Source organism: Brachypodium distachyon, chromosome 1 (assembly GCF_000005505.3).
Source record: "Brachypodium distachyon strain Bd21 chromosome 1, Brachypodium_distachyon_v3.0, whole genome shotgun sequence".
NCBI classification, from domain to species: domain Eukaryota; kingdom Viridiplantae; phylum Streptophyta; class Magnoliopsida; order Poales; family Poaceae; genus Brachypodium; species Brachypodium distachyon.
Genome location: NC_016131.3, coordinates 59,907,393 through 59,978,012, shown reverse-complemented (window position 1 = coordinate 59,978,012; position 70,620 = coordinate 59,907,393). Strand labels below are relative to the sequence as shown.

The 70,620-nt window shown below is 46.7% G+C and overlaps 5 protein-coding genes and 1 long non-coding RNA gene across 9 annotated transcripts; 3 read left to right on the top strand and 3 right to left on the bottom strand.

Moving 5' to 3' along the window:
* The first annotated feature begins 2,191 nt into the window (after positions 1-2,191).
* LOC100827338 (E3 ubiquitin-protein ligase EL5-like) lies at positions 2,192-3,105 on the top strand. The gene has a single exon (XM_003561518.4). The coding sequence runs from the start codon at positions 2,276-2,278 to the stop codon at positions 2,720-2,722; it is 447 nt and encodes a 148-aa protein (XP_003561566.1). The 5' UTR covers positions 2,192-2,275; the 3' UTR covers positions 2,723-3,105.
* Positions 3,106-12,862: 9,757 nt separating this feature from the next.
* On the top strand, positions 12,863-14,840 carry LOC100841156 (E3 ubiquitin-protein ligase EL5). Its single transcript, XM_003557708.4, has one exon. The coding sequence runs from the start codon at positions 13,770-13,772 to the stop codon at positions 14,523-14,525; it is 756 nt and encodes a 251-aa protein (XP_003557756.1). The 5' UTR covers positions 12,863-13,769; the 3' UTR covers positions 14,526-14,840.
* Positions 14,841-19,357: 4,517 nt separating this feature from the next.
* LOC100826722 (putative pectinesterase/pectinesterase inhibitor 45) lies at positions 19,358-21,885 on the top strand. Its single transcript, XM_003561516.4, has 2 exons — positions 19,358-20,915; positions 20,999-21,885. Exons 1-2 carry the CDS (start codon positions 19,772-19,774, stop codon positions 21,691-21,693), a joined length of 1,839 nt encoding a protein of 612 aa, XP_003561564.1. The 5' UTR covers positions 19,358-19,771; the 3' UTR covers positions 21,694-21,885.
* A 4,009-nt stretch (positions 21,886-25,894) lies between these two features.
* LOC100840850 (F-box only protein 13) lies at positions 25,895-28,085 on the bottom strand. Its single transcript, XM_003557707.4, has 2 exons — positions 27,679-28,085; positions 25,895-27,344 (listed from the first exon to the last, which is right to left on the bottom strand). The coding sequence occupies exon 2, from the start codon at positions 27,304-27,306 to the stop codon at positions 26,077-26,079; it is 1,230 nt and encodes a 409-aa protein (XP_003557755.1). The 5' UTR covers positions 27,307-27,344; positions 27,679-28,085; the 3' UTR covers positions 25,895-26,076.
* A 12,663-nt stretch (positions 28,086-40,748) lies between these two features.
* Positions 40,749-53,693, bottom strand: LOC100840550 (1-phosphatidylinositol-3-phosphate 5-kinase FAB1B). Of its 4 annotated transcripts, none has more exons than XM_024456762.1 (13): positions 52,888-53,693; positions 52,700-52,815; positions 51,481-52,137; positions 50,034-50,771; positions 49,652-49,805; positions 49,225-49,569; positions 47,980-48,909; positions 47,534-47,865; positions 47,295-47,418; positions 46,984-47,139; positions 43,896-45,380; positions 42,417-42,677; positions 40,749-41,379 (listed from the first exon to the last, which is right to left on the bottom strand). In XM_024456762.1, exons 3-13 carry the CDS (start codon positions 52,083-52,085, stop codon positions 41,053-41,055), a joined length of 5,457 nt encoding a protein of 1,818 aa, XP_024312530.1. In that variant the 5' UTR covers positions 52,086-52,137; positions 52,700-52,815; positions 52,888-53,693; the 3' UTR covers positions 40,749-41,052. The 4 variants fall into 4 exon arrangements, with proteins under 4 accessions (XP_024312530.1, XP_024312529.1, XP_010228521.1 ...); XM_024456761.1 differs by having other exon boundaries at positions 51,481-52,140; positions 52,888-53,692; XM_010230219.3 differs by lacking the exon at positions 52,700-52,815 and having other exon boundaries at positions 51,481-52,140; positions 52,888-53,692.
* Positions 53,694-60,289: 6,596 nt separating this feature from the next.
* Positions 60,290-60,965, bottom strand: LOC100826408. Its single transcript, XR_001405105.2, has 2 exons — positions 60,858-60,965; positions 60,290-60,727 (listed from the first exon to the last, which is right to left on the bottom strand). It is a non-coding gene; the product is annotated as an uncharacterized LOC100826408 (long non-coding RNA).
* Positions 60,966-70,620: the final 9,655 nt, after the last annotated feature.

Sequence of the window (70,620 nt, the reverse complement as noted above, 5' to 3'; positions counted from 1 at the left end):
AAAATCAACATGGATTAAACAGAACACAACATCAACATGGATTAATCTCTCCTTTTGGAGGACCCGAGCCATCTACAGCGCCAGCAAAACAAGGGAACTCATGGAGGCGAGTGAGATCTCCTTGCGGTATTCCAGAACCACCATAGTCCAGATAAGCTTCATCATGTGAAGAAGAATCTGAGTAGTCACTGTTGTTGTGGTCCGAACTATCAGTAAGAAGATGAAACATATCGACCACTTCATGGACGTGGACGATGATCCCGAACGACACAGCACGTCTGGTTTCTGGTTCTTCCCCCGAAATCATCAAGGAGCTCATCAGCATATTCAGGAGCTGGTTGTGTGGCCGAAGTAGGCACTCTCATCAGCAACCGCTTCGGGATGGCATAAGGCTCACGCATCCATGCCCTGAGCTTCACGCAACGCGGATCAGTCCTACGCAGAATTGCCACGAACTCGCCTCCTAGCTGATTAATCAAATTCTTCACAAATTCCAGCTCTTGCGCATCCTCCATCAGTCCATCCAAGCTAAGAACACAGCTAAAAGGCAGTTTTGATTCCTCTCCACGAAAGATGGAGGTCCAGGGGCGAAACGAGATGTCACCGGCAGGGCACCTGATGCGCATCGATTGCATCACCGCTGCCGTGCAATCATCACTCAAATCAAAGCAAATCAGAAAGTTGCCTGGCGTAGGACATACCGTGATGCGCACTCCCCTTTTGAAGTTGCAGCGCTGCTTCAGAGCTGCCATGACCTCTTCAGCCGAAGTGGCCGACGGATTGAGCGCTGATACTATATGGATGGTAGCAATGATGTCTTTACCTCGCAGCCTCGCCGCCTTCTCTTCCATTCCGAAGGTGCGGGAAATCACTATCTCGGCCACATCGAGCCAGATATCAGGCTCCCCGTGGCAAAATATCTCCTCCTCGAATCGGCGGCAGCTACCGACGTTGTGGTACGAAGGTGGTTTAGTGCTCTCCATCGCCGCCTCCCGTTCGTTTCTACACACCTACTAGCCGTAGCGCCGCCGCCGTCCTCCACCGATTTAGGGTGCTGGTCGGGATTTGGGTGAGAGTAAAGGAGAGCAAGAGTAAAGGAGAGCAAGTAGGCTCCACATGTAAGGAAAGATGACACTGGCCCCGCCTGTCATCTGAAGCCTCGTCCCACCTGTCATCCTTTGGCTCGGCCCACCTATCATCCTCTGGCTCGGCCCCAGCGGTCCGCCTTTCCTCGGCCCACCTGTCATTAACGATGACTGCCCCACCTGTCAGGACGCACGGACGTGGCCCGCATGTAAGGTACCCAGACCCGTTAAGACCTGCCCGCTTGCACTGTTTCCTCGCAGCCCCACACGCCAGAAACGCGGCTCCGGCCCCACCTGTCAGCACTCCCTGCGGCCCACCCGTCGGAAGCAAATGGCCAAAGGGGCTTGACCGTTAGCAGGTGCTCCGTGAGGGCATTTGCGAGGAAGCAGAAAGCGAACAAGTCTAGAAGCGAGCACAGTTATGAGGACTGAGTATTCCTGAGTACAGCTAAGGGATGAGGGGCACAGAAATAAAAAACCCTTTATAAATCAACCGCAATTCAGTTATTAATACTCCCTGCAATCCGTATTACTTATCGCATATTTGTCTAAATACACATGTACCTATACAATGAAACGCAGCGTATTTAGATAAATATGTGACAATTAATATGGATCGGAATAAGTATTAATAGAACCAATAACAATTATTTTCTCTCTAGTATTTGTGTTAGAACAAGGGTTCTTGGCTGCCGTCTTGCCTCGCCCCCAATATGTGTGCACCGGGCCTACATTCGCGCGATACAAATCATCCATTCATTCAGCGCTGGCATATCCTGTTTAGCCTCCGGGGCATCTCCGATCTGCTGTGCTTATAAATAAGTTATTAACAAGCAAGATTTGCTAGTTAACCCATCTGAATTATCGAGCCGAGCGGTTGCAGGTACGCACAACAATTTTCTAAAGCAAAGTAAAATGTGCACATATAATTGGGAACCTCTCATCATGCAAAGCATGTATGTAACGAACGCCCTCAACCACTGGCTTAATGCGCATATATCCCTTTCTTTAAGCATCGGAAAAGGATCGGAGGTCGCTTTCGCGCATGTCGATCGGTTGTGTGATGGATGTGCTCCTCCTCACCCGCGCGTTGATGCATCCACGTCGTCGACCGCTTCGCCGCCTATATACCCTCACACGCGCACATCATCGACAAAGCACCCGTGACCGACATAAACACCGAAGGACTCATGATCGCCATTGCCGGAGCGGTGGTGGCCGGTGCGGCAGCCGCAGCAGCGGTTCTTGTCTTGAGATCGTCGCGCGACGACGACGACGACGTGAGGCCCGAAGGAGCCGTGGCGGCGGTGTGGCCATCGCAAGAGTGCGCGGTGTGCCTGTCGGAGCTGGTGGCCGGGACGACGGGAGGAAGCTGTGACTCTGAGGTGCGGATGCTGGCGGGGTGCGGGCACGGGTTCCACGAGGAGTGCATCGGCAGGTGGTTGCCGCTGCGCCCCGAGTGCCCGCTCTGCCGCTGCCCCGTGCCGGTGCCGGAGGCGGAAGGTGAGTCCACGGAAGCCGCCGTGGTGGCTGTCGCGCCGCAGGCAGCCGCCTGGTCGCGGCCGGCGAGGATTGCGTGCGGCTTCGGCGACGGGAGGGTGGTGTGGACGCGTAGCCCACCCACCGTCTTTGATTAAATTCCGTGTACGTAGTTGGGGATCGATTAGCGGGAGGCCATGGCCAGCCAGGAATCGAAGAGAGACGCCTGGTGTGCATCGGTTTATCATTGGTGTGTGCACATTGTTTGCGGATTATTATTCGAAATCGATTCGATGGATTTTGTACGCGAGTCGATCGCTGCACAGTGCTGAAGGTTGCCCGTCGGCGAAATGCACGTCATAGCTGTATGAATCATGTGTGTAGTCTGTATATCGGCTTCCGTTTCGGGGGAAACAAATGTGTGTATGCCAAGAGTAAAAATTATTTTAGTTCCGAATTAGGGATTTGCTGCTTCTAATTTTTATACTTGCACGCCCAATTACAGATACTGTAAATTTTACTCATCTCCTAATATTTCGTATATAACATGATCTTAAAACTGTCCTACGCAAATGTGTCGGTCCATGATAGTCTGATAGCGACATGAAAGCCCCGAAGACTGCCACTGAGCCTAATATGTGACATTGGATTAAGGATACTATCTTGCATCTCGTGTAACAATGTAGACCGAGAGGCATTCTTGTCTCTCTCTCATAGGTCAAGGCCATCCGTGACTGTCCTCAGCTATCAATGATGGGTCCAAGATCCGGCATCCCATTCCATCCGCGGTAGAACCAATCTTTACGGATATTAAGACTTCGGCCATCTTAGAAAAGAATCAACGCCATTAGATGGGCACGTGGTGGCATGCACGCATCATCTAGTTGCTTGATCCTAGAATTAATGACAAGTGGCATGATGTAGAGCGGCATGTCGCATGACCCTAGGGAGACATGTGTCATGAGAGTGACATTTGGTGTTACTCTAGGGACCACATGGTTCCACGACTAGTGGCACGGGGCCGCATGATGCCACCGGACGGAGCAGAAATAAGAGCGCTTTGGAAATTAGTTTGTGCATGCATACAAAATAGAACTAGCCTATCCATGAGCTCTCGATTTCATTCCCCACTCCTCTGTGTCATACTGCTCGCAAGTTCCGAATTTGGCGGTGGCAAAGGTGATGAGCGGCGGCGACAGTGGTGAGCTGGCTTCAACGTAAGGGAAGACCTTTGCTGTCCTCTCCATTTCAACTCCTGCCCGCTCATTGGTGTGAGCTCGAACGCTTCAAGAGATGTAGTTGCAGAGCTGGAAAATGGGTCAGGGTTGTGAATTAGGTCAGGTACGTATATGTTTTCGCAGTCGGAAAGCAATATGGAAAAGTCATGTTGGGCTAAGTTTAGTCTAATGCACCAGTCTGATGTGGTTTCCACCAGTTCGGGTGGTCTATGTACCGTTCAATCGAGTCGTTTTTCCGTCTTGTCCTGTTTTTCCACTGGGGAAAAAAAGGTATTTCAGCGATTAGGCCTTGTCGGTGTATGAGACATATCTATATTCTACCTGCCTGCAAGCGGCTTTGTTCTCTAACTGATAGAGAAAGAATTCTGATGAGTGGTCTGAAGGTCGGCCATTGGAGCAGAAGTACATGCGGCAATCAAGCACGACGAAGAAATAACCATGGTACATACCTTAAGATGTAGATAGAAGGGCAAGAAATCGAGAACGGGTAAGCACAACTGCAAGGAATTGGCACCGGGTGTCATAACCGGCAAATAACCTAGTCTCAGCGAGATAGCTGAAATCAGAACAACATGTAAGTTAGGAAATCTCGACTACAAGCGCGGAGAGAACGATGAGTAGCAATTGTCATCGATTCATCATGCCCGGCGGGATGGTGGCGAGCGTGTCGGCGCCTGCTATAGGTGTAGCAAAGCGATGCCGGGCTGCGACATGACGGTGGCGGCGCGGGCAGGGCGATGGGTGAACCCTAGGGGATGGGGCTCTGGGGAGGAAGAGGAGGCAGGTCTTTAAAGGGGGCACGACTGGTCATCAGCTCCCTTCATCAGTTCGGGAGAGCATCCGTTCCGGTGGCAGTATTGAACGACAATGCCTTGAAGAAGAAAAGGTTCATTGCTTAAGGTCCACAAAAACGGCCCATGTCACCAGGAGCAGACCGCCATGCGGGATCGAGAGTGTGCGGGATGTAATCCGGTAAACACACGGGATTGAGCGAGCGCGTCGGGAGACGGGAGAGATTGCGCGAGGAATCAGGAAAACTCACGGCTGGATGGACAACGCAAGGCTGGCTGTGTGCTTGGTGGGCCGTTCCAACGTCAATGGGCTGGACGTTGATGGGCCAATGGATGAGATGGAAATAAATTCGAAAAAACGGGAATCAGATGGAAATTGATAATTAGATGAATGTTGATGCTGATAAGCTGCATGTGCAGCTTACAAAATCAACTGCACTTAGTGGGTTTCAACTTTATAGACTTTATAGATTGGTTAAATGGGGTAAAAGATGACACGCATTTACAAATACGGGATGCAATTTTGGCACATTTTTTAAAATGGGGTAACAACCACGAATTAAAAATTAGTTCATCCGTTCCTAAATGTAAAAAGTCATATCTTTGCTCTAAGTCAAACCTTTTAAACATTGACCAATTTAATAGAAAACTCTATCACATCTGTGACTCTAAATTAGTTATCAAATCCATGTATACATTTTCTACTACATTTAGTTGATATTCTAGAAGTTAACATATTTTTATATAAACTTATTCAAACTTAAATAAGTTTAACATTTAGGAACAGAAACAGTAAACGACTGTCCGTCCGATTGCGTTACTCGTAACCACTGACTTTTTTTTTATTTGACAATGACTCGTAACCACTGAATTAGCTGTGTGTTTGGAATAGAATTATAATATCTCAACAGATTTGACTACTCCGTAACACCAAACAAACGCCGGTGTGCTAGTATTCGTCAGTCCAGTTTTAAACGAAAAGGTTTTGCGAGCCGCTCCTCATGCCCGTCTGTTTGTATCCCATCCGCAACCGATCCAACCGGACAAAGCTAAAGCTAAGCCAAAAAAAAAATTCAGAGACCGATAGTGGGTCTCATGGCAACGTCCTACTTTTGTGATACAATTTGGCAGAAATCATGTGTTCTGTGATATTTACTCTAAAAAATTTCATTGCTCTGTTTTATTTTATCTTTTTAGGAAACATACTATAGACGCAATTAATCACACAGTCACATACACTCACTCCCACTAAAAACACAACGTCGGTTTAAAACCTAAAATAAATTCAGAAAATACGAGCACCGTACCAAATTAGTTCTGATTCACCGCAAGGAACAATTGGTCGGTTGGACTCTCCTTTACTCTTGACCAAGACATGTTTGTGGTGTTAAAAAAAAAAAGACATGTTTGTGGTGTGGCCATTATGCTGCTTTGGTGAAGCTGGCGCGCGGTGCTGCACTGCTGCCAGCTGTCCTCCACACCGCGCGCCCCTCTTCCCTCCGGCCAGCCCCCGTCGCCACCGGTTGGACCTCCATCCCCCAGGTCGACCTCTCCTCTTGCAGCTCCAAGACCACCGCCCCACCGCCTCCACCAACCGCAGCTCCGTCGGCTCGTCGTCCATCACCCGCGACCTCGCCTCCATCGCTAAAGTATCCCCTTGCTTGATCGATCACTAGGCCTCTGCCAAGCGCCTGGACTATGACGACGGCTTCGCCTTCCCCGCTGCTGCAACGATGCAGCCGCCGGACCTCGCGCCGCTGCTCGACCTCCCCGATCCCGAAGACGCGACCTCCTCCTCCTCCTCCTCCACCGTCGTGTCCGCCTCCGTCGTTACCGAGGTGGGCCTCCCCTATCAGTTCGAAACTTCGAATGCTAGTTCGCGCGGCGGTTTTAGGTGTTGTTTGCCTGCATTGTTTTTGTTTTCCGCTGAATTCGATAGGTGTCTGTGATCCTGATTCCGATCAGTTTGAGTTCGAGTTGCTTCATGATTCTCGGGCTTTTTGGCACTGAATAGTTTGGATTTGTTTCTGTTCGGTTCAGTTGGCCGTCGGAATTTTTTATGTGTTAGGGTGATAAAAATTTTGGATATGAGGTCCGTATCGAGGTTTTCTCCCCATAGAATTCGAGTGCGTCAGAGTTTCCTTTGCTGATAAAATTTTAGGAGTTCGTCGTGGGTCCTCATTTTAATTCGAGTAATTTAGTGATCCCAAATTTCCCATTCCGATACATTTGAGTTCGATCTGCTTGACGCATGCTGCATTTGGGGCGCTGGAAGCTGGGATTCGGGTACTTAATTTGTCTATTTTACTTCGCGGTGACAATTCCGGACGCGGGGCCTTAGTTTGTTTTTACTATTTGGGAGTTCAGTCAGCGAAGGGAACTTCCGATACGAGTCGTTGCATTCGAACGTGTGGAGTGGGTCATCTGTTTTTGTTGCGCAACTTTTGTTCAGGACTAAAATTCCGTCGCGCTCTTCTTATGTACATCTTTGCTCTCATTACTTTATTCAGTTTTGCTATATCTAAGTCGCCTGATTTTTAGTTAGAGATAAGTAGATTCCTCAGCCACTGAATATGATCTGTGCTTTAAGATTCATTTCTGTCCGGGATACACCGGATTCAGTTAAGAAGTATCGGAATTCGGAGAGTTCCAAATGGTTTCTGCACACTCCGAATGGGTCATCTATTTTCAGTTCAGTCATGTACATGTTCACATGTTCACTGAAATGTCCAATTAATCCTGCTTCTCAGTTCAGGGTTGCTCTCATAATTAAAAATTGACTTCTTGGGTTTCTGCCTACAATTAGTTGTCTTGTCATCCCTGTAAAAAAAATAGAAGTTATCTTTCATAATTAAGTATGAACCCTTCGTTATAAATTTTTCTTGGATTAGGGAAGTGTCTGTCTATGAGAAGCTTCACAGATGGTACCATCATCCTGATCTGACAGATGAGGTATGCCTATGTTAACTTTGATCCTTTTGCTATAAATAGTGCCTGAAGGAACCATCGTTTCCTTGATGACTGTTGTCTGAACTTACTGTGTTTGGAGTTGTTAATGAGTGGATGAACTTTAGTTCGGTTGAAGTTACAATATTGTGCTCTTATTATTCTTGCAGGTTTTTCTTATTAGGTAGAAACCCTTTTTGCGAATTTATTTATTGATGATGTGTGTCTTATATTGATTATTCTTGTAGGATTTTCTTATTAGGTAGAAACCCTTTTTATTAATGTATTTATTGATGATGTGTGTCTTATATTGTTGGCTAAATGATAGATCTCAAACATTTTTTCCCTCATATCTGCTAATATGTTGCGCAATGCTTTAAGCATAGCCTGTTTGATGCCTCTATTGCCCAATTTGTATACCAAGTCGTTGGGGACCCATCTTTGACAGTTCCACTTTATGTCTTATCATATATCCATTTCCCACAATATCCTCTGTGAGATTATCACAATCTGTAAAAACAACTCCTACAAAAGACTCTTAAAGATTGTAATGTTGATATTGATAGCAAAGATAGACTGTTAATATTAGGAGTACTTTCACTGTGATCCATATTTAACGTACATGGAGAATATTAGGGGTACTCAAGAAGGTATCCCAATTTTGCTGTCTATATAGGCAATTATTTTTCCCAACTAACCTCCATATGAGCCTATATGTAAATTCCATAGACTTGAAGTCTAGGCTTAATCCACAAATTCTGAGTGTATCTCATCAACCATCATAGCTGGTCCTTTGCCTTATTATGTGGAATCTTTTTGCAAGGAAAAATTAGAATCACTCTTGTGGTTGCCTTTCTTCAGGAAATAACAATACTTCACTGTGGCTACCAGTTTTTTTTTCAGTATCAAGTGTGCTTTAAGTTGCCTAACTCATGGTGCCTTTGATATATTTTTGTCGGGATATTGATTTGCATGCTTCCTCTATATAAAAGTACTTCCGGTTGAAACAATATTTGCAGTCAGGTTATCATGTCCTTTTCCTTTATCCCAATTATAAGCATTATATTTGGTATTGATATTGTTGAGATTTTAAAATGTGCTACAGCAGTAGTACGATAAAATATACGAGCAATAGACCTTACCTTTAGAGAAAAGACTCACACCCTGTTCCATTTCAAGAAACGAAACTAGTTCACATGCTTCTCACAGGCCTTAATGGCACCATTCAAAAGAATTGTTCAACTGTTCAACAATTATCTCTTTCAACTGTTGTTAAGTTTGATGCATAACAGAAGTTGAAGAACTTGAATGCTGATCTTTGTGTGTGCTGATTGCAGGGAGGAGTCAGGCGACTGAAGATGCATGAAAGCTGGTTTGATGATACTGGATGCTATATATGGTGTCTAGCGTTTTGATAATCAAATAAGTTTATTATTATGCAATAAGCTACCAATAGATAAGTACCAGCTGGTAAGCATGCACACCTAGATAGAGAAGCTCAACTGCTCAATTCATTGCGCAAAGGATTTATTTTTTTCATTTATTAATTAAACAACATCTTAACCTTTGCAGGGGCAGGGGTACCAACGGAGGAGCATTGATGTCTCAGCTCTATGGTCTGTTGGGCAAGCTTTGGGTCGGTGTAATCAAGGTACACACTTGCTTGGCTTCTAAGTTCTATGTTCAAGCCTTTTGTCGTTCTTTACTTGGCGGTGCTTTCTGCTATAACCTGTTCGGCAACATTCACAACAACTGAGACAACAATAATAGCCAAGTATGTTGAAATATCATTTGCCGATTAAATCCTCATGCTGTATATTAGGTTCTAGAGATGTCCCTTTGTCATAGTCGGCCTAATTTGTTTAGTAGCCCCAAATTTATTTGCAAATCGAGTGAATACTTGACAACTTTTTAGTTACTAGTAGTTGCACGTGTAATTTAATCACATAATCGAAGTGTACAATTTCTGTAAGAGTAATTTTTTTGTAATTTCTCGTGACAAGACCTGAACCAGTGAAAAAATAGTAGACATATATCTAGATGTCATTCTTGAGCAATTCTAGTATTATACCTCAGTTAAAATGTGTAACTTCCACAAGTTCATTAAACTGATCTCTAAGAAATTCATGCACTCCAAAAATGCCCTTAAAACAGGGGGATAGATAACCCCTGCTCTCTGTACATTGTTATCCTAACCTGAACCACATTACAGCAGATGCAAACTTGCAAAGTTCCCACACAGCTCTTGTGTTTAGCTGTAAACAACCTAGGCTACAGTTTTGCGAATAAAGAAGAAGACCTAGAGTACAGTTCCCAATCACCGGCTTAGAAGAGAGGTCATAACCTTATTAGGGTTAGGGTCAGTCGCAGGTCGATCTTGCTGGTGAGGTACAAGGAGTGCATGGTCACTCTGCCGAACGGCATGACGTTGGCCAGCGACAATAGCCTGTGGATCATCCTGAACTTCTTATTCATCAAGGCAAGCGCTGAGTTCGTCTTCCCCACCTCGTTGTTCCTCGACTGCCCCACCTCATCATCGATGCCAAGGTCCTTCTCGAGTTTGTGCCTCTCGTCATTGTCATCTGTACGAGATGAACAAAGTCGCTACCATGAACCGACGGTTCAGTAGAAGGTATGTTTACTTTCCAACAAGTCATGTTTTTGTGTGCTATCAAGCCATAAATTCCATATTTGTCACAGTAAAAAATAAAAAATTGAAGAAGCTGGGATTAACTGTTACCAAAAGTACAAATTTTTTAATGACTAAACAAATACACAATACCTTAGTAAACTGTAATACCATGTAAAATGTAAGCTCCAAATTATGCCAGGTAAATATACGCGAGAAGAAAAATTTATTGCCTTGCTCTTGCAAGCACGAAGCAGACATCTAGAGATGAGATCATTGTTAGAGTGAAAAAGTTTAGTCTTAATAAAAAAGAGACTAAGAATGAATTCTCACAATGTTCATCAAATCAGTCATTTGCTCTCAAGTATATAAATGGAAATAACAGATAGATTTTTTAATTAACAGTTCATGCGCATCTCACTGGCTTTATTGATACCCTTACCGATTACATTTATTCTTGTCAACAACTCAACATCAGATACACCTTCAGAAGCTGGCATTCCAAGAAGTATTTCACCTTTCCTGCCTCAACACTAAACTTTCAGGAATAGAAAATAATGGATGAGATGTACAGAATGAACTGCAAATAAAAGAGGCAGCTGGTACCCATAGTTAGTAAGTAACCTGTGCGTTGCTATGGAAAAAAGTACTCCCTCCGTTCCATAATTCTTGTCTCAAATTTGCCCAAAATTGGATGTATCTGTTCCTAAAAAGCGTCTAGATACATGTAATATTTCGACAAGAATTATGGAACGGAGGTAGTATATGCAAAAGAATATTGTACCAGTCACCATCTCTTCTTTGGTATATTGGCAGATATCTCCCTCTTTATCTTGATCCACCCCTTGGTTCTGCTTTCTTTAGCATCTCTCTATCAGCACACTCCATTTTGATTGGTCTCACAACTGCACCTTCCTCCTTTCTTCCTCTTCATGAGACAATCAAGTTTATTAGAATGTCATCCCAAAATGTAAATGCTCGACATTACCACCTAAAGTCAATATGGTAAAAATCATTGCAAACAATTCTTGAAAGAGAAGACTTGCATATACCAAAGCACAGTTGTGCAAGCACAGTCACTGGGTGACGGGTGCCACAGAGGATTGCGGTGGGGGCAGTGGTCACGGAGGAGTGCGGTGAGTAGTGGATCACGATGGCGTATCATAGCATCTACTTCGTCCGTTTGGAGACATTCGGTGCCGATTAAACTTCTCCTTGGGTAAGTATGCGTGATTGTGTTAGTGCTTGATATTTTATTTATGCATGTATGATTGTATAGTTTGTAGACCACATGTTGTTTGATGTTATTTATTTTTTACAGCTGCGAATGGTACTTGTCTACTGCTTACTGCATTATTAATAAGCCGTGGTCCAATTACTATTTTGTGGAAGATATCCGTATACTTTTTCAGGTAGAAAACAACTTGTATATTGATGTTATCTCTGTCAATTCCTGAATATGCTTGGAACTACATAGTCGAGTTGTTTTCCAATTAAGAGCTGTGTTTGGTTTAATAATTGGATCTCATCCTTGCTGCATGTGGAAGCATTGAGACAATGAGAGACGTCAATGCAATCAAAACTAAGAAAGGGAGTGCAAATTAGATGCTACTCAGTACTTGGTTATATATTCTTTTGCTTACCAGTTTCCGTGTGGTAGGAGAGCCTAAAGCTGTCCAGAGGGCTTCAGTACAAAGCTTCACTCATTTCCGAAATGGAAGCAAAGCAGGACCCGATCCATTTTCCTCAGAATGTTACTATGTATACATACGATAAAGGGGTGCTTTGCTGTAAAAGTAATGCTACTCTTTACTTATGTTTTTACCGTGAATGAGAAACTTGAAGAGGATAAAGCTTTTCTGAGATTGTTGAGCTGTACTCATTAGACTAATTTGGAGCTCTTTAATTTGTAACCTGAAAATACTTCTCACATTGTACGGTTATCTCTTTTTTTCGAAAAGGGGAAGATCTTGGGCCTCTTCATCAATCAATGCATATTTAATTATGAAGTTATAAAAGTCTTCCAAATCACGGAACAAAGATCGTGGATACAAAAATACTGCTTGAATTGTATGGGTATCTGGAATACGCAGAGTTGTTTTTGACAGATTATTATAGCATTATGCTTATTTGCAAATTCGTAGTCAGTTCTGACTTCTGATCCCGAGGACCTCAAGAGAGCTCAGATGTTTTGAGGGTGAGCCTTTAAATTTTTTGTCTGCTATAAGTTGTGATTTGCGAACATGCACCTTGACTATGTGATCTAAATGTCTGTCTAATATTTTCTTGTGACCTGACTGACAGGGACTATATGATACGGAGTAGTTACGATCGATAAGCAAGCAAGGGGATTGGGGAAATCGGAGCCAAGATTGGGTAGAGATTTCAAATTAGGAATAACGTTAGTATTTTGAGAATTCGAAAAATACCACTCCAATTCTTATCTTTCGAAAAATGTCGCTATAGTGTCATCTTTTGACCCATTGCAGTAGTATTATTTTAAGAATATGCAAATATGCATTTGCATTTTCTGAAAGACAGTGCCATTTTTCGAATACGCAAGAATTGTTGTGACACATATCCCAAAATAAGGTAGGTGGCATGGCACCTAAGAAGATACAAGTCCAAGGCTGTGAATGGAATCATGAAAATGTTCGATAAATATCTTTTTTTTTACCGATTTCATATAAAGAAACCAGGGTTCTACACAGAATTGCAATAGTACAGAAGACATCTGAGAGACAGCTACAGGAATATAAGAAAGCAAAAACAACTGCCGATCTTCTTCTCTCTTCATGGAGACATCTGCCACTGGCCATTGAACCTCTATCTGGAAGAATCACACTCTCATCAATCAAGGAGAAGCTTCACTCTTCAATACGTCTCTGCAATGGATTCCATCCACGCGTTGCATCAAACACTTTTCGCGTCACCTGCTCAACCAATCTTGTTTCCCGCTGGAGCAGATTTCGATTTAGCTCATTTTTCTTTACCAATATCCTAATGGTGTTAATGCCAAAATTTGTAAATCCAAGGCTGGAGTCATTCGATTGAGAAATAAAACCGAGAAATAACGAAACCCTAAAAAATAGAAGACAGGTTTGACGCCATGACCAGGCATATGCATTTCACGAGTATTTTGACCACGTACTCTGGTCACCAAATCAAATAATTGGAGTTTCCATATAGAACACCAATTTGTTGAGACCATGACCACCCTATACATCCTCCCTGCTCACCATCATCATAACATAACCCTCCTCATCCCAACATGTCTGACGCGGTCCCCGTGGTTTTTCTTCCCCATATGGCCCACTCGCCGCGGTGTTTTGTTTAAGCTTAGCTCACTTTCCCGTCCTAAACCCGGCTGCAACTTGAGCTCAACACTCTTTCCCAGCCTAAAGAAAGACCTAAAAACAACCCAGACCCAGGGCATCCCCTATTCCCCTTTCCCCAATTCCACCGCTCCACATATATCCACCACCAAGTACATCCCACTCCCCTGTGTTCGTTCCAAATCCAATTTCAGCTCACACTAGCGAAGAAGCCGTGGGCAGGGGAAGAGGGTTCTTTGGGGAGAGGAGGCGATTCGGCCGGATCCATGTCGGTGACGTGGACGTCCGTGGCGGCGGCGGCGACCATGCTGGCGGTGGCGGTCACCGTCTTCACCATCTTCGTCGCCTGTTTCTACTTCTGCTCCAAGCGCTACCGCCGCGCCGTGCCTAGCATCGGCGGCGGACCGGAGGCCGTGGGCCGAGGGCGGCCCATATTCGTCTTCGGCCGCGGGAGGGGGCTGGACGAGGCGGCCATCGCGGCGCTGCCGCAGAGGGAGGTCGCGGAGGGGGATCCGCCCGCGGACTGCGCCGTCTGCATCGCGGAGCTCGCCCCCGGGGAGACAGCGCGCCTCCTGCCGCTGTGCGGTCACGCGTTCCACGTGCTGTGCGTCGACATGTGGCTCCGGTCGCACTCCACCTGCCCGCTCTGCCGCCGCGCGGTCGTCGACGAGAAGGTGGTGGTCGTCGTGCAGCAGCCGGAGGCAGATCCGGAGTCGCCCAACTTCCCCACCAACGTGCTCTTCTTCGGCTCCTCCGCGCAGTCCCAGGCCGCCGCCACAACCAGCGGCGCAACGGATCCGCGGGCGCCGCCACAGCCGGCTCAGGGACCGATCGCCGGCGTGGCGGCCGTCGTGGAGGCGGCGAGAGCAGCGGCCTTCCGGCGGTTACTCGGCCGCAGGCAGACCGTGACGCCCCCGATACCACCGCCGCAGGCAGACCGCGACATGGAGATTGGACGACTCGACGGCGGGGAGGGCTGCTCGCATTGCCATGTGCCAACGAAGCCACAGCCAGGTTCTTAATTGATGCCCCATGCTTGTTGCTCCGTCCGATCTTGTTCGTGTCCTGCCCTGCACCTCTCCTTGTTGAGCCATCGAGGCATCAAAGGAAGCAAGTGTATATATTCCCCTTTCTCCTCCTCTCCTATGTATGATATGAGCAGCCCCGATATATAGTCTATGAACATGATCTATGGATTTATATGATGGGCGACTATATGATCTATGGGTATATGCTGGCAATTTGATGTTGGCAAATCCATGGTGGATCTATGTAGCGGTCCTTAATTTTGTTGATGATATTTTACTGTCAGTATAGAGGGAGTCGTTGTTTCAGTATTGACCGATGTTGACTGAGCATGTTCCTTGCCTGCTGCCAATCTCGAGTACACTGTGCACGCACATGCGCTCATCCTGGACACGTAGGCAGATTTGACTGAAGAAAGCAACATGACAAATACTCCTATCTGAGTACACCGCACTTGCTCTCCCTTCCCAGCTAAACTGACACTGCCCTTCTTGCTCTATTATCAGAAAAGGCAAACAATCTGTTTCAGCAACTTGTCCAAGCACTGCTATCGATTTCGCTTGCATTTTCGTATGAATCCAATCCAGAAAGTAGCTCACCCAGACTACACCTAATACTAAATGGGACATCTTTTTTCCTTTAATCCGTATGGGAATTGATCCCTGTCCGGCGAAATTCCTGTGGAAGTTATGCGACGTAATAACTCGGAATTTCTACGTAGTAGAATGAAGAAGGATCCCAACACATTCAAAACTAGGCGCTTTGGTGGGCACCATTTGTGAATTGTGAAAGACCAATAGAGCCACCAAACAGCGGACGCAGGCTCATGTTACGCGCTACGGATAAGGCCCTGGCCGTGTCATCGCCATCGCCATCGCCATCGCCATGATCACGAAGTCTACAAACACATCAGCGTCTCAAAATGATAATGCTAATAATAAAAGGCCCTGTCTCCGTTCCTGGGGGTCCTAGCCTACGCCACGTAGCATAGCAGTTTGCATCAGCAACCACTCAACATGCAGTTCGGTTCCTCTCCATTAGTTTTAGCTGTCTCCTAGCTCGTCTCATCTTCTACAGACTTCTACAGATGTTGACGCCCGGTGCGTAGTTTGATTTTCTGTTGACGACTCTGTTTCTCTCTTATCTTCTTTTCTTGACTCATGGGCTTGGTCGAGTGCATCTCCTTCTTTGCTTCATCGGAGGAAATATATCCACAGAAACGTCACTCTCTTGGTTACATGATATTTTTTAGGGGTTGATCGAGATGGGCTCGTCGTGTTTTGTATATATAATTATGTATGCGCTATCTGCTAACTGCAGTTGGAAGAGCTTATTTCAGATTATTAACCTCACCTGCTCCATTTTTTTTGAAAGTGTTCTAATACAATTTTTTTATTTTTTTAAAAAGAAAGTGTTCTACAATTTGTTTATGTATGACAGGATGAGTGGATGACAGGAGAAATGAGAGGGGGATAACGTTGACTCTGTGTATGGCATGATGATTTCATTTTGTGTTTATGGTTTTCCTTCTTTTCTTTGCGTTTAAGGGAGCGAGATAGAATTGCGTCGACATGATTCTGCTGCTGACCTGAAGAGATGTGGTACTGCTCGCTGTATCCAAATTACCAAGTTTTCCTTGCACAACATTCTCGGTCCGGGAAAATTTGTGCAAGATAGTTTTCTTGGAATTTTACTGTTTTTGCACTGGAAAAACGTATACATGCTACTGCAGTATGTTCGACTAGCAACACGATAAACGCCTAAACCAGTAGAACATATATACTTCAAAACTATACAAGGGGAAATGGTATACTCCAAGGGAGCGTTGTACTACAAAGTGAACCGGCCTACAAAATGAATTGGAGTGGCTACGGTAGCAGCAGCATGATGCATCTCGACTCTCGAGGGCCGCGGCATGGAGTTTGCCCCGAAAATGGCCAGCAAGGTTACACGCGTGTGCCATAAACAATACGCCGCGCCGAAAAGCCATGTTATGGTGTGGCCGCGTCTCGAGTGGGCATGGGCTCGATTAGCGTATATTTGTTGGGTGGCCAATGGCCATACCAAGTCAATGCTCTAAGCGTATGTTATCAACCCTTCATTTTTTTTTCTCCCAACTTTGGTTAATTCAAGAGCAAAGAAGTTTATCAAAAATTTGCTAGGTAAATACTCCCTGCCAAACGCTGACGCGCTCGAGGCTCTCTTTAGTTTCAGAGGGCCATGATTAGCTCTCTTTATACATAAGTCATTAGTGCCAAATGTTAAACATGAACCTGCCTAGGGGCCTAAGGAATTTCCGGGACAGGTTCTCGTTTGTCCTCCTTATTTGTTCTTTTAAAGGTTGTCTGGACAAGTGGTTGACTACGATGATTCTCTTTTGCACATAAATATATATAAAAATTAGCAGGGAAGAGAGGGTGAGAGAGAGAAGATAAATAGAGGATTCCATGTTGGATTACCGTACTCATTGTTGGATTCCATGTTGTTCCGTCATGAATCCCCTAAGTAAGCAATTTGTTCGACCTTGAGGCATGTTGTATTTTTTAATAAAATTTTGGTTGTGTGCATCTGAGGATTAAGATGCTGGGAATAAACGATTTGAACTCATTAAGAAACTAAATATCATATATCAGATAAAAAACCCGAAACAAACACGGATAACAAAGACCATTGATAAAACCAAAAGTCACACCTGGTTATGCTTTAAAATCATGAGGAAGAATCCAACGGGGTGATCCATTGAGGCTGGGCTAGTCTGTTTCAGTCCGGATGGACCAGACGCCGGTTTAGCAGGGCAATCCATTTAGGCTGAACTGCTCTGTTTCGGTCCGGATGGACCAAACGCCAGTCCAGTGCGGCGACCCATTTTCGCTCCAGCTGGACCCATTCTGGGTCGGGTTTGCGCCCACATGGATAACAAATGAACCAAATGCGTCCGCCGAGTCAAAACTTTTCGGCTTCCCCGGTCCCACTCGTCAGCGACAACTCGACCCCCATCCCAGTCTTATTAAATGGGGACCCCGTCGTCTCCTGTATTGCCAAGATGTAGGATTAAGAGGCGATGGAGATCAAGGAGCTAGAAGGGGATGGAGATCGAGGAGGGAGGAAGCCTTGCACTGCCGACCCCTCCGGGAGCTGTCCCAAAGCGCTACCGCGCAACTGGCGTCTGCCCACGTTTTTGAGGAAGAGGAGGAGCACTTGGTGCTCTGCGCCTGCAAGGAGTTGCTTAAGACCGACGTTGAGGAGGCCACCCGCCAAGTGGCATCCGAAGCGGAGGAGCTCACCTGGGGATTCGAAGCTGAGAAGCAACACTAGAGGAATATGAGGGAGTGGCGAGGCGTTGCTCAAACGCTTGTCCCAGGCTCCGACGAGGAGGCCGATTGAGCCGGCAAGTGCTCCTCATCAACCACGATCAGTCGTGTGTCACAAGTGGCGTCCTGCTCTTCCCCTCCCGCTGAAGTACCAAACCGGTCGCACTCATCACCTTGCCATATGGTTCCCAAATCCTCTGGCAAGGTGGTTGTCCTCATATGTTAACTTTAGGGTTTATCAAAGTATTGTAGAAAGTTTATCAAATTTTATCAGTGAATTGTAGCAAGTTCATCAAATTTTAAAGCTTGTCATGGTTCCCAAATGGATCTCCCCGCTGGGCGCACTCTACGAGTCAAACGGAGTTATGCTGGACAGCGGCCTCTGGGGTGTCCAGGTCGCCACCCAAACGGACCAAAACTGACACATTTTCGTCACCCTGCTGGAGTCACCCTCAGCTCTACCTCTGCCCTTAGCATTTTGATGACACCATCCAAGTATCGGATGAAGAAGCTAAAGAACCAACCCGCGCAAGCTACACTAACACATGGAAAGTTTGGAGGATCCGCAGGATCAACCCATTTCAATATGCAAGCTTTTAAAAAAGATCTAAATTTATTAATCAGATAGACCAGTGCATCATATACAAAAAGAAAATAACAAACGGAAATGACAAAGACTTGTAATAAAACAGAAAGTTATGTCTAGCTCGTTTCAATGCTTCATCCCTAGGTCCACCCTTCCCACATTGACATTCCTCTATGCCTCCGGTGAAGAACCTGGAGACTAAACCTGCACAAGCTAGCTAGATTAACGTTATGGTTCTTTTAAGAGTTCCATAAGCCTCCGGTCCCAGAAGAGCAAAAAACCTTAGATATTTGAATTTACTGTGACTAGGGTGGCGTAACCTGTAGATTGCGGAATTGCTGCTTTGTCACAAATACAAACTTTGAGATAATTTTGTGAAGTTAGTATTTATATCTAGATTTCAAAACCACGCAGCTTCACAAGTTTGTCCATAAACCAAGGTGGATTACGTAAGGTCCTTTGAACTAAAAGGATTTCATAGAATTTTTGCATATATCCATATTTTTTTCTGATGGGACTCATCTAGAAAAGAGTGAAACCACTAAAATCCCTATAGGTTTCACTCCTACACTTCAATACTATAGGATAGGATTCTTGCAAGAGGTTAACTACAGTTAATGGAAAATTTCCTTTATATCTTGCTTGCATATATTCTCTCTTTTAAATTTCGGTGGAGCATTAAAAAAAGCTATTTTACAAATTTGTGTGCTTTTGTTCACCTTATGATTCAACAAGTCATGACATTTGAATCTTTTGTCAGGGATACCCTAAAATATAACTATTCCTCCGGTTGCAAAATGTAGGACACTCACACATCTGAAGATTTATGTTCCACGGAGTGGTATGCGTATTTTATTTGTCTAGTTGTTGCTCACATTTTAAAATTGATTGATACACGTGAAGAAATTGTATTTTTTTTTTTTGCTACGGAGTACTTTTTTTTACAACATGTAAATAATTCAATTCTGCTAATGTAAATGAAATACACATGTCTAAATGAAAATATGCAGCTCTTGCTTACTCTGCCCATTTCGCTTCCTAAAAAAGAGCCGGACAGTTTTGCCAACACACAAATCCAGCAAACCGGGCTAGCTGTTCCTCGGAACAAGGACAGACCACAAGCCCGTACCGAGAGACAAAAAAAATCAACCAAAACGAAACGAAACAGAAAAAACTTCCCCAAATCATAGAGCTAGAGAGTTGATCGTGGAATTGGTTCTTGGATGCTGATCTGCGTGGCGCGCATCGATCGATTTTGCGCCGGGGCCGGCCGCAGCTAGCATCGATCGACTCGATCTCTGGTTAATCGTGGTTGCAGTGCGCGCCGGCACAGTGCAAAATTGCAATGTCGTCGTCCTCCCGCGGCGTTGAGGCGGAGGAGGACCAAAACGCGTCGCGCACTCGGCTCCTGGTGGGCGGGATCTCGGTGTTCCTCCTGATCGGCGTGGTGGCCGGCACGGCGGCCTTCTTCCTGACGGAGAAGGCGGACGAGGACACCCAGGAGAGCAAGCGCAACATGAGCACCACGATGCGCACGGTGGACCTCTTCTGCGCGCCCACGGACTACCGCGCCACGTGCCAGGAGACGCTGGAGAAGACGCTGGAGCGGTCCAAGGACCCGTCGGACCAAACGCACGCGGCCGCGGCGGCCGCCATCACCGCCGTCGGCCGCGAGCTCGGGAAAGGCTTCAACCGGTCGTCGCTGCTGGACGCCGTCCGGGAGAGCAACGACACGCTGGTGCACGAGGCCCTGCGCGACTGCAAGATGCTCCTGGACGACTGCGCCGCCGACGTCACCCGGGCCCTGGACAACGTGGCCAACCGCGGCGTGGACGGGCCCGCGCAGGACCTCCAGGCCTGGCTCTCCGCGGTCATCACCTTCCAGGGCTCCTGCGTCGACATGTTCCCCAAGGGAGAGATCCGGGACGAGATCAAGGAGATCATGGAGAAGGCCCGGGAGATCTCCAGCAACGCCATCGCCATCATCCAGCAGGGAGCCGCGCTCTCCGCCATGCTTGAGATCGACCAAGGGGAGAGCCTCACCGTCGAGAACGTCAAGGACGCGGCCGCCGCCGTCGACGACGACACGCAGAATAATCCCAACAACGACCGCCGGCTCCAAGGCCGGGAATCTGCTCTAGTGTTCCCGTCGTGGGTGCCCCATGAGGACCGGAAGCTTCTCGACGCCGCCCAAGAAGGAGATGGAGATGGAGAAGAAGAACACAAGGGCGGGCTGACGCCCAACGTGACGGTGGCCAAGGACGGCTCCGGCAACTTCGCCAACATCTCGGGCGCGTTGGACGCCATGCCGCAGAACCACAGCGGCAGGTACGTGATTTACGTCAAGGAAGGTGTCTACGACGAGCAGGTCAACATCACCAACGGCATGGCCAACATCACCCTGTACGGCGACGGCGCCAAGAAGTCCATCATCACCGGGAGCAAGAACGTCGCCGACGGCGTAAGGATGTGGAGAACCGCCACTCTAGGTCCGTCCGTAAACGGAAGCAAATTGCTCGACCAATTAATGCATGTCGTGATTGTGTCCAACGGCTTGCATGCATGCGTGCAGCGGTGGACGGCGACAGGTTCATGGCCGTGAAGCTGGGGATCCAGAACACGGCAGGAGACGAGAAGCAGCAGGCGCTGGCGCTGCGCGTCAAGGCGGACCGGGCCATCTTCTTCAACTGCCGGATCGACGGCAACCAGGACACGCTCTTCGCGCAGGCCTACCGCCAGTACTACCGGAGCTGCATCATCTCGGGAACCATCGACTTCATCTTCGGCGACGCAGCGGCCATCTTCCAGCGCTGCGTCATCCTCGTCAAGGCGCCGCTCCCGGGGAAGCCCGCCGTGGTCACCGCGCACGGGCGCCGCGACCGGCAGCAGACCACGGGCTTCGTCCTGCACCGGACCCGCATCGTGGCCGAGGAGCGCCTGGCCGAGACGTCGTCCACGGTGAAGACGTTCCTGGCGAGGCCGTGGAAGGAGTTCTCCAGGACGATCGTGCTCGAATCCATCATCGACGGCTTCGTGCACCCGCAGGGGTACATGCCGTGGGAGGGCAAGGACAACCTCGGCACGGCATTCTACGGCGAGTTCGCCAACGTCGGCAAGGGCTCCAACGTCACCGCGAGGCAGGAGATGAAGGGCTTCCACGTGCTCGACAAGGAGAAGGCCATGCAGTTCACCGTCGAGCACTTCGTCAACGGCGCCGAGTGGATACCGGAGACGGGCACGCCGGTCAGGCTAGGGCTCTTCGGCTGATGCTTGATCTACGGATGGATGGATCGATGGATGCTTCTCTTTGTATTGCGTGCGTATGCGGTGTGTAAGAGCAGTCCGGTATGTTCATCGATACGTGTTTTAGAGTGCATCGTCTGGTTCAATTGTATTGTATGTACAAAATACAAATAGCGTCGGCTATATATACATGTGGATCCAGTAAGGGAAGATGTTGATTTGCTACTCTTTTTTATGAAGATTTGCTTTTGCGCAGTTTCACTTGGCCGTCTCCCGTGGGGCGTCGCCCGGACGTGTCAGTTTCTGTCCGCGCGGACAAAACACACGGCTAGGTTTCCGTCTGCCCACTCCGGTCTGCCCGTGTCCTAACTCACCATGGCAAAAAAAATTTGCGCCGCTTTTCCACCACCGCCACCGCACCTGCCGCCACCAAGAACAATGCATCCAATTGGAGGGAGCATGCCAACGACTCCTTGGTGATCGGCGATGATGCTGCCCGCCCTAGTGGGGCATCATGTGTGGTCCGGCTGAGGGGAAGGACCAACTCCAAGATCGATGCAAAATGTGAGTAACTCATATTGCAAGAGACCCTCAAGGCACCGCTAGCGGAGAAGGAACTGACAAGTGAGAGGGCCCGGGAGAGGAAGCGCCAAGAGAAGAAGGAGCAAATGAAGAACTTTCCCGATGTGCAAAAAAGGAAGCTCGACATTGATGAGACCAATGCCTGAACAAGAGCCAAGGAAGTTGACATCACTCTGCTCGCCGAGGAGATACGGATCATGACGACCGACTTGAACCTCCTGGACCCATTGTAGTGAGCTTGGTTCGAGAACAAGCGGAAGATGATTATCGAGATTGATCACTCGATATGTGTCCCATTTGCTGGTGCTTTTGTGTAGGAACCATGTTATGTATTTGCTACGGTAATTTATTCGATCCAAATGGACACAAGCAGGAGGAAAAGAGGAAAAATGGGCATGGAATGGGTCCTAGCGTCGGGTGCACCGGCCGACACATATAGACACTGGTCGGACGGTGGCACCAGGGGTGTTCGACCCGCCACCCAAACGGACCAACACGAACAGATTCTGTGTCCGCTTTGGGTTGGCCCGCTGGAGTTTACCTCGGCTTCTACTCCCCAGGAGTAAAATTAACCGAAGCTTTTTCTTTCTTTCCAAGTGAAACCTACACACGCTCGCCCTGATTCACAAATCTTATTAAGCCATGTTTAGAATGTTGTATTTTGGACTTAAAGTTGGTGGAGTAGACAATAATGGGGGCGTGGAGAGGTTGTTGTCGTCGAGGAACTGTCGCCGACGCGGCTAGGGTTCCAGTCCTCAAAGGTTCCCTGCCACTAATACTTGCTCTTGAAACCCTAGATCCTATATCAAAAACAATTTGAATTTGCCAAAGCAGCCAGATGTGCGTTGTATCAAGAAAGGCGGGACAGAGACACTATTGTACTACCCAATTTCCATGACTTTTGGTAGAATAAGCTTAAGGGCATCAACAATGGTAAAACCAATCTCGGCTCTCAACGTTCTCTAGACTGGATAACACATACGGAGTACAATTGTTTGAATTTTAAAACTGGATCTGGATGGTTTGTTGATTAAACGTGAGGTGTGCAATGCTGAAAAGGTCGAGCGATGGCTAAAAGCCTGACTCTCCGTGAAGTGTCAATTCGCTCTTATATTTCGTTCTCTTTTCGTACGGCTGCAGTTTGTGCGGGCTGGATGTTTCGGACAGGAGCACGAGTTAAACCCTGGCGTTGGGTACAGCTTCTGCTCTGTTGGGTGTTGACGTTCTGGCAGATTCACCGTTTCCCTTCCCCGGTTCCCCTATGTTTCTCAGCGGCACATCACAAGGACAGGAGAACCGAGAACGATTTCAGCTATCGCATTTCGAACCTCACCGTTTCACTCAAAGTGGCCGGTCTGATATGCCAGCGATGTGGTCGTGACAATTTTGTAAGGAATCTTTTCTTATATCGAGTTCGAATTTTCCCTCACGGGCACGCAGTGGTTGAGGCGAAACTAGACAGTAATAAGTGAACACTTTTTATCTAGAAACTGGAGTTGGCAAGCTTAGCCGTGGCTGGAGATGGACGGGGGACCAGGTCGAGGCGCCAAACGGATGGGCCCAAAGGTGTCTCGGCCAGCCTGCGACCTGGCCCAGCTAGCTCTGCCCATCCATCCCACGCACACGACCCACCGTTTCGTTTCATTCGCCTGCAGTTTACTCGCAGATGTTCCCACGAGACCTGCAGAGTCCCTGCCGCTTGTTTCAGTTTGCAGTCTAAAACTTTTTCTTCTTCCGCGGAATCATTCTACTACCATCATGCACCCTCACGCAGGCTTGTCTTCGATGGTGTTGTTCCCATTACTCGAACGAATTACTCTGTCAGTAAATCATCACGTGTCCTTCCAAAAAAAAATTGGAATAAAAACCACAGCCTAGATGATCTTGCACAAGTAAAATAAACCAAATTTTGAAGGACTAAAATAAAAACAAATTTGACATTCAGATCTAGAGTAGCCATCATCTAATGGCGTCTCATGAAAAGTCGAAAGGCGTGCCGACTTTCCTTCCTCCTCTCTTTTCTATTTCTGTGAGAAGCAAGTGAGGGCATGCTAAACTTTCCTGTCCGTCCATCAAGAACGGACATAGACGTGATGATTGTGAAAGAATTCTGTTAAATCACATTGTCAACCACTTCATCATGCGCCTTGCAACCGCGCCATCATTCCCCCTGCCAATCTTTCCATCCAACACGCCGGCATCGCACCGCATGGCATTGGCCCCCATCATCCTCCTGCATGCTGCCACAGCACGAGCAATGGCAATTATTACCGAAAACTAACTAATCCTGCTCCTGCATGCATCATGCAGCAACTAATGTTTTCCATTATCGCAGTAATCAAGCCAGCCAACGCCCAACTGGCTGCGTTTGCTGCAAAAGAAGGCTCTCTGACACTACTGCAAAAACTGGAGTGATAAAGTGGCGAGTAAGCACGCTTTAAGAGCCTTGTTTGCACTTGCTAAAGCAGCAGATCAAAGCAAGCAAAAGAAAGCAACATGCAACATGGATACGATGCGAGAGCTTCACATCTCGGAGAGCATCTGCAACCAAGAACGCAAGCTGCTTCTTCTTTTTTTCCACTGCAAGCATGGAGAGGAGACAGAAGAAGGAAACCCAACAGCATGCAGTACAGGGACATGATAACCCCGAGCGCTACATCGATTCTCTTTCTCTTTCTGTAGAATTCTTATGATAACTCTTTATGAGATAACTCTTTCCTCAGTGGAAGCCACACTGCCTCCTTCCAAAGCAAAGGTGGCAACTTTTGCTGTTGCATGGGCAAGCTGCTGCATGCTCTGCACTTGCGAGAAAGAAAAGAAGAAAGAACGAAGAAAAGAAAGGAAGAAAGAAAGAACGAAAGGAGGATGAGAAAGTTTTAGTTACTACAATAGTGTATATTTGTTTCCTCCCTTTATTCCCTTTTTTATTTTTGCACCTCTTCGATCAGATTGGACTGAACACATAAGATCTTCCGGACCAGCGAAACAGATTTGAACGAGGTTTAATGTAGACCTTATGATGATTCTGAAGTAGGGAACATTAATTTGCGAGTAAATGGCGAAAATCAAATTACTATGACAACTTGGTGAAGTGATTTATATAACATTGGGGGCCTCTTTGATTCGTAGAATTGGAAAAGTAAAGAATAGAAAAAATGTAGGATTGCAATGTCATGTCCACTTGAGCTCTATAGGATTTTATTTGCATCAAAATTTGTTTGATTGGACCAAGAGATTTTTCCAAAAGGTTGGAGTGGATGTAAATGTTCCTATGAAATATAGTACAAATGAATCCTTAGGAGAAATCCCTATAGGATTTAATCCTAGAATCAAACGACCAACGTAGAGAAAATTTCTAAGGATTTCAAGTTTTTAAAATTCCTATGGAAATCCTTTAAATCAAAGGAGGCCTGAAGCCAGAGCAGAACTGCAAACTTGAAGTCACATTCAATAGTACAAATCATGAATTTGCTAGTTGATGCTTTGTTCTATGCCAGATGCAATCTTTTCTTCTGGCCACAGAACATGAAACCACATTTACTTTTGCCCTCAATAGAAGTTTCCCAGCACTGTATATGGCGATACGCATCTACTTTGCGTCAGATTGCTAACGTCCTTTCCCATGGGCACAAGAGTCAAGTACTCGATTTAACTCTTTTTTCCATCAAACAATCCGAAATGTGTCGACTAGATCATGCAAATCAAACAGCCATTGCTACATATTACAGACAAAGAAATGTAAGAAGCAAGGAGCAAAACAAAACGACGCTCCTTAATTAATTAGCACAATAAGCACGCACACCACACTGACTACACGCTCAGTCCTTAGACGTTGATCTCCAGTCTAGGCTCGAAGGAGAAGGCGGCCAAGAACTCGTTGGCCTCCCCGTCGCCATCGACGCACTTGGGCAGCTCCTCCCAGCGGTTGCTTCTGACGTCGCACATGAAGCAGCCGCTGACCTCGGCGGAGCTTCCGCTGACGCACACCATGAGGCGGTGGCCGTGGCCGACGCAGTTGATGTCGGCCTTCTTGCCGCAGAAGCCGTGCGACATGGCGGGCGGCATGGCGGCCACCTGCCTCCACGCGCCCGCCGCGAACTCCCACACGCGCAGGCTAGCCGTGTCGAGGTGCTCCGAGAGCACGACGGCGTACGCGGCGGCCCCGCAGGCCACGACGTCGATGGAGTACTCGAAGTGCACGGGGAGGATCCGCGGCAGCTCCGCGAACGTGCGTGCCGCCGTGTCGCAGGCCACGACGGTGCCCGAGTGGCTCAGGAAGTAGGCGACGGCGGCCGTGTCGTTTGAGTTGGACGGGACGACCACGGAGGAGTACTGCTTGGACGCGCTGCGCTGCATGTTGGTGGCCACCACGTCGCCCGACTTGCTCAGGAAGTAGACCGTGTCGGTGTCCTGCACCGGGGGCGCGTCCGCTGAGGGTCGACTCCGGGCGAGCGCCACGGGGGTCTCCCAGGAGCCCTTGGAGGAGTCGAACACCGCCATGGACAGGTCGTCGAGGAGCTCGCCCGTGAAGAGCGCGACGCGGTAGGGGGAGCCGTACATGGCAATGGCGTGGAGCTGCTGCTGCTGGCCCTGCGACGGCTGCGGCGCCGGGGGGAGCGCGCCGGACGCGCGGGTGAGCGGGTTGGAGACGGAGAGCGCGCCCGTGGCCGGCGCGCGGTAGAGGACGAGGCCGCCCGACGCGGCCACCGGCACGGCTGGCCCCGGCGCGGCATCGGCGTGGCACGCGTTCTTCAGCCAGGAGCGCTCGGCGGCGTCGAAGGCGACGGGGTGGTGGGGCCGGTGGTCGGAGAGCATGAGGAACCACGGGTCGCGGCGAGGGACGCGGGCGCAGGCGTCCAGGAATGTCCGGGACGCGGCGGCCGCGCGCCAGCCTCGGCAGACGGCGCGGAGGCGGAAGAAGCTGGCCGGCGGGAGGCGCGCCAGGACGCGCTCCAGCATGTCCTGGTGGATGTCACCCAGGCCGGGCCGCGGTGGGCACTTGCGCTTCCTGCCGTTGGCCGCTGGCGCCATGGACAACTCCGCGCTCGGCTCCATTGATTCCGCAGTGATGACTAAGTATGCAAGGCCTCTCTCTGCATTGGGACAAAGACAAGAATTAAGATCGAGTTCAGTGTACTGGTTGAAAGTTGAAACACTAACACAAGACAATTGCGCATCGAAGTAAGGAGGAAATTCTCTCGGGTCCCTAGCAGTTTAATTCGAAGAAACGGGCTTTAGAAATGGAGGAATTTAATTTGTTGGTGGCCACAAATCATATATAGCAAATCTTGGTCTTAAATCGCAATGCGAGCTTGGTAAAAAACATAGAGAGAGGAAAAGGCTCCTGACTTGCAGCCAGCTGGAACCAAAGAATTGCAGCAAGAAGCGAAGGGAAACGTTCTAGCTAACAACGAAGCTGCTGTATACCTCAGGCAAACCTCAGGGTTGCTCTTGGCTCAGGCAGGCAGACCGTGTGGTTTCGATCTTGGGTACGTTTTGGCCTTTGAGGGTTGGCTTTATATCCGTCCGGAGGCGATGGATGGGAGGATACTTTTTGTTCGCGTTGACATGCCAAGAAGGAGAGGGAACGAGCGCCACTCCACTCCACTCTCTCAGTGGAGACTAGGGGTGGTGATGGTGGAAGAGATGGGGCAATGAAGTAGCAGCAGGGATGGTGTTGAGCATGCGAGCGTGGCCTAAAACTACGTGTTTATAACTAACTTTACTACGGAGTACTCCGAATTTATTCTTGCTCTAAGATGGACATGTTTCGGTGGGCTATGGTTGTGGTGTATGACGTGACCCAGCTCCATTTGGAATCTTTTTTTTCCAATGAATTGGTTTAGATTTGTTCGGCCGAGACACTTCTAATTTGTTGCGAAGGGTTTCAATATTATTTGACGTCAGAAAAAAGGAGCAAGAACAACTTTTTTTTTCATGCTCTTGAGAGGTCAATACATTTAGGCTACTACTTCCGTTCGAGTTTATAAGGCCTGCTTGTGTTTCTAGGTCACCAATTGCAGTAATCAGATATATGTTATATGATCAAGAAAATATGTCATTAACAAGTTCATTCGACGACGAATCTAATGATATGTTTTTTCTTTTGCAATGTAATACTTCTTTCGTCCGGAAATAAATGACACGAATTTACCTAGATTTGCATGTATCTATAGATACTAAAACATGTCTAAGTACATATGAATTTAGACAAATTCAAGTGACTTATTTCTAGATGGAGGGTGTACATATTTTGTTTACAAATTGACAACTTAGAAACATGCACCTGCCTTGTAAATCTGAACAGAGGGACTAACTCTTTGGAGAATTTCAACGTCTGAAAAGTTGGAGTAATTCTTGTGAGTACTAACAGCTCATTTGACATCCATCATTTCATTTGGTGGTAGAAATGAAACGAAGTTCAAATTTTGATAGGATTTCATTTGAATAAATTTGAGTTTTGGGTTAAAAATCATGTTTGTCTATCACATGGATATGTAGAGTGAGAAACAATTCTAGAAAAATGATGCCTTTTTGGGTTAGTTATAACGTGATTGCATAGAATTTGAGATTGAATTCCTATTAAATTATGTGCCAATCAAACAAGTTGGTTTCTGAAATTTAATTTTTTTTTCAGAATTCTAGGCTGTAAGTGGAAAATATTTTAGTTTCCGTTTCGAACATTGCAACGTTTCGATCTTGGTCCGCACCTCTTTGTTTAGACTAGCACAATGCATGTCCGTTGCTAGGACCAATAAAATACGTACACTTTACGGTTAAAGAAAATGCTACGGAGTATATACCATCTGTATCTTATTAGTTCTCGTTTCACCGACTTGTAAAAAATCGGTAGGTGATGGATTGTGTGCCGGACTGCTGCCATAAATTAAGTGCTGTATAAAGTGAAATTTTGGGCAATACTGCCCGCCATGGCAATCAGGCAAAGTACTGAATTGAGCTATCCTTTTTTTTTTGGCAAAGACTGAATTGAGCTATCCTAGCTATAAGCAGAAAAAATGTTTCCATGACCGAGTGACCGCACGGCTATGGTGAAGGGACGAAGTTGAGCATGCGAGTGTCTATTTTACTCTCTCCGATCCTAAATTGTTGTTGAAATATTATATGTATCTAAACGTTTTTTAAAAATAGATACATCCATATTTGGACAAATTTGATTAAAAATTTATGATCAGAGAAAGTATTTTATATTTTGTGTCGAGGATCGATTTCATGAACCAATCATCTGAATTGAGCTATCCTGGTTTTGACTACCTGAAGGCTGAAGCAATCACCCGCACCGTAGGACGGTAAATACAGAGCGGTGACTTGTACTCAACGTCCCTCCCCAGATTGCTCTGCATTAGCAACAAACAAGATGCAGTACGGGTTTGACCTGTGGAGGAATCTGCACGAATTCCTAGGTCCAAGAGATAGGAAAAACAACTAAGTAGGACTGGGAAAATTAAAGCTTGGAGAGGAACACATGTGAAGGACACACTATCCCGCGTCTTCTGTCTTCTCTCTCCTTGTAATCTAATCTAAATCTAGCCGGCCTCTCAGCTGTCACTTTTGCTTTTGGCCGAAACCAGCCGAGCTGTTCCCCTGTCACTGTTGGTTTTATATGTACTCCTACTCCGTACGTCATTTTATCTACATTCAACGCCGTAGATGTGCAAACAGTACAAGTTGCCGTAGATGTGCAAGTAAGATCACTCGAGAATGGAGTGTTTCGTTCACCCTATTTTTCTTTACTATTTTTACTTTCAGAGTCAGCTAATTATCTCTGGTCAGCGGATAATGTCAATATACACGGAAAAAAAAAATAAGTGGAGCACATTCGAGCAAAAGAGGGCCACCTGTAAGTTTGCTGCTGCTGCTGTTGTTGTAAACGAGGTTGTTTTATTTCAATCAAACAAAAAGAAGTTGGTGGAAATTCGACTTTCAGATATTACTTTCACTCATTATCCGAACACTTTGACAAGATTCCTTGGTCCTTAGCTGGGCCTTAACCATGAAAGAAAAAAAATAAAAAGCACATCTAGATCAATTCAAAGGCTAAAAGCGTAGCGAAATAAACTCGAAGAGCATTAGCATTGCACGCTTGCTTGCCACGAGCGACAGTGTCAGGAAAATAATATTGCTACAAGGCAAGACAGAAGGAAGGTACCGTGGACAAAAGAGCCCCGAAAGCATATGCTAGGTAGCTCTAAAATTAACCGTGCGAGCCGGGGAGCGAGAAACAACAAAAGAAGAAGCCAGCTGCGCAATGTAGACACAGCCCCCCCTGGCCCTGTGGGACGCGCACGCAGGCGCCAACATATGCGATTCATGTCAAAGGCAAGGGAGACTGAAGGGGAGGCAGAGATGGGAGAGAGAGAGAATGGAATCCGTGGCTGACCTTTGTAAAGCAAAAGCGGAAGCACGCAGGCATGCACCAGAATAAAAGAACTCCACAACGCACCGCAAAGCAACAAGCAGACACACGCCAACGCACGCTGTACACCGTGTCCCTTTCCCGGTTTCATCTTCCTCTGCTTTTCATTGCAGTCCGGAGCTGTACACCGTCTCTCCTCTCGCTCTCTCTGCGTTTCGTTGCGGATGTCCTCGTAGGCGGAATCTCTCATTCTCTCTCTCTCCTCTGTTCTGTTGCCAACCGTGGTTGGGCGGCTGTCCCCATCGTTGCTTTTCCTTTGTGTAAGTCAAATGGGTGGGGACCGGCTGTCACCCAGGACCCCACAGAAAGAACTCGTTACTAGTAGTCTCCACTGCGGTCTCTGGACAAGATCAGCACATTTACACGATACTGATAAATTACACAGTGCATCTTCGGATCACCCAAATTACAAAACGAAGATAACAAAATACTCACTCCCTTTCGACATATTTGTACATTTGATAGGTCTTAAGCCAAAGGTTGTCAACTTCGACCAAATTTGCAAGAACATGAACACGTATATACAACACAAAAGTAGCACTGTTAGGACTATTATCAAATATCTCATCCGATTCTAAATTGTTGTACTAAAACAACGACAATAATTTAAGACTGGAGGAAGTGTATTTTTATATCGCATTTGTTTGGTTTTATATGTTGGTACTTTATAAAACCGGTCAAAGTTGAGAAAGTTTCATTTAGGACAACTCCAAACGCACAATATTAAGAAACAGAGGGAGTACAAGATTGTGCTTCTTCAGATTATGAATTAGGATACCCTGTAGGGTTTCTAACAAAATGCGAGAATTCCGAAGACCATGACATCGTCTCAATTCTCAACATACATTTTTTTAAGAGTTCTTTCGATTCAAATAATTTTGTACATTTTTTGGAGGTTTGGTCGTTTGATTCGTGTGAATAGAATCCTTAATTTTTCACAAGCAGTACCTTTGCACTCTATTTTAGAGTCCTTCCATGTACTTAAATTAAATCTCTTTCTACTCCCTCCGATACATAATAAGTGTCTCAGATTTATTACAACTTTGTACTAAGTTAGTACAAAATTTGGGATACTTATTATGTATCGGCCGGAGGGAGTACAATTCTTTTGTTTTTTCTGTGGTGTGTCAAGCACTCTATGGTGTTAACTCCTATATACCCTTTTCAATTCATATGAAAAAGTGGAGGAAATGTGTAGGGATAGAATTTTTTTCTTTGGTGATACTATTCACTCATTTGATTTACAGAATGAGACACAGGAAAAATAGAGGAAAATTCCGTTTGATGTCAGCTTTAAAATGAAAAAACGTAGGAATTTACTAGCGATCCACCTCAAACCTCTTTTCTCAATTCCTATGCATGAAAAATGAGATGAGGTCGTCATTGGTATACTAATTAACATTCTAATTATACGTATCCATGTGGTTTGACTGTGTTTAGTAGGATTCATGTGTCTTCTTATATTCCTGTAATCAAACGTCCATTTTTATATCCCGCAAAAAAAAACGTCCATTTTTATAGAAATTCTATGGTATCAAGTCTTGTATTTTGCACATGCATTCATGTCATATTCATGGGTTCTTTTGTAGCACAGACGTTTTCAGAATCCTCCGAATCAAAGGTGCCTAGTTAGTTTTCAATTCCGTAAGATTCAAGTGCACATTGCACTCCAGTCCTATGTAAACTTGAGATGAGGGCAAGGGCAAAGCTACATTGTACTACCTCCGCCCACAATATGAGACACGCACGCATCTTTAGATCGTCAATTTGATCAATTAAATATGTATATTTTTTAACAACAAATACACTATTAGATTCGTTATTGAAAGAACTTTCTAATGATATTTTTTTATATTTTTTTAAGTTATATTAAGTTAGCTAAATTGACGATTTAGGAATGCGTGCGTGCCTCGTATTATGGGACGGAGGAAGTAACACATGTGTCAATTAACACCAGTGGTTCCTCTGTGAACTAGTGAAGACCACTAGTTATATTTACGGAGTATAAAAATTTACATCAATGTAATATACTCCGTAGATGACACCAGTGATTCTCCGAACTGGCTTCGCCAGAGTGATGTAAATCGTACTGCATCGTTTCTCTCTTGACGACTTGACCACGACACCACGAGTGCGAAGGTAAACCGCATGCGTCGGGTGGGGCTCTCCTCGATAGTAAATTCTATGTGTCGCATCTAGATCTTGGACGGGGGAAGGAAGAAGAGAGCGCACCGCACCGGTATAGATCTGGTAAAAGATGATTAAAATAGTTTCAGTTTGGCGTGACACGTACTGGCAGAGATCTCGAGGCTGCTGGCATGGCACTGGCAGGCGGGGACACGCACACTTCCATCCATGCATCCAGTGCGTGCGTGCCAGGCCTGCGACCGAGTTTTTTTTAAGAACACGGTACAAAACCCAACACTCACAACACAACACGAGCGTACACTCACCCCTATGAACGCACACACGCACATTCCTAACTCTATGAGCACCTTCGAAAGACTGAGCTGGCAGATCTTAAGAGACTGATGAAATCACCGCTGACGGCTCGTTGTTGACGGATACGTCACCTGCTGCTGAAAGAATAGAGCCGGTTAAATTTTGAAATAATGGAAGAAATGCGACACATTCACGGCCTGCGACCCAGTTAACATGATGCAGAGCACGCACTAGCCGCTGTTTGTGTGCGCAGCTCTGCTCTGCTAGCTGCTCTGTCTCCGTCGAGGCAGGAGGCACGCGTACCCACAAAGCGAGTACAGTGGAGTAGTTTTTGCGGCTAACACGGAACACTAATCTTCGTAAACAAACGGACATTTCTGCTCTGCTGCTGCTCAAGGCTCAGGCGCAGAGGTAGAGAGGGCCCCGGATGGTCGGTCAGGTACTCAGGTCAGGTAAAGTTTTCAACGCCTGTATCATGGGACTTGGAGTCGTCAGAGCTAGCAGTAATTTGTTCCTATACTCCATAGTATATACTGGTACTACTCCGCAGTAGGAGAAGAAGAATGTGCACATATTTTTTTTAACTGCCTCTCGGTTTTCTATCGCTCCAACTGCTCGCATCTTTTCCTCATATGCTGATAGTCCGGATGTAGGATTTGAAAAGAAAAACACTGAAATTTAAGAGAAAATGTAAGTCCGGAACAAAAGGTTGAAAATCAGAATGATCCGCTTAGACAAAACACATGAGAAACAGGTGCAAAATGTCTCGGTTTATCTGCAAATACGCGCAAAAAGTTATTTTAAATTTTCACTAAAATTTTACCTTTTATTTCCTATGTGCGATTTGTGCATTCCGTACCATATTGAAAATTGTGGCCTCCTTTTACCTTTTTAACTTAAAATCTCATAGCATGGACCCACTTTGTCAAATTCATGTGTCCTATGACTAGATACCAACTCGAATGAGTATTTTGCTTGTGCGTTTTTCAATGTGGGGAGTCTCCTATTCCAAGCCTTTATGCGACCATCATCTAGTCATTTCTCATTGTTTTTGTTGAATATCTCTTTTTGCTCAATTGCCCCCCCACCCCAACCCCCGCCTGGCCAACGGAATTGTCAGGAAGGGCCCTCTCCCGAACGAAATGCCAAAAGTGGCCTGACGAAAAGCCCATAAAGCAACATGTGGCCTAGCTTTCGTCCAATCGCATCAGCGGCGTGTACTATAGCATCTGGCACAGTTTTTTGTGTGCCTTTCCGCCGATCCCATTGGAGAAAGTCCACATGTCGCTTATGCTTTTCGCCAGGCCACTTTCGGCATTTCGTTGAGGGGGGCATTTTTGACAATTCCGTTGGGCAGGGGGGCAATTGAGCAAAAAGTTCCTCTTTGTCACTCCCTCGTCGAATCCATATGTGCTACCGTCTCCAAAGCACCGCTTGTCGTGCTACTACCTACCAATTCTTTCTACGCCACCATCGCTAGAGATGGTTGTCATATTGCCAAGTAATGACCATAAGGGTACATATGCTACAACGCACTAGCCACCATAAGAAAGAAGTTAGGGATAAAAACCGGAAAATAGTCATTTGATCATTGCATTTAAATGCTTGTTTGTTGGTCCATAGGAAAGCGCCAGACACTTCGCTAATTCCAAATGGCAACGAACGCCACTTAATTTTCTCAAATTTACATAATCTCAAATGGAATAGATGTAACTTCTTGTTCTTCGTTTACTCACTTTCCATAATAAAAACTCACTTTTCATGACAACTATTATTATCTTGGTTGGCGGGCTACATATACTCCTGTCAAGACATTTCGGTGCTACCGTGTTACCGATCCGTCGAACGAAAAATGCTAGTACATCGCACAAGGCTAGGTTGGACAGCCCACCTAAATCTAGTTATACCGTGTTTCGATCAATATCTTCTTGAGTCATTGCGTCCCTACTATAATAAAGATGTCGATTAGTGGCGGTGCTCCATCCACCCTCGAACCGCCTACCCTTGATAGATCTGGCATGAATAATCTATTACTACAACTCTTTATCACCACCACAACAAAATTAATAGGCATACTACCTATTAATTTACAGTCGGTGTCCGTTACCGCAATGGAAATAATGGGCCTGGCCTAAGATCGATAACGATCTAGGTTTATACTAATTGTTAATTTGCAACTGGGTCCGTTCATCCACCACTCTCTACCAACAACGACTGGCCCACTGCACGCAGAATTAATGGTTCTAGCCCAAAACAGCAACAAGACCTTAAGACAATGATTAAGATGCTCTAAAAAAGACATTAGCTAAGAGGATAACTATCATTTCTAAATGCCGTTAGCTAGGGGTGTTGGTTCGGCTCTTGCGGCGAGTAGGTTGCTTGGTAGTCCGTAGTTCCTTTTTAGTTTTCTTGCCACGAGTGGCATTGTTGCTGTTTCGGCATTGTACTAGCATTCTAGCGCTTCTCTTTTAATTGATAATGCACCCGCTGGGTTGCATTCTTGATTTTTGTTTTTATCTTTTTAATATGAATAATTTGTGAAGAGCGTAGCAAAACGCACGGGGCACTTAGATAGTTAGAATTAAAATAAGGACTATAGTCTCTTTTTTTTAAATCTGTACAATGTACGGACTTGTGCTAGTATTTCCTAGCACACGAGCCATATTAGCGCTGATCCTGATCACAACCTTTTCGGGTCGGTTACTCGAACAGAGGCGTCGTTCTGTCATTCCTAGTTCCTTCCTAAGACATGACTAGCGAAGAGCTCAGAAGCACGGTGCAACAGGTGCTAGGCGGAAGTAGACAGAGTAACCGATGTTGTGCAGTATATTATTAGCATGTTACCCTCATTTTAATTAGACCGTCCTAACTCAAAATCTTGTCTATGCTAGTGGTTTGGGTTTGATCTGGTTGTGGCGCTTTTTTTTTACAGCAAATCCTGTTACGGTGCTTGAAAATAATACACGTTTTATAAATTTATTAAAAATAATACACCCTCGGCCTGACCAGGCCGACTGGAGCTAATCGGCCTGGCCCAAGCCAATTAGGCCCACTCGGCCTCGCCCAGGCCGACTGGAGGCCGGTTTGCCAGCCCACAGGCCAGGAGGCCGATTAGGCCCCAGTGGCTTCGGCCAAGCCGACTGGAGGCTCGTCTTCCTCGCACGTACAGGAACAGAACGCCACTGTTCACCGGTTGATCCCCCTTCGATTTCCCTGGTCTCCACTCATTCTCTTCGCATTAACACATGCAAATTAATCCCCACTATTCCACGAACCAGTTCAGGCGCAATAGGTCTCCCGTCGCGGCCGGGGCTTCGGGCACGGCTTCGGCATGACGTCGGGGACGGCACGGCCAACGGCGACGGTTGTTCATGAAACTTTGTCAAAAAAGGTAAAGGGGGTCAGAAGAGTCTCCCGGTGAAAGGAATCGAGGAACAGAGCTCCGGAGCGAGCTCCCCTTCAACAATGGAGGCAACGGATGGCGGAGGAAAACGGTCGTGGCATGAGATGTAGAGCTCTTGAGGGGACAACCTCTCAATAGGATAATGAGAGAGGAAGCACAGAGGCACACGGTGACGCGCTAGGAATCGCCTTTTATAGGCAGAGGAGGAAGATCGGGAGACGGATGCCGACGGGCGGCATTCGGTGCGTCTCAATAGAAGTGGCCATTAAAAAGGAAAACGGGAGACCTAGCGCCTGAACTGGTTCGTGGAATAGTGGAGATTAATTCTCATGTGTTAATGCGAAGAGAATGAGTGGAGACTAGGGGAATCGAAGGGAGATCAACCGGCGAGCAGGCGAGCAGTGGCGTTCTGTTCCTGTAAGTGCGAGCAAGACGAGCCTCCAGTCGGCCTGGCCGAAGCCGACTGGGGCCTAATCGGCCTGGGCGGGCAGGCCGGCCTCCAGTCGGCCTGGGCGAGGCCGAGTGGGCCGAATCGGCATGGGCCAGGCCGATTAGCTCCAGTCGGCCTGGCCCAGGTCGAGGGTGTATTATTTTTGAAATTTTTATAAAATGTGTATTATTTTCAATAATGATTTAATAATTCGTATTATTAAAAAAAATTAACTCGAGGCCAAAGGAAGGATACGGAAGGAACTGTAGCCTCCACCAAGAAACAGAGAAGCCCAAAAAACTAAAAATAGGATTAAAACCAAAGTTTTCTCTGCAACTTCCAACGCCACTGAAATCTGATCCCCTCCGCCGTTGCCGGAGTCGTCGGCAGAGGGAACGAGCTCTCGTAGGCCACGCACCAGGCACTGAAGAAGTCACTCGCTCAAAAGCTTTCTTGAACCGCAGTAGACACCTACTCCAATGAGTAGGATGAACTCCTCTCAAATGCATCGGCCGAAGGCGTCCTCCGAACCTCTCCAGCACCGGATCTGGGGACGAAGCCAGACCGCCCTTCAGCAAGCGGCCAGATCCATGAGCCACCACCACAAAACCAAGGCAGCAGACACATCCATCTTCTTCCCCGGGCAGCATGCTATCGCCCGCGCATAAAGCCACAGACGAACATTGAGACACTTCAAAACCAGGGTGCCAAGGAGCAGAACACACAGATCCTGACCACCCCGCCCTCACCAGCCCGCCAACGCCGCCAGAGTTGAAGACGCTAGCACGAGGAAGGAGCCGGAGGGACTTATTCCAAGACAGCAGCGTCATCCTCGCCTCCTGCCGGGAAACAAACTAGAAAAAGTTAGAACCGAAAACACCAACCGGACGGAAGACCGGGCTCCCCCACACCTGCCGGTGCCAAAACGACGCACAGAGGTGAGGGAGAACCGCGGCCTTGCCGCCGGCGGGCGCTAACTCCCCTCCGCCTGGGTTTCTGCGGGCGTTGGTGCTAGGGGAGGAGCGAGACGGGGAACCATTTTTTTGATGGCGTGACAAGGTTGGGTATGACTTACATGCTAGTCCCACATACCAATTTTCTGTATTCTTGACTTCGGGCCGATGTATTTCCCTAAAAAAATGGCTGATGTCCCGATTTTTGACGCGCCAACGATATACCCATCGGAACACTCGCTGCAAAGTGTGCTCGCCACCCCACCCACTAATGAGTAGTGCACACTAGCGCAAATCAAGATTTTCGACTACCTCCGCCTTTTTTACAAGACATGCACGTGTTCCAAGATCATCAATTTAACTATTACTTTTGATCCGTATCACTCGTCGCAGTTTTGCCTAGATAAGGATGTACCTATACAATGAAACGCGTTTAGATACATGTGTATCTAGACAAAGCTGCGACAATTAATATGGATTGGAGTGAGTAGCAAAATGTTGAGAGAATTTAATATTTGCCACCGAGAATTTGTCCAAATGCCCAAATGCCATTGAAAATTTGCCTACTCCAAATATGCCACTCAAATTTTGCATCGGGTACAAATATGCCACAACCGTTAATTGACCGTTAAGTCAATTGTTAGGTTTTACATATTGACCGATATACCCCTAGGTCCACGGGTCAGAAGGAAAAAAAAGAAAACTAAGATACCCCTTGTTGCGTTGTTGGTTTCCCGTTGTTGAGTAGGTAACACATTTTCATTCTCACGATTGATATGGCATGTGAGAAAACATCGATCTTATTTTTTTTTCATTTAGCATTTTTCTTGTCACTAGCGTGACTTGCAGTGAAAAGTTTAGATGTTGCTTCCTAACTCTCATATTTATTATTTTCCATGGTTCTTTTGTAGCTTTGTATATATCATGCTAGTTACTTGCCCATACCGTTGACTTCTTTAACAGTTTTTCATTTGAGATCTTGTTTTCAATAGCTTCAATCCCAGTTCTCGAGAACTGTTTGAGTGCTTAGAAGCAGAATTGGAACATTGAAAGTTGTCATCTGAATGAACCACTTAATTAATGCTGTTGTATCTTTTGTCTACCTAAGGGGCAAAATGGTATTTTCATCTCTTAGTTAACGGTCAACTAGCAGTCAACTAACGGTAGTGGCATATTTATACCCCAATGCAAAATTTGAGTGGCATATTTGGAACAGACAAATTCTGAGTGGCATTTAAACATCTAGACAAATTCTCACTGGCAAATATGGATTTCTCTCCAAAATGTAATATGAGATTAAAAAATATATCATTTAAAGTTCATTTAATTACAAATCTAATGGTACATATTTGCGCAATAAATTACTTATTTTGTTAGTTGAATTGATAATTTTGGAACACACGAGTGTCTCATAAAATGGGAGGAGGTAATACCATGTAAACTAAAAACATGTCGTAATAGCGGATCACGTGGTTGCCACTAGATGCGCCAAACCTTGTAGCGGAATTTGAGTATGCCATGTGGTTGTACTACCTTTTTCTCCTTGCGAGTTCCCTTAAATAGTTCGTCCAATCGTGACGGTCGCAATGCTTGCGAGGTATCCACATGTTCGGCAAGGAAAACCACTTGCTCCGATTGCTAAATCTGAACAGAGGTTTTGGGCTGGAAAAGGCCTAAACCCTCCAGCCCCTCTTCCAGTCTTCCTTATGTAGACGCGTACCCATAATGGGGAACCACGTTAGAGGCCCATTGGCCGTTAGAACTCAATCTCCACTCTAATTTATTTCTAATTCAAATTAGGCTCCAACCCTTCAAGTATACGACCATACAGGTTCACGCATATTTAGTTATGGCCCGAATATTTCTACTCAACCATTAGTCAATAGCGGTCCCTACCAGATGTCCCAACTCCTAAACGAACACAATGTTGTACGGACAACGTACTCAATGTTGCATACACAACATTCCCTTCATCGGGCCTTACCCAAAAATTTGAGCCCATGTGCTAAATCTAAAATGGGCCCTAAAGTTTTGGGATGCCGACAAAGGTCTTGTAAAAAAAGAGAAGATTTCTAACCTTAAATCCTTCATGCATCATCACGTGGTCAGGATTGTGCTTGAGCCGCAGGGTACCTTAGCGAAACTCATTTGAGGTCAGGTGGCCTGCCAGGGAGGTTGCTAGTACTCCTGAGTCCTGCCCTTCATTCCTATAAGATGTTCCAGCATTATCCTTAATTAAACTTTATTAAAGTTTGGTCAAGTTTATTAAAAAATATGAATACCTATAACTCTAAATTAGTTTTATTAAATCTTTCATGGTATATATCTTCACAATATACTTATTTGATACTATAGATATCGTATATTTCTCAATAAACTCGACCAAACTTTTAAAAGTTTAACTTAAGACAGAGGTTAACCATTTTATAGAACAACAGAGGGAGTATTTAATAATATTCAAGGTTTATCTTGCTTTTAGCAAATCTGATAGTTGTGTAAAAACCCAGGACAAGTCGCATACGAGATGCAAGTCATATCAAGGCCCCATTTTGGAACAAGGGATTTTCCCGCATTCTACAGAAAGTTGAATTGCTTCCTTGTACAGAAATTGAATTGTTTCCTGGGTAACTCCTAGTTCCAGCAAGTCAGCAAGACCCATATCAACAGAGACAGAGAGCCAGCTGTAGTGCGCTATACATAATATAATGCAGAAAGGGTCTCAGAAACCCGACAAAATCACAGACTCCCATCCCTGGCCAATATGCTTTTTGTTTCTAGAGTCTCTTAGAAAGGTCTGCAATAATATAACCACAAATGAACTATGACAAAAAAAAATGTTTGCAAAGGTAGAAGTAATTCTATTTATCTGCATGGTATCATCTCAGTGCACTACAGACTCATGTAGATGGCATATCTTTATACGCTCCTCCTATACACTTGTCAATTTTCTATCTAGAACTTCCAGAAACTTCAGCTAGATTTTGTACATCTTGATCTTCCAAAGAAAAAAGAATAAGGTGCCAGATAAATAGGGCCAATGAAAAAGAATGAGCTAAATAGTAATTAATAGAACTCTATATATGTGACAAAAAAGAGTTATTCCACAATATTTCCGAGCATTTTTAAGGTCCAGCATGCATCATGATCCCGTGGAGAGAAACTGATCATTATCTTGGCCGCTTTCAGACACTTGCTTGCTGGGGATGATTGCTGGAGGCGACCATTGATCTGGAACAACAAGAAAGTAGGCCGACATGGCTTTCCTGAAACGCTTCTTGTATTGCTTTGGTGAAATTACTGTTGGTGATACATTCTTTGGTCCACCTAATATTCCTGAAGCTTTCACCCATGTCTCTAGATGTTTGTCCCATGTATACTGCCTCATAAAATCTATGATTCCCATAACAAGTTCATGCTTCTTCTCATCAACACCAACAAGTAATGAGTAATCCATTACATCAATGGACTGCAGTAAAGTTGCCAATGTTGATATCAGAAATTGCACAGGTTCATTACAAGATTAAAAGCATGACATAAATGACTCATTACGAGTTATATCCGGCAATATAGCAAGTTGAATCTAGATAATTTCTACATGAGGCACTAATTGTAAGCAAAATTTATATCTTTCTGGTCTGTTATGATCATTTATATCTTTCTGGTCTGTTATGATCATTTATATCTTTCTGATCTGTTATGATGTTAATCTTTTCATACCATGTTATAGATTCCCCAATTTCTTGAGAAACATGATAACAGCAGGCTTCAGTATGAATATCCAGAAAAGTAATAAATTAATAACAGCAGAGTGAAAGAGCAGAACACCATGTGAAACAAAATACTAGGTCGTTTGCAAGTTCCGATATGCATCCTGATTCCTGGCAGTGAGGTAGGGAAAATGGCTCCTGGGAGGACATACCCAAATAAATCCAGAAAAAGTTATGTGCATGTAATTGTTTGAGTCCTTTATGTGCTTATAAATTTTCACTGATACAGGATTTTCACTGGGAGGAGAAAATTTGTAGGTAGCAACAGATATATCATATAAGGAAACAAGGATGGGTGTTCTCGTCACTAGACTGGTATTCCTAGATGTACCATGCAATATACTTCTTTTGATGTATACTTTGTTATTTCTGAAGACCCTGTCAGTATCTAAAAAGATCTAACTTGTGACTCAGGTAGTATAACATATATCGGTCAATATGAATAAAAGAAGGCCAGAGATGGTTGTAATTGAACCTTGCTTTGAGAGTTATACCAAAAGAGCTGGAAGCGCATAATCTTCAGTGCAAATATTTATATGTATTTGGAATTACTGTGATTTATCTATGAGTAACCACTAGAAAACCTTTTGTTTGGAAGAAAATAATAGTAGTTCAAAAGCTTGTCATAGTGGTAAAGAAAATTTGTAGCCAGCAACAGATATATCATATAAGGATATACTATATGTGCAGAAGAATGCAGCGATGTCAAGCAAGTATGAAACTGACTAGTACTCACAGCAAGGAATGCAGTATCATTCCAAACAGCTCTCTCCAGAAGTCGCTTCGCCTTGTTCCCGACAAAAATAGGGGATGTAGGCATTGCTTCAATTAAGTTCTCATCAAGAAGTACTTTATCACTACCGTTCGAGTCAGGGTTATATCTTGATCTTGTAGAGCCCTTCAAATCATACAATCTTGTCACATGACGTTCAAATAAAAGATTTTCCATGACGAGAACATCCATCCTTGTCTCCTTTCCACCTTTCAGGCTCTTCACCTATTCAAGCTCAAAGTATAAGATTGAGTAAGAGATCCCACAATAAGTACTTATGAAGATAAATCATAAAAAACAAAATTTCCCATCCAAAACTCAAACAGCATTCGTACAAGATTCAGATGCATAATGAGACGACTCTCCCGATGATAAAAATTATATGAAGGTTATGAACTCGTGATTGTTGAATAACTTGCAGAACATTTAGGTTTCAACTGTCAGAATCACTTTCAGGCTGTTGCATCACTTTCAGACTCGGATGAAAATTAATACCCTACTGAGAAACACTATTTGGAAGAAGAAAAAAGGAAATATTTGATGCTATGGCTTGCACAAAGGAACGTAACATTTAAAATAGGGCGGTCATGATGTGATTTTTCTTAGTAACAATAAGTCTGTAACTGGTGGCAACTGCTGATATTCTACCCAAATAAAAGAAGGTCTAGTTTTGGCAACAACTTATTCAAACACTAGCTTTCCCGCACATGCCATGCATGCTTTCATAACACATAACACGTCAGCTGGATTAGCCACTGGCCAGATCATCAAAATAATGATACAAGATTGACAAATTGAACTGAAACTATATGTCAAAATAATGATCCGCAAAAATTATCCTTGCTGATGAATTGATTTTCCCAAATTTGCACTGAAACGTGCCATTGAGAAGGGTTTAATTTTGAAAATAAAATCAAACAAAATTAGAAAACATTGAGTACCATTTTGTGCTTTTAATTGCATGGCTTAATTACTAATGCAATGGAGACAATCATCAACATATATTTTAGCAGTTGCAACAAAAGATTCACTGTTTCTGTCTTTGATCAGATTTAATGGACATTCAGATGATTAGTATCCCAACACATATTATTTATCTGTAGTACTATTAAATTAATTCTAATGACAAATGTGGAGGTTCATTTTCTACATGGTCAATCTTGATTAATGGCCGTTGTTAGAAAAATATGACTGCATGAATATAGCAGCAGTAAACATTTGTGAATTCAACAGATAATTCCTCTCCCTTGCATTCAGATTTATAATTCTCCGAAAATCACAATTAGATGTACGCTTTTCCAATCTAACAAATCCATGATAATTAATGTCACTTGAACCACAGTAACATGACCATCGGAAATTATAGAGGCATAGCAAAGAAATTTTGTTGTGCAGTTGGTGCAAAGCTAAGAAATGAAAGTCATAAAACTAATAAAATATTACCTGATAAATACCAAGAATTTTTGCAATGCAAGTAGGACTGCCAGTGCCAATTGACTCTAACAGATATTTGAAATAGTCCGGAGCAAATTTCATGAAAGACTCTAATTCTGTTTTGGTGACCTGCTTAATTATGAACCTGTCATCCATTGATTTTGCAAAGAAAACGTTGCTCTTTCCTCCTTGAGCACCCCATTTCTTGCAGCGACTTAGTGACCTAACAAAATCACGCTCAGATGGACAGCATATTCTCCTCAAAGCATCAAATTGTTTTGCATAGTAACAGATCACAGTGTACTTCACTTGTTCTAGAGGGCCTTCATCTCCAAAATTCACCTTTATGTGAGTTACTTTACCATGTAAAAGTGGATCAGAAGTGGATGTGTTCTTGCTTCCTGAAATGGAGCGCGCATTGTCCTCTGCTGACACAACACTTCTTAGAAGTTCAGAACTAGTTTCATCTATCGATTCAGATAATGAGACACTTCTCAAATCACAGAGTGAGGGTGAAGTCTCTGTTGTTTCTCTGTCCAGCTCATCTGACAGCTGCAGATGGTATTCATGAGAGGTAAGCGCATAAGAGATGATGCTAGTAGGTTCATCATCATAAACTCCAACAACAGTGTCATTGATACCTATTGGAAAGAGAAATTTGGGCCCAACCTGGCGCTCCATTGCCCTTAAGAAAGAAATATGAACAGGTGTATATTCAATGAGAGCATCAAATCTTTTTGAACGACTCCATTGCTTGTTGAGAGAACGGTATAATTGTAAGAAAGGCATCCCTATCCAATTGGAATGGTCCTCTGCACTATCGCCTAGCTTGTTCAGCAATACAGACGCATATGAAGGTGTAGTATCACTGATATGTTCTTCCGAGTCCTCTGAGGATGCAATAGAATCTGGGACTATTACCTTGCTAGTAATAGGATCATTTTCACCAGTCCATTTTGCATCAAGTGCATTGGAAACATCTAATATACTGGGGAACTGCCCTTCTGAAAGGGTGCGTCGAGCAACAAGATCAGACTCCAAAGGCACTGTATCACCGTTCACACTGACGCTGCTGTACAGAGGTGTTTGGATGCTTCTTTGGAGGGAGTCCGACTCACATGTGGCTATTTGCTGGTCAAGATTACAATAGCTATTACTTGCATCAACTGCAGCACAATTCTGTCTACAAATGCTCTCTTGAAGCTTTTCGACATATTTAACATCTTTATTGGCCACCTCAGTTCCACTAATTTCCTTTTGAGGTTGATCGGTGGCATTTGGTCCAGCAAAACTGTCCACAGGATGAATCATCTCCTTATCTCCTTGCCTGATGTTGGATAGTTCATGGCGACTCCTATCTGATCTTGCAGCAAATCTCAGTCTTTGATCCCACAAGTATGAATGGAAGAGTAACTGTCTCCTCAGCCTATTAATCTCAAGAATGTCTGGTTGACATTTCTGTGCTTCCTTTTTGAAAACTTTATTCAGACACCCCTAATTATTTAAAGATAGAAATCAATCAAGTAACCATATAAGAAATGCATACATCAAGGACTAAAGGAATGGAATGGCGAAGTTTCTGCATTGTCTGTAGGTATGCTTAATGGGGGACATGTCAATGTAAACCTACGAATCACTGATACGTCCAGGGCCGCCATATCCCCATGCTGACACGCCGGGATACGGGCATCCCAGAGTACCCGATGACTTCCAAATTTAAAAAAAAATAGGGGATACCGGGAGGATACGGATCGTGATACGGGAACGTCAGGGTGGACCAACAAGCCCACCAAAAACCCTAACCTCTCGCAGGTGCGTACGGAAGGGGGCAGTTCGCACTACCCGCCGCCATCACACTCCTTCAAGGCTGCAACCGTGTCGCCTCAGCTGCTGGACTCAACGCCCAGTTTGTCGTCACCGCCCAATCCCCTCCAGCCTCCAGCAGGTAATTCATCGGCGAGTCCCACCCTCACCTCTCCGGCGAGTCAGCTACTTCTCTCTCCCAGTCTCCCTCGTCCACTCCCCTCTCCCTCTGTTTTTCTTTGCTGTTGCGACCTGCAGGCTGGCTAGCTACTGTTTTTTTCTTTATTTTTGTACCGATTAGGCGAGCTGGCAAGTGGATAGGCTACTACTTCCGTTGCTAATTTGCTGCTGTTGCTACTTGTTAAGTTGCTGCTGCGCTATGTGCTTTATGGCCACCTGAGCCTTCTACCCTCGTATCCATCATGTTATATTAGTAGAATTTGTTTTTGTTAATTGCTATGCTCTCATTGTGTGCTATTTGTCATATTTTGTAGGATTATTCAAGCATTGAGAACTTCAAAAGAAGACATGGATTGGAGGCAGAGGCTCACCACAAATGGGCATTATTTTTTCTCATCTCAGTATATCATGTCTTAAATTATTGTTTTATACATGGTGTTTTTAAAAATTATCTATATTTGCTGTATCCCTGTTTGACTGTTTTTGGAAAATGTTGTATCCCGTCATCCCGTGTCCCCGTATCCCTGTACAAATATCTGTGAACTATGCAATAGGTGCTATGATGCTAAAATAAGTAGGAGGGCCACTTCGACAAATGTTTTGGGAAATTTATAGTTGATTTTCGCGTCCAAGCTAAGAGGGCTACCATAGTTAGCACCTTTCTGTTCCTCATTACTAGATATGCCCCCTACTTAAGATGCAGAATCTTTGTGATTAAAGCTCAAACTTCCTAGTCGTATTAGTAGCTCTAAATATACCATCATCTTTACATGAAGTAAAAGATTCATATGTGTATTCTCCCATGAAACAAGAATTATCTTGTTTCTTGACAACATATGGAGACAAAAGAGTTGGGTCTAATTCTCCCAAAACAAAATGAGTTCGGTTTTAAATCAGCGATATATTTTTGCTGAGTTGGGCATCAACATATGCTATATTTTCTTAAACCCAGATGCACAGTTACAGTTTTACAGTTCACTGCATGTGCACGGTAAGTTCATGACCATCGAGCTTTCTAGTTGTGTGCCTCAATGAGTTGAAGTAACAATCTTACAAGTTTAAACTCTATTTTAATGAATATGGTAAAAGACAGATCTATCTGAAAGAAGCACACCTCAAACTCTAACTTTTCTTTTCGAAACATGCCTTCAAGGTCAGTGATGTAATTGGGACATTCCACATTGAGAGAACTGCTGTGAGCCTTTTTCTCAGAGATCACGTGCAAACTACGTAATATTTCATCAAAGAGAACCTTTGCCCGGTCAATGACCTATCAATTTGGTAAAATATTAGTCATCAAGGTGAAAGCAATTTTATCATAGCAAACTGTTAAAAATTGGAGAAAGAATTTTGAAATGTTCGACAAAAGCAGAAACAGAAACATTTTTATGCAAACCAAACCTACTATTGCTGTATGATGCATACCTCATTAGCTTCTTTCTGTATCCAGTCCAAGGGTTGGTGAGTAAAATCGAGTTTATGAGGTGGTACATGAACAGAATGAACATTAATAGGTGCGTAACGGAAGCAAGCCACCATTTTGCCAAATCTGTATACAAAAGCAGATGCCAGATTTATAACCTACTTCCCATGGCGTCTACTCAGCATGAAAACCAACTGAGATTAATTCATTCTGAAAAGGCAAGCATCTGAAGATAGCTTACCCATAGAATCGAAGGCAGTCTCTGTGGAGAGAATGACCACAATTGGCTACCCTACTAGCAGCTGCATGATTTGAAAAACTAAGCTCCAAAAATTTACCAAGTGACAAACCCCAAGCAGCATCAGACATGACAATGCGTTGAGTCGCTGGTGGAAATCCGTCACTCCAAGGGCACTTTAGACACCTGTGCCACATCCAAATTTTTCCATCCCTTTCTCCTGGCAAAACAACATTAGGAAGTTTCCGAACTGATATTGTTAGACTTCCCTGGCGATGAGTGTAGCAATGCACATGAGCTTCAGGTGGCTTATCACAGGAACGACACTGATAACCCTGTATAAATGCATTCTGTGAGACATGTGAAGAATAGAAGGCACGAAGTTCATGAAATGCTCCTAAAAAAGAAGTTAATGAAACAACCAAGGACATGAAATTAAAGGGGAAAACCTGATCAAACAGGTAGTCACGCAAAAACCTTCCAAGAGGCTTGTCAAAGTTACCATAATACTTGATGCGAAACAGCTGAGAACGCTCACAAATAGTTCTTTTCCAGACACAGCGTATGGACAAAGAGACTAAGATGCTTTGATGATCAGAAGGCAGAACTTCTTCCTTAGTAGAAGTAATCTCATACCCTTGACTGGTTTCTTGATTTTGTACAGCAGGGCTAGCCACCGGTCGCACTACCACCATATCATTGGTGTTGCTGATTCTCACATCAGCCAAAGCAATTGAACCATCTAATGGCTCCTTGTGATTAGAACAACTAGTGTGGTTTGTGTTGATCACAGACGTGTTCTGATTATAGGAACAATTTGTGTTGGTTGAATCTGCTCTGACTGTTTTACCATCTGACCTGGTTAAATAACCATCATGATAATCACCTGAATACATGCGTTCTTTTTCTACAGTAGAATATATATGCGAATGGTCAGTGAGTACATCAGATGTGGTGTCCTTCTCTAATTTAGCATCATTCCAGATGTTACTGGTATACCAAGGTCTAATAGAGTGAGAGTTGGTCTTTGGAGAACTAGGACATGCAGTGTCTACTGGTGGTTCATCCACAGCTGTTCTACCTGGGTCAGTTGACATAATGGAGTCTGTGCCAAGGTGCCCAAAACTACCAATTGCTTGTTGGCTGTTGGAAATATCAATTGTAAAACCTGGCACCGTCGAAATAGAGTTGTCTGCAGCAGATCGCTTATCTGGTAAGGTTACAGTCAGTGGAGACTTCAAAGGAAGTTCTGGTAGCGTGGCACCTTCATCTGCAAGGAAAGATGTTTCTAGGGCCAAGTGATATGCTGCAAATATGCCATACTGGACCACATGCTTAATTTTCTTTAGCTCATCCATGCTACCACCCTTCAGCAGAACCTGTAGGTCATAGAGGAAAAAATAATAAGTTTCAGAAAACAATTATGTTTCAATGTTTCATGCAGACAAACTGGGGGGTCACAGAAAGAAAATTGTAAAGACTTTGTGTAGATTGCTGAAAACAATTCTGCAGGCCAGCATCTCAAATAAGTTAATCTTTTGGCACTCTCGGTATGCAAGAACTTTTATCACATGCAACGTAGGGAATCTAAATAAGTAATTGTTGTGATCACCTAAGTAGCGTTGTGTCCCTCTGCAACAAAAATTATGCATGCTTGGAGCCAAAAGAAAGGAGAGAAATAGTTTATGACTTACAGTGCAACCTAATGGCTTTGCACATCCTTCAAAAAACATCATGGTCTTCAGCATTTTCTTAGTCTTATTATCCGAAGTCATAGAATGTTCAATGTGTTTGTCGACATGAAACAACTCACAGTAACCAAGTTTCTGAGATGGTAAGAGATCAATAGAAGGAACTATCTGAGCACCTGTGCAACGAGCTATACGCTGCAAGAGGGATTGCTTAATATTTAAAACCAGTGATATGTTCTTCTCTAGAAGCAAATCTTGAGCATAGCGAGAAACTGTATTCTCAACCAAAAGGAGGTTGGGTTTTTGAGCTACAATCTTCGCGACTGCCATTTTAAGGTGATCTGTTTCCTGTATAGCATACAAAACATACATTTAAGATCCATGTGACCTTACGTTTGCATAACGAGAAACACATGAAAAGTTCAAGAACCTGCTGGAGCAATGTGTCAATACTTGACAGCTGATTCGTAACTCGATGATACTCAAGAGCTCCAGCAAGTAGAAGGAGACGAGGTTTTTCTATTCTAGAAGTCATGCGCCTATGTGCGACATTCTTCTTACAGACTACTCCTTTCACAACAGTGCTGAAAGAAAATGGATACAGGTGTCAGGTAATAATATGTAAACTATAAGGCTCGATGTAGTGTCAAAGCCGACACTACCTTTGCTAGTTGATGGTATGAAAGGATCAGTATTAATTGTATGCAGATCCCAAGAGGGAAAAAATATTTACAGGACAGAGCTTCATGAAGTGTTGATGGAGATCAAAATTGTATATAGTGTAGTCTACTATAATAGAAAAGATAATTCACCTTTCACTGCAGTGTCCACCCGCTAAACACTTAACCTTGACATATCCACCAGGATCCATGCCTCCGCCTTGGCTTGTGTCAGGTCTGAGGAAGTTTGCAGCTTCCCATGATACCGAAGTAACAATCTCCAACCAACCCATGTCATCACCTTCCTGTAATGCAATATTCTCCACCTGCAACAGCTGAGAAATCAAAGCCCTGAAATGTCCATCAACAACATTCTTCATTACTTTCTTATGTTCTTCGCTTGAGCGATCTCTACTTCGGAATTCTCCACTACCAAAACTACTTGACGATCGAATGCGCCACCGTCCACCATCAGATACAGGCTCATCATCATCATAGTCGTCATCAAACAAATCAGCTTCCACCTCATCTTCTACATCTTCTGGTTCAGGGGGAATCCAAAAAAAATCATTCTTCTCAAAATCCACTGGATTTGTATCAGTAGTTTCCAGGGCATAAATGGATGAAGCAGCACCGCAATCTGAACTATTATCAGGTTCTGGATCATCCTCCACTTTGGTTATTGGCAATGTGCTGGGTAATCCTTGATCAACCACATAAGAGGATAACTCCTTTGAAATTACATTTTCTTCAATAGCCCTTGATATCGTTGAATTATAGGATGCATCAAACTCATCAAACTCATCTGAGTGGAAGTACTGGTTATTGTGTTGTTGATGTTGTACCTGCCTGTCAGAGAAGTAAGAATACTCTTCATCTTCGTCGTCACTCCTGAAGAAGAGAGTAACATGATGAGACGGGCATTTTTCAAGCATCATAACTACTCCTTCCGTCCCAAAATAAGTGACGTGCATTTGTATAAGAATCTATACAAATCCAAGTCACTTATTTTGGGACGGAGGGAGTAGCTAATTAATCGAATACCGCACAAATCAATGGAATTTCATTGTCAACCTAAATATAATAGCAACTGTATTCCTTTTCTGAAGGCAGACTGGTAGTAATATTTAAGGAAAACATGGAAACTATCATGATATAACAGGGTATTTAAGGAAAAAACATACTCCCTCCATCCCAAATTATAGGTTGTTTTAGATGTTTCCCGGATACCAAGAAGGCAAGAACTGCTGGACGTGTGTAAGTTTGCTGAAAAAGGCATTAATTTCGGCTCAAAATGCTCTACTAGATGGCGTCGGGTCCCTCCCTTGGTAAATGATCAGCATGCGTGTGAGGAAGAGGTTGGCTGAGAGGACGTGAACACCTCGAGCAGTTACAGCTAGTACGCGTGATTTGAGAAGTATTAAAAAGATATGCAGCGATCGAAGCACTCGCTTGCAGGCTGAACTTAATTACAGCTAAAACGACCTCTTTTATGGAAAAAATAAGAAACCTAAAATGACCTATAATTTTGGATGGAGGGAGTATTATATTATAATTTAGCCGGGTAACATTATATGGTATGAGGTTTCATAACGAGTACCTGTTTCTGTAATAGTCAAATTGAACCGAAGAAGAGTCATCTCTGTTTGAAATAGACTGCATATTTTTCTCAGGCACATGGGTGCTTTCAGTACTATGGGAGGCTTTGTCTTGGGAAATTTTGGGAGGACAAATGTTCGAGGCACGAGCCATATTATGCTGGTACTTTCCAGTAGAGTAACATCCAGCGGGTGTGCTCACACTGTTAACTGTGATAGTTGATTTTGTACTGAACAGACTCGCCTCAGACAGGGAAGGGCTAAGCACTGGCTGCATCTGCTTGAAAACATTAGTTTGCTCCTGCTCCCATTGCTTAAAGCAAAAGTTGCAGACACGAATCTTGTCCGCCTCATAGACGCTTTTATCAGGGCCACTTCTAACTGGGACGGATTTTGCTGTGCACTTACCACAGAAAATACGCCCGCAACGACGACAATGATGCCTGCGGTTGAATATGGTGAACTGTGTGTCACAGTCATAACAGACTCGGCAACTGTGGTCAGGCATCCAGAAGTCCCTTGAGACATTGTCTGGTTTGGACCGACGAGGCAGCCATGATGTCAAAAGCTTAACTACATCAGCAAAAGTTTTATCAGAGGCCTCCATGGGTGGCTGCAATAGGACCACCTAAAAGAAATCCTCATATTTGCATCCTCATCTGCTGCAACAGAAATGAAAAGAGAAATTTTGAGACTCATTTTGACATAATTCCCCCAGTCAAAAGAGAGTTCTGCCTAGAATGCATGCAGTGAAACAATTTTAACTTCAACCAACGATAGTTTTGCCGTATGAAAAAAATATTATTTCATAATGTAATAATTTTATTAGGTAATGGATATTACAATAGTACATTGGTGGTCAAAGTTCCGTCTTGTAGACTGTCAATAATGCCGCAAAGGCACATTTGTTATTGCAGGGGCACTATCTAACACGAGAGCTAGGTAAAATAATTTACAAATATAGAACTACTATACAATTTTGTACCGACCCCCTACCACCAAAAACATGATTGTATTTCAAAAAGCAAGAAGAATTCTCTCGACTAACAAATAGCAGGAGCATCGCAAGAAATATAACTGCTGTATTTATTTTTACACCGTATGACCTAGGTGGAAATTTTCCACCAATCTAAAAATATCATTACCGAGTTGTCTAAAGGCATGTTAGGCACTGAATAACCATAGGTTAATATAAGAAAGCATAAAAGAAAGCAATGTTACCTAAAGAACAACATTATGAGCACCAAAAACAATCCACAAATTTTGGCACATTGTTAGCAATTTTTCTCAGCTACAGCACGAGCAAGCTAGGAATAACACACCTCTCTGCACAAAATCTAAGAAAAACAGTCTGAAATATGTCCTCCATTGCAAGGGCGATTCAAAATCAATGTTTCCAGGGGCTATACCTCAAAAGACTAGAAAACAGATCAAAAGTAGCACCACCCGAGCGTGGCCCACATTGCATCGCAATCCGGCGGAAGCACCCCTCAGAGAACCAAGATCGAGCAGGTCGCGCCTGCTGTCGCCGCCGCCGCCCCCGCCACTGCACACGGAGCGGCGCAAGAATTCCTCCGCAATAACAGTCTTAGGTCCCTTATAAGGGAAGAAAGTATGATCTCACCACCCTATATCGTGCCCCGCGCCCATATCGCAACAAGGCGGCGGGAGCGGGGCGGCAGAGCTGCGCGCGCCGGGCATTGGCGCCGGCGGCGCCGGGGTCAGACGACACGGGACGGGACGGGACGGGGCGCGATCCAATCGGGAGCTCGTGGAACGGCGGTGGCGGGTCCAAGCGCCGTGGGGGAATCCGATTGGAGGGAGCCCAAAGATCGAACTTTTGGGTCGCGATTCGGCGAAGAGGAAGAGAGCGACGAACTGGGAAGAGAGAGAGAGGGGAGGGAGTTAACTTCTATTTTCGGTTAATCTATTTAGAAGACGGGCCCACCGTGGGCACCAAGATTCGCGTGGGCCGACTCGACGGCTGCAGCGCTCCCGGAGTATCTCCCTCGTCTCCTCTCCCCTCGCGCCTCCTCTCGTCTCCTGCAGTAGGTCTATCTCGTCCTCGACGCCCTTGCCGCCGTCGCCCGCCCTTGCCGCCAGCAGTCGCCCTTTCTGCGGCAGGATGCAGAGGAGTGGGCGAGGCAGGACTGGAGCACGCGGGAGGCTCTGGGTGCTTGGGTCGCAACTGCATGACATAGCTAGCACCTCTTTTGTCTCTCATATTTCTCGATTGATCGAACACCAGGCCAGCTGCTGCTCTCAGAACGTAGCAAGGGCCAAGGGATTGGAATTTGGAACAAAAAGGAGGAGGATTGCTGCTTAATCTGGGCATGTTTGGTTCTCGCCGATCCTTAGGCTATCAATTTTCGCCAATTTTTTCAATCAGGCCCTCTTGGTCCCGACAAGCATGGCGCTTGATTGACAAACCTGACTCCCTGTATGCGAGGAGTCCGCATCTGTAGGGACCCCTGGATTCCATGAAATTACAGCAGACGATCGATATCACCAAGGAGAAATTGCCGGCTTAAGTGAGATTCCGATCTGTTAACCCCGGATATCAGCTGGAATATGGAGCTACTTATGATTTTTTTTCTCCCAATTGATATTGAGTACATTCTTAAGATTAGATCATCTGGCCGGAATGAGCAAGACATTCTGGCTTGGCACCCCGACAAGAGAGGTCCGTTCTCGGTGCGTTCAGCGTACCACCTTGGCCGTTGCATATCCCCGAAGGCCAAAATGTGGGTGCAACGAGTAGCAGGCCGGACGGAAGCAGCTCTAAGTGGAAGTCTGTCTGGAATGACATTGTGCCGAGGAAGGTGAACATCTTTGCATGGAAACTCAGTAGAGATGCTCTGGCCACGCAGGTTAATCTCTGTGAGCGGAAGATGGACAAGACAAGAATTTGCCAAGTGTGTGGTGCTGAGGAGGCCTCCTTCCACGCCATGGTGCGATGTCCTAATGCGCGAGGTATTTGGTAGGCTACGAGACCTCATTGGGACATCCCAGATCCTAGGCGTCTACAGAATACTGGCCAGGTTGGCTTCTTCACGCTATCCTTCCCATGGAGAAGACTAAGGCTGCTATGCTGCTTATGATGCTCTGGCATATTTGGCACGTCCATAATGATATCACGCATGACAAAATTCCGGCACCGGTTGAGGCCTCAAGGCACTTTCTGTGTAGCTATATGGACTCCCTTCTCCTCAACAAACAATACCCTTGTGTCGATGCTGTCAAAGGGAAGCAAGTCTGTTCCTACTCGGCTAGATCGAAGCTCAATCAGAGGACCCATGATCAACCTAGAGCTGCTCAGGCACGCTGGAAGCCTCCAGAACCTGATTCGGTCAAACTGAATGTGGACGGGTCTTTCTCCCCCGACGATGGTTCCGCTGGGATAAGTCTGGTACTTCGCAACCATAAAGGGGAGGTTCTGTTTTCGGCCTGCCGTAGCCTCACTCGGTGTATTGACGCCCTTGATGCTGAGCTTACTGCCTATGAGGATGGTCTGCATGCTGCAATTGGCTGGACAGATAAGATCATTGTCCTTGAGTCGGATTGTGCCGAAGCCCTGGCGATGGTGGCAACCAAAGGATTGGACAGGTCGCCTTTTGCCCTGTGTGTGAAGGAGATCCGCCACTTGCTCGATGTACAACCGGTTACCGTTTGCAAAGCTAGTAGGAACCAAAATTGTGTTAGTCATTTACTGGCAAACTATGCTAGAGTTAATAATCGTATCGATAGCTGGATCCGTCATGGACCGGATGTGATTTGGGATGCTGTATCTTTTTACTGTATCAGTCCTGATAGCTAATGAATTTCTGTTTCGCAAAAAAAAAACTATGAAGAAATGTGTGAGATAGTTGACGAGATTCCTTTGGCAACCAAACTTTTGACCACTAACTAAAACGGACTAAATTAAAATTGAGTGCCAAAATTTTGGGAGGGCAAAATTCGCCATGAACCAAGCACTTTGTGCCCAGGGGTGGCGTCGGACTCGGACCAAGAGGAGAGCATGCGGGGCGGATCGGAGAGCGCCGACCCGAATACGACTAGCACCAGCACCTCCTCGACATCGGCATTGGCATTTCTGTCGCTACCACGCGAACCACGGCTAACTATCATGGAGGGGTATCAGCAGAAGCAGTAGGGGGAGAAGGAGTCGCTCTTGCTTCCCACATGTTTGATGTGTCGTCTCTTCTGGGATAAGATGGGATGGATGTGTTCCGCGCTTCGTCATGAATGTAATTATACACATTTTTTCTCAGTTCTAGCTTGTGTTGACCGAATTACACATAGGTGTAAGAGAATTAGTGAGCTCGGCTTGATTCTACTATGATTATCATAACTATCCAAGTAAATAGGTGTAGCTAATCTGTTAAGTAGATATAAATAATCTGGTAAGTAGTTGTCATGTTGTTTACATTGGCAAATAGGTGTAGCTAACCTGCTAAGTATGCACCGTTAACCTGGTAAGTAGGCGTTGTTACCTAGTAATTATACACCATTAACTTAGTAAATAGGAACAATTAACCTGATAAGTATGAATGGTTAACCCGATAAGTAGACAGTTAACCTGGTAAGTACGTATCCCCAATTAACCTAATAAGTAAAGGAGGTCCATGGCTTCCTTAGCAAGGGTTTGATTTTGGTTCCTGACGAAGTTTCACTTCGGCAATACCCAAACTCGAGGGTTTTCGACTAAGGAGAGCACGGGGTGCACCAGCAACCTCGTCGACTAACAAGGACATAGGGGGACACAAGGATTACCCAGGTTCGAGGCCCTCGAGGAGGTAACACCCCTATGTCATGCTTTGGTGTTTTGTATCGATCAAGGTTACAAGGAAGCTCCGAGGCTATGGTGCGCAGATGGGATCTGACATGTGTGTAGAGGACGATCCTTCCCGATCCCCCCTCCTAGCCTTATATACTGGCGGCTAGGTCTTGGGCGTGATAATCAGGAAGGTTACAATCAGATCAGTACATTCTGGCATAGTAAGATTACGTTCCTTAGCTTGAGCCGCACTTCAGGGGACTCGACCTGTGTATACTTGATGGGCCTTTTTGTGGACCCCCTGTTGGGCTGTATCAGGTATAGAAAGGTTGAGGACCCGAAGGGTCATTCCCTCGTCAGTTCCAGTTCAAACAGCTCGGGCACTCTAGGGTTTCATAGAGAGCTCGAGCTCGCCATTGTAACACCACCACATTCACAATACAATCAAATAGGACATAGGATTTTACACTTCCGGGTGGCCAGAACCTGGTAAAACCACCGTGTCTCGAGGTTAACGAAGGGGTTTGCCTCACTCTCACGCCCATCACCGAACAAAGAAAAGGGGTGTTGACATCCCCGGGGTCCGTGTGATAAGGGGTGGCTCGATCTTCTCAGAGAGCAACGTGGATAACTTGTATGATTCTACAAATCTTCCGGCTGTTCACTCGTCGCCGCACGATGAACTTGCAACCCAAATGGAAATTCGCAACATCACACACTTGCGCAGTAGTCCGCCGACCACAAGCGGTTTCTCAATCTTCCAATTCCCAGCGGAACGACAGACTACGCTCGAAATTTCAGTAGATAATAAACATCCTATCGAAACGAATATGGTGTATAGGATTCCAGATGAATGCTTCTCGCAATCAACAAGAGTCTCGAAAATAGCTAAAATGTGGTCTAACTCTAACCCTAGGCGTACCCCTTGTATATATAGGCGAGGAGCAGCCAAACACACAAACGGACTCAGACTCAAAACTAGGTTCGACTCAAACTCATACAACCAATCCGAATAGGACTTGGCTTAAACTAGGACTCGCAGGTTCGGGCGCCCCTTAGATGTGTCGGACTCGTCGTAGGCTATCCTGGTGCGCCTCGTATTCGTACTCAACTTGTGGTGGGCAGATCATTCTTGTCGTTGGCTGCCCCTTGCACACAAGTTGTTCTTCTAGTGATTTGTATCCTCCATCTTCATTTGTGGTGCGCCTGCCTCCCTTTCCTTCCTCACGCATATTTTGATGTTGGATAACAGCACATGATGATCCTCGCACGCGGCCTCCTCTCCTCCACGCTCCACGGTTGCCTCAGCCTCAAACCTAATTACACAAAGATACAAAGACTTAGGAAGTATAAAATTCTCATCAATATAAACGTTAGGTGCAACTGGGAGTGAGTTCACCTGTTGTTCTAATAACTTGGCACGTGCTCGTGTAATTGGTCCAATGCGTAGATCATTGGGTTTATCTTGAACAACAAGATCATCATTAGGCAAAGAACAAAGGACTAGGGATGCCCTCATCACCGTGTTCCCACACGCGACATACACAAATAATTTTTATGGTCTGTGCGGTGTAGCTAAGAAAAAATGATCTTCCAACTTGCCGACTAGCTAACTCATGTGCAGCTTTTGGACCAATACCTGAATCATCCGCGGTCTTGATCTCGAAAGCCTAAAGATGGGATATCCTCTGTGGGATGGCATAAGATGGTATGTTTCTTTCAACTGTAGCATGTGGTTGTGCTCAAGAACAAGATCAAATACTTCATAGTTTCCACCTTCACTATCTATTGTAAGGCCCATATGAACTTGGCAACATGTCCTAATTTCAGCTACAGTACTTCGGCTTGTTAGCCGGTAACCCTCTTTGTGACAAACATATTTGCATGAAGTGATTATTCCAACCTCTTCCTGAGACCAAACCTAATTTGCCCCCCATAATAACTCTAAAAATCCCAATCCTCTTCCAATTAAAGTGCTAAATTTCATGCCAATTTGTGGTACCGAACTAGGTTTGACATTTGATCCATAAACAGTAAGATAACACATAAATTTTTGCAAAAAGGTGCATTTGTTTCTCACAAAGCATAAAAAACATGTCATGCTTGTCACTTACTCAGCAAAATTGCCATTGGCACAGTTCCCTTCATTCAAACATCTTATTCCTTTTATTTCCATTGGACTTATCCCCAATAATATCGGACTGAAACCATCATGAATCAAGATTTTGCCACATGCATGCCTCTCAGAATAGAGATGCTTTTCGTGAACTGGATTAGCTGGTTTGGTTCGCTGTGATGGAACCAGTAGACTCAGGTTCAAGTCCTACACTTGATATGGGTGCTCGCATTATCTTAACTCTTATAAAAGAGCCATTTGGTGGTGGCGGTACGTCGCCACACCTGCCCATCTCATGTGGTACCGACTTTTACGTCTCTTCCGTCTCTCACAACGCATCCAGGAGTAGCTTCTCATCTCTCTCTCCCCTGTCTCTTCTCCTCGAAAGAAAGGCGCCTGCAGCTAGGACGCTAGGGCTCGCGGCAAGGCAGATGAGGGTAGCGGGGGCGCTTCGGTAGGCTGGTCGCGGGACACTGCGGCAGGCGTCCATGGGATCCAGATTGGGGACTAGAGAGAGAGAGATGTGCGTGAGAGAGAGAGAGGGGACGCGCCACCAACACCGGCGGGTGGTGGCGCACGGAAGGACTGGATCGGTGGTGGTAAGGGCGCCTGGCCCTGGCGGCGCATGGGAGGGAACAGAGGGGGGACGAGGACTGGGAGAAGGAGGGGCTGGCGGGAGAGAATGGGAGATAAGGGGGATTTTTTTTAAATAAAGGGATTGGGGTTTGGGAAGTACGCGATTGCTTTCATGGCAACCTCACCTGCCGATCTGTGGAATGAGTTGGCTCTGTATATGCTAATCAATGATGTGGTAAATTCTTGTGAGAATTATTTGTATGGCTCCGAGAGAATTCTCCTTTACTGTTTTTTTAGAATATATGTCCATGAGAGAATTGTTTCCAAATTGTTTGCATCGAAGACTTGGTTGCTTCTAAAAGTTTAGTTGTGAGTGCTAAACTCACCAGCCCATACCAAAACCCGACCATGACTACTCATACCCCCTCCCCCCCCCAACAACAAAAAAGAAAGAAAATGATATCCTAATTGTGTTTGTCCATGCTAACAGAAGAATATACAAATCACGGAAACAAACACTAGGATAAAAGTTGCCAATGAATGGTCATCTCCCCTCTAATCGCACGAAACAAACACCCCCAAATCAGAAAATTGGGTCTCATTCTTCCCGCCTTTCCCAGCCCACCCATCATCACTCTGCCCCCTCTCTCACCTATAGAAGGCGACATCGCTAGAAAGCACACCCTAGTCCCGGCACTTCGTCGCCCTCATCTGTGAGGAAGTCGGAGCGTTGCGGTTGAGGTGGACGCGACTGTCATGGACCATGCAAGCGCTCCAGTGGACATGGTTGCCAGGAATGAGTAATAGGGAAGGGGACAAAGAGAAGTCCGGTGAGTGGTTGGGCGATGGGCGTGATGGATCAGGCCCGGACAGCATCGACGAGTTGTCAGGTGCTGGCCACGGGCGGATCTGTCCCGGCCTCCCTGCCCTTCGCCCCCTCTATATTGGTATAATGTAAAAAAGGGCAATATATCCTATTACTTTCAGTTTTCTGTTTATTTTAGAGTTACTTTCTATGAAGTAAAGAGGGCATTAAAAATTAATGTAGTCCGAAGGCAACAGACCGTTGACACTAATCCTTAACTAAAAGAGACTAAAATGTAAGATGGTTCCATAGCAGCGCACGGGCACTGACGCTATTCTTTGAATAGCAGATGACGCTACCCGCCAATAACGAGAGCATGTACTGATTTCATCAACCAACATATGCCGCCTTAGTCGGTTGGAGATGCTCATAGGGTACTAAATATAATATGTTTTAGCTTTATACTCCCTCCGTCCCATATTAAGTGACTCAAATTTGTCCAAATATGAATGTATCGTTACCCAAAAAACGTCTAGATACATATAATATTTCGTCACTTAATATGGAACGGAGGGAATACTCAATTAAACTTTTTAAAGTTTAATCATGTTTATGAAAAAAATCAACTAACATATACGAGTATAACTCTAATTTTATTTATGTTAGAACATAAGTAAAACATCTCATATTTCGAAACGGATGTACTGCCATTTCACTTTGTATGTTTGTTCAGACATGTTCTTCGGTCAGTTGTGGTGGAGCAGCTGGTTCCGGAGCTCCACGGCGTCGACCTCGTCGAAGCGGTTCTCGGGGATCCAACACCCCGTATTCGGGTCTCTCATCCAAAACACTTCCTTTTTCCTTGCCCTCCCGCCGTCAGTGGCCACCGCCGCAGCACCCGGTACGTTGTCCGCCACAGCACCGACTTCCGTTGGCACCTTCACGGCCCTCGCCTGCACGCCGTACCTCCGACGGCTACGTACAGCCAACAGCATCAAAACAAAAATGTAAGAAAACACAAGCTACTGTCCAACTCTTTTACTATGAACAACAGAAGCGCATTCGCGGAAAGCGTGGAAAGAAAAAGAAACACATGCATGCTTACATAACGAGGCCGGAAGCAACTCTGCATAGCTTCCACATCGTATGGTTCTCACAAGTGTCCAAGAGCTAAGCCAGAGGCATTTATTTCAATATGGTGAGTTGAGAGCTAGTCGCCAGGGGGTTTGTTCAGTTTTATAATCAGCAGGACGGCTTTTGTGTTAAGAGGAGGGCGAATCTCGCAAAAGATTTGGAAAACAACCAGAATTTGGTTATATTCTATGCCCAATGTCTCGATTCCGGGAGGGCCCACCTTGCACCTTTATTCAGCAAACGTGAACCTCGAGCACGGTAGATAGCCATGCCTTCGAGGCAACATATCTTATTATCATCCTGTGTGTATCGATTTATCTTTTTTTTGGATTCAGTTTCACTGCAGCACCTGCCGGATCTGCTCATTATTTTCTTCGAAAAGGAGGTACAAAGCCCCGGCATCTGTATGAAAATGATGCATACAACTCTTCTTCAGACTTAAAAACAAATTGTCTCTCTTTCAATCTCTGATGAAGAGTCGACTAGTTTTCTACTCTCTTTTAAAAAAAAAGGATAACCATCAGCATGTGCATTGACGATTGCACACAATCATATATTAGTAAAGTCAGGCATAACGCAGCAGAGCCGGACAAAAAAAATATAATTCCACTAAACTACCACTAATCTTGTGGTACAGAACAAAAACGAAGAGAAACACAACTCATAGGCAAAACCTTCAAGAAGTGCGCCGATGACGACGAATTCAAACTAAGAGCGAATTTGGTGTTTCGAGCCACCATCTTCGTCAAGGTCACGACGCAGGCACACGTCTATATTGCCTGTTATGTTGTACCACTCGGTAAAAAAGTAGACATCCAAATGCCTAATCTTCCATTCAGGAAGAATCTCTTCACAAATCTATCCCCTCCTTCGTCTAGTTTTAATTCAACGAGGCATATAACATGAGGGATTTACCAACCACGTGGCCAAAGTGGTTAGCAATTCAAACAAATTGTCAAAAACACCAGGAATATTTACCATTATTTATTTATTTATTTATTTATAGCATACATGTACATTTGCCGTTTGGTTTCAGTTTCTGCCATCTGGTTTTGTGTCTGACTGGATATGGCAATATGCACCACATATGACCAAAGCAGAAGCAGCATAAATGCCTGGACATCCTGGCCTCCTTGGTGGTATCCGGTTTCAACTAGACCAAGCCCACCTGCACGCGTCCCACTCGACTTTAATTAGGTAAAGGGAATGTGATGCCTTCTGGCTGTTTTGGTTTTCCTTATGTTCTTTCTTTCAATTTTTTATCTAAATGTTTCTCCTCAAAACTAATTATATGATTACATGATTGCCAAATTAAATTAAGAGAACTAGACGAATCAGATTCGAAGATTTTGTTTCGATGTGCACAAGTTATAATTCAAATAGTTTTAGTATATATGATAAATCACTACATGCTTGAAGAGAAGGCTCTCTTAGCAATGGTGGGGAATGAATTTGAAGGTGGTTGTGCCCATACACATTGGTGATGACAACTAATCGTCATGTTTTTTCTTTTTATGTTTCTTACTTTTTGAATAATTTAGTTGTGTACATCATCGACGGTTGTTATATATACAGGGCAGGTCTCGTCAAAGCTCTGGTGCTGCCGGTATGGTCGTTACCGTCTGCATGGGTGCGATGCACAGCCTAACCCTGCATGGTCCTGCTATTGCTAACGTCTTGGAGGAGTTCGCTGATGTGTTCCCACGTGAGACTGAGCATCAGATCGGCCTTATTCCAGGAGCCTCGTTACCCGATCGTGCGTCATATACAGGACCAACCTAGAGGAGACTGGGGAGATTCAGTGACAGGTGCAAGACTTGCTTGCTTATAAGAGAGAGCTATTTTACGGTACACCGGATTTAATATGAGCCGTTTATTTGTCCCGATCTAATGGATACAATTGAGTGGTACTCCATCTCAATCCCACGGAGTATTGAGCGAAAAAACTAGGGAGTACCTCGAATTGGATGGCAAACTAGTAATTAGGTAAGGTATTTTGGTTTTTGCCTTTTTGGTTCGCAATTAAGAAAAATAGAAAATTTTCTCTTCGTTCCTGATCTAATCCCCGGGCCGGCGGAGGCCACCTCCTGGGTGGCTGCGCCGGCTGAGGGGAAGATGCCGCCGCCTCAAGGGCATTGCGCCGATTGAGGGGAAGAGGCCACAGCCACCGCCCTATTCCGCCGCCTCAAGGGGTGCCGCTCAGGTTTAGGGAAAGAAGAGCTCGTTATTGAGTGGCTGTTGCCATGAAGGCATGTGGCTTGGCGGCCGAGCCGGCGGAGGGAAAGGTATGCTGCTCCTGCGGGGGATACGACGAGGCCGCTGCGTCGGCGGAGGTGCCTCGGTGACCGCGCCGGCGGCGCTCTGGAGATCGGGACAAGGCATGGCGGCAACGCTCTGGAGATCAATTCAGGGTGCGGCGAGGCGCACGGGCTAGGGGGCGCTCCGGCGGTGTGTGTGTGTGGGGCTGGGGGCGAAGTAGTCAGGCAGCGGCTGCGACGCTTGGGCTGGGAGCGAATCTCGTCGATCGGTCTGGGTCGGACCAGGATGGAATATGGAACATATACGATCCGATGATAGGATGAAAATACCAAAGTACCCTTTTGTTATCAGCCGTTGATGCCTTTGGTACTCCAAGGTACGTTTTTGGAGTACCGGGGTACCGTAAAATTTCTCACAAGAGATTCTAAGTCCATGTGTTATTCTTGTCATTTTGGTCCATAAGAAAAATTTGACTTGCCGTATGTGTGTTGATTGTAGAGCTATCAATGCAATTATCATTCACTATTGTCGTCATATTCGTAAGTTAGATGATATGCATGAATTAAGTGGCTCTACTATATATGTTCTCTAAAAGTTATTTGCACAGAGGATACCACCAGATTCGCATGAAATTAGACGATGGATGAGAAACAATTGTTAAAACTAAGTTTAGCCTTTATGCATGAGTGGTTAGCCGTATCTTTTAGTTTAACTAATACACTAGTACTTTTATGAGATTGATCATTGATGAACGGAGTTTTGCGTACTTTCATAGGCAGATCTGTGGTGGCACTCTTCGATGATATTTTGATCTATAACAAATCTTTAGAAGACCATATTGATGATCTACGTGTTGTTTTCTAACTCTTTACGTGGTTCATGTTTATTCTGCAACCTTGATAAGTGAACCTTTTACACCGACTGTCGCACAAGTGGCACCTGGGGTACCACCGTTGCACGACGCATGGGTCTTGTCGCCGAGTTCCCGGGAGGACCTCATCCCGGGCGGCAACTACAAGCAGCCCGGCAAGCTACCAGCCTTGAAGGGTTAACGGGGCTTCGGGAAATATTCCCGCCTGGACGCCTCCTGGGAAGTCACTTGCCGGGAGGAGGGGTTTCCGAGCGCAGTCCCACCTGGGCGCCTCCCGGGAAGTCACTTGCCGGGAGGAGGGGTTCCCGGGTGCAGGCTCCCACCACGAGGGTGGGGCTGAGCGGGCAGAGCAGCGACGCCACGTGGGCGCGCGCTGGGCGCACAGTGTGCAGTCTCACCAGGGCGAGGAGTGAGCCGCACGGCGCATTTAATGAGCCGACAGGAGGGGCGTTATCCGTCTTGTCGGGCAAACAGTGGCTGTCCAATCCTACTTGTAGGGCTCTAGACCCCTAGCAGCGGAGTTGGCATTCATGCATGCCCACCAGCACACCGAGGGGGAGTTGCCCTATCTCCCTGCTCGCCACTTGTAATACATGCACCGTGGCACCTGTGGTATCCCCTTGGCTATAAAAGGAGAACCCCCGCCAACGGTCAAAGGGTTCAGTCCCGGCTGGTTCGGTTTGGTTCGATCAGCTCACAGTTAGCCTCTAGCATTAGCAGAGGTAGTAAAGAACATTTAGCCAAAGGGAGAGAGTATCCGGGAACTCACCCGGCAACCTGTAAACACTTGATTTTGCGATAATACAAGCTCAGACAAGCAGGACGTAGGGTTTTACACCTCCGGGTGGCCCGAACCTGAGTAAAAACGTGCGTGCATGTGTTCCTAGCTTGCATGCATTCTGGGTGCACCTCTTTGCAGGTTACGTACGCCATCGGCCACGCCGGTGATCGCTGGAGCGATCCCCAACGCGCCAGCCGAACCTAAAAGGGGGTGTGCCATCACGCCTCCGGTGACGGAGCCCCGTGCGACGACATCTGGCGCGCCAGGTAGGGTGCGCGAGAGGAGAGCTCGCCGGTGACCGCCGGCGGCAGTGTCTGCATCGACGTCAGCCTCGTCTTCTTCGCCGATGGAGCCGGTCACCATGCCCCCCAAGCGGGCTGGTGACCCCCGGATTGATGCGCGTGAGGCCCCAGCGGCACACACGCGGTCACGCGACGCGTGACCCGCGTCGGGGGCCCAGGAGAACCCTGAGCCCTCACGAGTGCAACAATCACAGCTTCCTCCCCCGCCTCCTCGGCCGTCAGCCGACAACCGGCTGAGGGGGCCGGCGGCCCCCAGCGCTGGGGCCAACCGCGCGAGCGGGCATGGTGCTGCCCGCACCGGCCAGCGAGTCGAATCGCTGGCCGAGGACACGCAGCATGAGCTGCGCCATGAGCATACCGCATCGCGAGCGACACCCGGGGGCTCGCACCCTGCGCACCCGGATGCGTCCGGGGGTAGAGCGGATCGCAGCCGCTCGGGAAACTGGTCGCCTCCCGCACGAACCCCGGCGGAAGCCATCATCGCCGTGCGGGTCATGGTGGGGTATGAACCGCAACAGGGCACGTCGGCTCACGAGACGTGGGGCGAAGAGTTGGATGCGCTCCTCGCGCTCGCTGCCCAACAGCCGCAAGGTGAGGGCGTCCCATCAGGCTTCGGCCGCGGGCAGAACCCGGAGCGTGGAGACGCTCCCCGCGCCTCGCGTCAAGGGGAGAACCCTCCTCCGCAAGGAGGCCAGGGAGATGGGGACCCGGAGGGGTCCTCGGACTCGTCACCCACGATCACACGGGGTGACGCGCGCGGCATCTTGAATGCCCGCCAGCAAGATGATCTACGCCAGCGCTTAGAGCGCCGGCGTCGGCGCGAGGTAGAGCGCCCACGCCCGGAGGAGCAGGAGGGTCCTCCCATGGGCCCTAAGGACGGCTGCACCGCGTTCACGCGCGAGCTGCGCCGGGTGACATGGCCCCGCAAGTTCCGAGCGCCAGCGCTCGGCACGTACGATGGGACCGTGAATCCCAAGGATTTCCTCCTGACCTACACGTTGGGGATGCATGCCATCGGTGCCGACGACATGGTCGGAGCCAACTGGTTCCCGATGGTCTTGAAAGGATCAGCGAGAACCTGGCTACTCAACCTGCCCGATGGGTCCATCGCCACTTGGGCGGACCTGCGTGAGTAGTTTGTGAGCGCGTTCCAAGGCGGCTACAAGTGCCCGGGAACCATTGCAGAGCTGCACACGATCGTGCAGAAGCCGGGAGAGACGTTGCGGAGCTTCGTCAATCGCTTCTCCAACCTCTCCTACTCCATCCCGGAGGCGGAGGCAGCCGTCATCATCAACACCTTCGCCATCAACGTCCGTGACCCCAAGATGCGTGAGAACCTGAGCACCCATCGGATCCGGACGACACAGGATCTGTACGCCCTGGCGCACTTGTGTGCGCCATGGCCGAGGAAGGGCGTTTAGCGCCCGAACTAGCAGCCAAGGCTGCCGCGAGCCCTGAGGAGGGTTCGCAGAAGAAGGGTTCCCGCAAGCGCAGCGGGAAGCAGGTTCGCGCTGTGGAGTCGGGGGCTATTGCCGCGAGGCCTGCGAAGAAGGCCTCGCCGGGTGGCGGGCATGGTGGCAAGCAGGGCGACGCGCCTTGCTGCCCCATCCACGCCAACTCCTCCCACGACGTGCAGGACTGCCACATCCTGCAGGGTATCAAGCAGCGGCGCGAGCAGCGCCACGAGGAGCTCCGAGCAGCCGGCGCCTACTTCAATTGCGACGACATCGGGCATCTCTTCAGAGATTGCCCAAACGATCCCAGAGCAGGCCCGCAGCCCGCCGGCGCCGGCAGGGAGGAGCCCCAGGGAGGACGCGGCCAGGCCTGCACTGGCAGGAAACGCCCTCCTCGGGGACGAGACAGGGCTCGCGCTGAGGAGCAGCGCGGGTTCGACTGCACTGGCGGCGACAAGCTGGGCTTCCAGGAGCCCTGTGGCGTTGCCTACATCCATGGGGGAGCTTACGCTCCCCATCTCACGCCGCGGTGAAGTGCTTCACCCGCGACGTGCGCGCTGTTGCCAGACGCGGAGCCGTAGCAGCCGTTGAGGTGGTCGCATGTGCCAATCACCTTCAGCGCCGACGATCACCCAGCACGGCAACTGGGTTCGGGGGTCATACCCTTCGTGGTCTCACCGATCATCAGCAACATGACGGTGACCAAAGTGCTGGTGGACAACGGAGCGGGGCTTAACCTCCTGTCCGCCAGGTTGGTGGAGAAGCTCCAGTTGCCGATAGAGCAGCTGAAGCCCACCGACCCGTTCCGGGGGGTGAACCCCGGGATTGTGCGCCCCTAGGGCGCATCACGCTGCCGGTGACCTTCGGGTCCCGGGAAGCGTTTCGGACCGAGCACATAGTGTTCGACGTGGCGCACACTCCGTTACCTTACAGCGGGATCCTCGGTCGGCCTGCGCTGATCAAGTTCATGGCGGCGACCCACTGCGCCTATGGCGTGATGAAGATGCTGTCGTCGCTCGGTGCTCCGACACCGGGGGCGTGCGGCCACGGCCCCCTTTTAGGTTCGGTAGGGGCGTCTGGGGCGGAGACCCGGTGATCGCCGGCACGGCCGATGAGACCCTACGGGGCTGGCGAGACGAAGTGCCAGGGGTACGCGCTAATCCAAGAACAGATGCACGCACGTTTTTTACCCAGGTTCGGGCCACCCGGAGGTGTAAAACCCTACGTCCTGCTTGTCTGAGCTGATATTGATTGTGGATCAAATGTTTACAAGTCGCCGGGCAAGTTCCCCGGCTTCCTCTCAATGTCTAAGTACTCCTTGCTGCTCTCTGCTGGCTGTCTACTGGAGCCAACTAATCCTCGATCTAACGAGCCAGCGAATGGAACTTGTGGAACCGAACAACTGTCCAACCCCCCTGACCGTTGGCATGGGTCCTCTTTTTATACTCAAGGGGATGCCACAGGTGCTACGGTGCATGGGTTACAAGTGTCTAACGGGGAGGCATACAACTCCCCCCGGTGAGCTGGTGGTGTGTATGGGTGCCACCTCTGCTGCTAGGGGCCTAAAACCCTAGGGTAGGATTAGACAACCACTGTTCCTTTGATCGGACAGGTAACTACCCGTCGGTCGGCTCGTTCACTGAGCCGTGCGCCTTACTCGTTGCCTTGGTGGGACCACGCGTCCCGCGCCCGCCACGCGCCCGCGTGGCGCTGTCCACTGGGCCCCACGCCCGAGACGGGGGCACGCGCCCAGGAACCCCCAATCCCAGCAAGTCGACCCCGGAAAGCACCCGGGCCCAACGCACCCGGGAAGCAGCTTCCCGGGAGGTGCCCAGGCGGGAATATTCCCCGAAGCCCCGCTAGCCCCATTGGGCTGGTAGCTTGCCGGGGAGCTCATAAACGCTCCCGGGATGAGACCTTTCCGGGAACTCGGGAATGGGGCCCACGCATCGCGCAGCGGTGGTACCCCGGGTGCCACTGGTGCGACAGATGCCTTCTGTGTACGGCGTCCTCTCCGTCAGGTGCGATCTCAAGGACACAGGCTGGTGTGTCGGCGAGGTCGTCAGGGCCGCCGCCGCAGCCGACGCCGGCGATGAAGACGTTGCCGGAGACGAAGGCTCGCCGGGTGACAGCCCGGCAACGAAGAAGGCCCGTGCTACCCCGCAAGAGCTTGCCGGGGGAAGCGCAGGCTCGAGCTCGTGCCCCGGCAAGGGCCAAAAGCTCCGGGAGGAGGTCACCAAGGTGAAGAAGCTGCCCCTCCAAGCCGGCAACAAGGAACACACCGTCACCATCGGTGCGAACCTTACTGCCGAATAGGAAAGCGCCCTCATCACTTTCCTCCGGAAGAATTCCGACGTGTTCGCTTGGGAGCTGTCGGATCTTCCCGGAGTCCCCAGGGAGGTGATTGAGCATCGACTCGCGGTGCGCCCAGACGCCCGCCCCGTCAAGCAGAAGGTCTGCCGGCAGGCGCAAGAGCGAAAGGATTTGATCAGGCAAGAAGTGGACAAGCTCAAGGCTGCCAGGGCTATCAGGGAAGTTCTGTACCCCACTTGGTTAGCTAACCCTGTAGTAGCGCCTAAAGCAGGGAACAAGCTTCGCATGTGCGTAGATTTTACTGATCTAAACCGTGCATGTCCCAAGGATCCTTTCCCTGTACCCCGCGTTGATCAAATAGTTGATTCCACTGCTGGTTGCGATCTGCTAAGCTTTTTGGATGCTTTTTCCGGCTACCATCAAATCAAGATGGCAGTCAAAGAGGAGGAGAAAACTGCGTTCATCACCCCGGTTGGCTGCTACTGTTATACGTGCATGCCTTTCGGGTTGAAGAACGCGGGCTCAACATTTCAGCGCGCGTTGCATGAATGTTTGGGACCCCAGCTAGGCCAGAACGTGGAGGCCTACATGGACGACATCGTCATCAAATCAAATTGCAGGGACTCGCTGATTGATGACCTGCGGGAAATATTTGGTAACCTCCGTAGGATCAAACTCAAGCTGAACCCTGAGAAGTGCACCTTCGGTGTGGACTCGGGCTAGCTTCTGGGTTTCTTGGTTTTTCACAGGGGGATACAAGCCAACCCGCTGAAGATAGAGGCTATCGAAAAGATGGAGGCTCCCCACAAGGTGAAGGATGTCCAGCGCCTCAACGGTTGCGTTGCCGCGTTGGGCCGCTTCATCTCAAGGCTAGGCGAACGCGCCCTGCCTTTCTTCAAGGTAATGAAGAAGAAGGGTCCAGAGGCCGAAGCGGCGTTTCGGGAACTCAAGCAGTACCTGAGGTCGCCGCCCGTCCTCGTCGCCCCCAAGCCGGCGAGCCGCTGCTACTCTATCTAGCAGCGACTGACCAGGTGGTCAGCTCGATGCTGGTTGCCGAGAGGGAGGAAGACGTTCCGGGGACTGAGGCTGCGGGGCAGGGGGCTGAACGGCCCCCAGCAACCGCCTCGGACTTAGGGACCACCCCCGAGCCAGCAACTCCGGCACCGCGCAAGCGGCTGGTGCAGCACCCAGTGTACTTCGTCAGTACAGTGTTGCGCGACGCCCGAACGAGGTACCCGCAAGTACAGAAGCTCCTCTTGGGGATTCTCCTTGCGTCCCGCAAGCTGCGCCACTACTTCCAGGCGCATCGCGTCACGGTGGTGTCGGGGTTTTGGCTTGAGCGAGCCCTCACCAACCGTGAAGCCACCGGAAGAGTGGCCGAATGGAGGATGGAGCTATCAGAGTTCGCTCTGCACTTCACCAACTCCAAGAGCATCAAGAGTGCGGCCCTGGCGGACTTCGTCGCGGAGTGGACGTTGACGAGCGTAGAAGAGGAGGAGCTGGAGACCAGCCTGCCCGGCAAGCTGGACGAAGTCCACTGGGTCCTCTACTTCGACGGCGCGTTCAGTCTCCAAGGAGCTAGCGCCGGGGTCATCATCGAGTCACCAACGGGGAACCAGCTAAGGTTCGCCGTCCAACTCGATTTCCCGAACTCCACCAACAACACGGCAGAGTACGAGGGTTTGCTCCCCGGGTTACGGGCAGCGATCGCCCTCGACATCAAGCGCCTGATTGTTCGCGGGGACTCCCAGCTC

Coding starts and splice junctions, on each gene's coding strand:
- LOC100827338 (XM_003561518.4), top strand. CDS start 2,276: ATGATCGCCATTGCCGGAGCGGTGGTGGCCGGTGCGGCAGCCGCAGCA.
- LOC100841156 (XM_003557708.4), top strand. CDS start 13,770: ATGTCGGTGACGTGGACGTCCGTGGCGGCGGCGGCGACCATGCTGGCG.
- LOC100826722 (XM_003561516.4), top strand. CDS start 19,772: ATGTCGTCGTCCTCCCGCGGCGTTGAGGCGGAGGAGGACCAAAACGCG. Junction 20,916..20,998: donor GTGGAGAACCGCCACTCTAG/GTCCGTCCGTAA, acceptor GCATGCGTGCAG/CGGTGGACGGCGACAGGTTC.
- LOC100840850 (XM_003557707.4), bottom strand. CDS start 27,306: ATGGAGCCGAGCGCGGAGTTGTCCATGGCGCCAGCGGCCAACGGCAGG.
- LOC100840550 (XM_024456762.1), bottom strand. CDS start 52,085: ATGGAGGCCTCTGATAAAACTTTTGCTGATGTAGTTAAGCTTTTGACA. Junction 49,806..50,033: donor GGTGGACACTGCAGTGAAAG/GTGAATTATCTT, acceptor ATTTTCTTTCAG/CACTGTTGTGAAAGGAGTAG. Junction 47,419..47,533: donor GACTGCCTTCGATTCTATGG/GTAAGCTATCTT, acceptor TTTTGTATACAG/ATTTGGCAAAATGGTGGCTT.